The sequence below is a fragment of the Psammomys obesus genome, unplaced genomic scaffold, assembly GCF_907164565.1.
Source record: "Psammomys obesus unplaced genomic scaffold, mPsaObe1.curated_primary_1811, whole genome shotgun sequence".
Classification (NCBI taxonomy): Eukaryota; Metazoa; Chordata; class Mammalia; order Rodentia; family Muridae; genus Psammomys; species Psammomys obesus.
In genome coordinates, this window is record NW_026596125.1 from 4339333 (window position 1) to 4410102 (window position 70770).

The window sequence follows — 70770 nt, forward strand, 5'->3', positions numbered from 1 at the left end:
GCAGGGAGCTGTGTCATGTCAAAGGCATCAAATGTGGTTAGCAGTATCTATGTCTGAGACATAGACCATTCTTGACATTATTTTGAACCCAAATAGTTAGAAGTGTGTTTCTCTCCATTTATATGAAATTCCAGGGTAGATATAGAGACACTTGAACTTTTCCCCATTTGTAGGTTGCCTTTTTTTAATTTTTAATTGTCTCATGTATCCCAGGCTGGCCTTGAACTATCTGTGTAAGTAAGGATGATCTTGAAACTCTGATCCTCCTGCCTCTGCCTCCTGAGTGCTAGGATTACATATATAAACAAATATCCCTGATTTATGTGGTGCTGTGGATCAAACACAGGGCCTTATGCATGCTGGGTATTTTATTACCGCAGAGCTACATTTCAGGCCCAGCTTTTGGCTTTTTTGGAGCAGAGTCTCAACATATAGCATTCTCAAGCATGAGAGTTCTTTTCTTTCTTTGAGGCAAAGTCTCATATCTCCGAGGTTGGTCTCAAACTCACTTGGTCTTTTTGCCTCTACATCGTAAATGCTGGGTCATAGGCACAGACCACCCTTCACACTAGGGAGAATGTTTAAAACTGAGAAGAGATAACCAAGCCTGGCCCTCCCTTCGCTCTCCTCCCAAAAGATGTGTACATGACATAGAATTTTCTATATATACATCATATCCTCTATGTGTGATAGTCTGTTCTGATTTGGCACTTCTTTTCCTGCCCAGGGAGACATTTTTGTGGACTATTCTGATTCATGAGGGGAGATGAAACCATTGGCCACATAGGCACTTACTTTTTAGTGTTTCCATTATTTTAAACCATGTTTTGTTAAATCTTTATGTCTAAACAAGACCTTGTTTTCCTTGTCCCTTTCCATGTCATATCTCAAAAGCAGAATTCGCTGTTTTGGCCTCTGAGAACTCCCACTGGGCTTATACCCTCAGCGGAGAACTTTCCCTCCCTCCTTAAACTCTTGCAGTTGTTTGAGGAGTGAGTTCCAGGACAGCCAGAGCTGTTACACAGAGAAACCCTGTCTCAAACTCTTACAGCTGGAAGATCTTACCCTTCCTTCTTTCTCTTTGGAAAGTAGGAAAACCCAGTCCCACGTGAAAGAAACACTGTGCTTCCTAGGAGAAGCATGCAGCAGTGTTTAGCCAGAAGGAGGGCAGCGAGGAATAGGAGGAAACGAGAGAGAAACATGGGGGTCAGGCGTACTGTTGATCTAATGCCAGTTCCTGGGAGCCAGAGGAGAGATGGTCTAGAGCAACTGAAAAAGCTATTCTGGTGAGAGTGATTTAAACAAGAAAAAATATGTACAGACATACAATTTTAATTTCTTATGTATGTACATGCTATTAGTGAAGAAAATGTCACCACTGTAACTTTACGATGCTCTGGCAGTGCTCAGTGTATACAAACCTAGATTCTAGCAGTAGTTCTCAGCTTTCCTAATGCTGCAAACTTACAGTTCCTCATGTGGTGAGCCCTAAAATTAAAATTACTTATGCTGCTTCTTCATAACTGTAATCTTACTACTGTTATGAATTGTAATGTAAATATCTGTTTTCCAATGGTCTCAAGGGATGCCTGTGAAAGGATCATTTGAACCCCCAAAGAGGTCACAACCCACAGGTTGAGAACTATTGTTCTAGATACTCAAAAAATTAGTTGGAGAAAGCCAGGTGTGATAGCAATCTCTCCAACACCCCCTCCCTAGTCCCCCATTTTCTTAAAACAGGGCTTCTGTGCAATAGCCCTGGCTGTCCTGGAACCTGGTCTTTGTAGACCCAACCGCCTCTGCTTCCCAAGTGCTGGGATTAAAGGGTACCCTTTCTACTCTAGGACTACCCAACCTCTCTGGGTCGTTTACTTTCCTTCAGGTGTGGGTGAATATTCTTAGGAGTTGCTTGTTCCCTGCGGGCAGGACATTCCAGGAAGAGGAATGAACATGACTTGGAGCTCTTCCCGTAGCTGTGCTGGGTTCATGTGACAGAGACTGGGCAGTCCCCAGGCAGGTTGTCAGCTGAAGCTGTTTGACTCAGTGCCACACTCTTGGTTTTCTGCTCCCAGAGTTTAACCTCAGGTTACCCTTAGGAAGGGCAGGCAGGTTACTGGGGTATGACTCAGCCCTTGTACTTTCTACTTTTTTCACTTACTCTTAATTCTGCCTATAATCCTAACAAAGGCAGGCAGGTTTCTGGGATTTGAGGGCCAGTGAAGGCTCTGTAGTGAGTCTGCTTCAAATACACACACGTTCAAGACGTAGAGGCTCTGGGTGTCTCTCATCTCTAGTGTTTGCCCAACACATGGGATCCCCAGGTTCAGTCCCTAGCTCTGTGTGTGTGTGTGTATGTTGTGTTGTATGTGTGCATTCATGCACACGCCAAAAACTCTCAGGCAGTACAGCCATATCCACTTTTATTAGGAACAAATACAATCTCAATCAGTACAACTAGGCTTCAAGAGTTGATATTAATGGAAATTAATCAAAATTACCCTTGGGTCACAAATAACTACCCCACATAAAAAGGAGAAACTGTCATGCAGGCGGGGTTCCCTGCACCGTTTTCGTGGCAGTGAGTAGGTAGTCTTGTACTTTGGTCATAGCCCACTCCTCCAGTGGGTTCTGTCAGCCTCTGGAAAGAGCAGTTGTAGACTAGAGATGGCATGAGTGTAAAGTTCACGGTGCACTCTGCTTCTGTAGAACTCATTGAGAACCTCTAATGAGACCCCCAAATGCTTAACAATAATTAAAAAAAAAAAAACAAAAAAACAAACTCTAGTCACCTCAAAACTGCTCTGTGAGGTAGCTATCAGTAGCCTGTTCTATCAGGACTTGCCCAGAGTGATAGTCTGTGTGTGTCCTCCAGATGTTCTGGATACTTCACGATGGTGTTTGAGACGTGGGACTGCCAGGCGCTGAGCACAGGAGAGACTAAAGACCTCATCTCTAGGGTGCGTTTGTTGTGAGAGGAAGGAGAGCAGCCAGTTGGCTAAGAGAGGCCCTGGCGCAAGCCAGCAGCAGATGTGGCTTTGCTTTGCTACCTTTCTCACCGGTCACCTGAGCTACATAGTGCCCAGAGACTAGCAACCCAAGGGGAAGACATCCCTGCCATGGCCTTTATCACATTTAACAACAACAGGATAATACAATTAAATACATTATTTCCACTTCCCATCAAATCCGAGCATTTACTAAAAACAGTCACAGGAAATATTTCCAAAATGAAGCCCATAAAAGATTTGTGCAAATCACTGTACTGATGGTCCTCCGGCCAGCCTCTTGCTTACACCGACTCTACCTTCAGGGTCTTAGGGTTAAGGGAGGGCATGAGGCTGGACTCCTCTAGATCAGGAAAGAGGTAAGGCATGCAAAGCTCTTAGCACGCTTATATGGAAACTGTTAGAACTCCATCTTCCAGAGGCTCTGAAATCGTCCCTTACCTAAACATTCCATTACACTCTACCTAAACATCCAGACACTGGGACCTCAGTCTGAGATCTCTGTGTATAGCTCTGTGTTGGGACATGGCCTGAATCAGATCCGTGGAGTAAGATTAGAAGAGAAGGAAAGCTGATTTTATTGTTCATGTCGTAAATCAGACACCTGTGACCTGGAAAAACAAAACCACCCCCAAGGCATTTCCAGAGGCTGGGTCAGCAGATCCAGTGATTCTCTATGATTTCCTACTTCGCTGAACAGCTCAAAGCACGTGCTCGATTAACACAGGAAGAAAGGCTTTTATCTGAGCAAAAGTGAACAGAGCATTTGGAGCCAGGCCTTTGGATTAGGCTTCAGGCACAGGAGAGGTTGATGGTTCCAAAATACTGATGTGCTGTTTTCTTCTACACTTTTCTATACCATTGTCTGCCCTGGGCTGTGGGATAGTGTTTGTTAGTTCATGGCACCTTAGATACCATGTTTCAGTTGAAGCTTTGCCTCCCTCCCTGGGTCCAGATAGCAGGACTTTTTCGGAAGTGAGGTCCTGGGCTCTTGCCAATGATTCTGGTGTTTTAATGGAGACACAGGGAACCTCTTCCTTTCATAAGCGTTGTACCACCACCTGCCTGCACGGATCAGCCAGAGAGGAAAGCATGCGGTCTACCTTGACCCACACAGAGAAGACCAATGATCAGCCTTCTCGTTCAGCAGTTACCTCGCCGAGACAACGCGAGCCTTTGGCCGAGCTGTTAACTCACAAGCCAGACAGCCACTCTGAACCAAGGATGTTGCTAGAGGGCCTACCAAGCTTTTCTGAGATCACTGTGGCGGAGGCACATAAGGGGTGGAGGTAGAGAGGATCTGGAGGCCTCAGGAAAGTGGCACCTGGCTCTGCTTGCTGAAGCAACACAGCCGTTCCTCGCCCATGAACACTGTGGGAGGAAATGTTCCTGGACAGCAGCAAGTCCTGAGTGCTCTTAAAACAGACAACTACCTGCCAGTCCAGGGAGAGAGAGGGAGCCAGGCTGGATGGCCACAGAGCAAAGAATGCCGGGAAGGTTCAACACCAGAGAAGCCCAGCTTCTACTCAATCCAAGGAGATTAGAGTAACAGATGGAGCCTACACCTTCCGGATCCCTGGCAGTGTGTTCCCCAAGAGCCTCATTTGGAAATCCTTACCGACAGATGCTGCCCTCAACCTCACTTCCTGTCCAGCCATGAGAGAAACTGGCAACCCAGTTGCCAGGATAAAACTCCTTTTATCCTTCAATTTTTCTTTAGCATCACTTTTTCCTAGTGAAATACTTTCCTGTTCCAAGTGAAGATTTAACAGGAAGATTTTTTTCTTCTATGAAGAAATCTTCATGTTACTAAAAGCTAAAACCATCAGCTAGCACAGACCATACATTACTCCTCTTCAGTCTGACGCTGACTTGATTTTTCCAGTCTCACCAAGCTCTGTGGTTCAGAGTACAGGCCCAAAGGAGGCATGCTGTGCGGAGGAGCCTGATCTTCTCTCTCTCTCTCCCACCCCTCCTTGCGGGCCATACCATTTTTTGCTAACTCCACTCTCTAGACAATCTACTTGCTTTGTATCAAATCAAGATCATGTTCCCATTCCATCAAGCAAAGCCTGCAGTGAAGTTTGCAAGCGGGGAACTTCCATGGAGGCTTTGTTCTGTTTCTAGTTTGAGGCAGCAGGCTCCAAGCTCAGAACAAGGAAAGAAGTATCTAAGAGGAAGGATCCTTATTTCAGATCCAGGCGAGTTGCCTGGGCTTGGGAGGTGACATGGACCAGCGGTTAGCTGTCTGTTCGCCTGGGAGGTGGTGAGAGAGGAAAGAAACAAAGCAAGATGCAATGCAGACAAGGGAACGAGCGAGGTGCTCATCACCTCAGCATCAAAACAGTACGTGTGTTGGCTTTTAATACTCTGTATAGAACGCTCAAATTTATGGTTATTATTCAAAACTGATGCGTAAAATTGTATATGCATTTATCGTGTATATGTTTAAAAATATATAGATTGTGGCATGGTTAATTCTAGCTAATTAAAATATGAATTACCTCACGACGTGATCAAAGCTTTCTCATTTTACAAGAATACTGTACTGGAATAGGTTAACATCCTGGTAGCATTATCCAATAGTTAATCAACAGGTTATTAAATCTCGACCCAGATAACTTTTGGAACAAGAACTCAAGAGCCCAAAACTCAGCTACTCTTGTGGCTCCCATCTCCAGTCCTTTTAATCCTGGCTAGGACAGCGGCCTTAGATACTTTCTTCCGGTCGTAAGCCAGGCCGAGGGCAGCCATGCAGTCGATGAAGAACGTGGTGAAGTTGACGTGCCAGCGGTACTCACTGGCAGAGTAGTCGTAGGGGAAGGCGTGATGGTAGTTGTGGAAGCCCTCGCCTGGAACAGAAGTAAGAACAGTTAGGGGAAAAGAAGGAAGGAAGCCCAGCCAGTGACAAGAGGCCGCCTCCTACCTCCTACTACTGGCTCACGGCGGGCTACTGACTCTGAATTTGATCCTGGCATCTGGGAGGTGCTGATAAAACTAAAACACTATGACATTCTCTGTAACATCAAAGATTCTGGCCGTTCCTAAAAATATTATTTTGATAGAGGAAATAAATTCTCTGGACTCAGGAGGGCTTGTGCAGAGGATAGTATGTTTTACTAGCTCTTGACAGGACTCTTCTGAGTGGGTCACAACGCTAACAATACAGAGCCCAAAGGATCTAGTGCCCTCGTCCAGGCCCCTCAGGCGCTACACATGGTGCACAGACAAACACACAGGCCAAACCTCCCAACACATAAAACACAAATACAATTTCAAGAAAACAAACAAACAAACAAAACACCGCTTGTTCTTTAAAGATCGCTAGTTTTGGCTAGGTGTGGTGGTACATGCCTTTAATGCCAGCACTTGCTGTGAGTTCAAGGCCAGCCTGGTCTACAAAGCAAGTCTTGGATAGCCAAGGCTACATAGAGAAACCTTGTTTCAAAAAAAAAGGAAAGTTCTGGGTGAGCACTTCCCTGCATCCATGTCTCAACATTTAACAGGAAATCAGGCAACATAGTAACAAGGGAGAGAAAAAGGGAAGAAGAGACCAGTGAGTAGCAACTGGAGCAGCAAGCCCAGAAATGCTCCAGGGAACGAGCGGAGACCTTAAGCATGTGACCCGAGGGAAGAAATTCAAGAAGATGTGAGAGATAGGAGGCAGCTGGTGGAGAACAGGGTAAGAAGAGAACAGGTCCTGAGCAGTGAGTAACAGCCAGACAAAGGAAGATGTTGGCAGCCACTTGGAACTCATGGTCAAGGGTAAGAAGAGAACAGGTCCTGAGCAGTGAGTAACAGCCAGACAAAGGAAGATGTTGGCAGCCACTTGGAACTCATGGTCACAAGGAAGGCGCATTGTAGAACAACAGAGGACACACATGACCCAGTTCAGATTATCCTGTGTCTATGAAAATAGCAGATTTGGATAGCATAGGGTTTGTGTCAAAATCGGTCAAAGCTGCAGCATACAGAACTGCAACAGGCACCGAGGCAGGTCAAAAGCAGACTCCAAATGGAAAGGAGGGCAGGGAGTTTTAGGCAAAGTTGAAGGTACTAGCGGAATGACAGGCATGGGTTTGTGAGCAGATGAACAAGAGCTTTGACCACCGATGAGCAGAGGCCACTGGATCCTCACAGGGAAAACCAGCGTGATGAGGCTTCTGCCACTTGAAAAGCAGGACAGGGGAGTGCAGAGACTGATGGCAGAACTACTTTCATTGAGCTGCGTCAGAACTGGAACCAGAGAGGAAGGCATTCAGGGACAGTCAACATCAGATCCCCACAGAAGGAGCTGACCAAACTCTGCTCCATCAAGGATGCTAAGGAGAAGTATGGAGCAGAAGAGAGAAAAAGAACAAGAGGGAGGGATGGTGGTGGGAAGAAAAAAGTCTGCCCTGAAGTGGACATCACTGCATGACCCATGTATAAAAGAACGGCATACAGGAGGGAAAGAAATACAAGCATGGCAACCTGAAGATTATTGGGCTAAATTATACTCTTGCATGTGAGCCAATAGGCAAGAGGCTACCGTGGTGACTGGGATGTGCTGAATGCTCACCCTGGGCTAATGCAGAGCTGCAGGCCTGCCAGGGGACTAGAAGAGGGAGACTCAGAGGCTCATTACAGGCAGCACTTAGACACTGCTTTACAACCTATAAGCCAAAGTAGAGTTACTTCTTGCCCTTTCCATTTTACATTAACTGCCGTTGTTTCCCTGACTCTTCATAAGGTCCCGGTTTTATAGTGGAAAAGCTGAACTACACAGCACTCATAAAACAGGTCATTCTGGTTCCTCTGGCTCCTAGACAAACGCCCCAACCAGAAGGCCCCTGGACATGGTCATGCTGGGGGCCCGTGGCTTACCCACGGCACCTAGGGAAACCAGGATGTTCTCCCGAGATTCAATGTTCTTGTCGTAGGGGCGGTAGCCGTAGAGGTGGGCGGCGCTGTTCACCAGCCAGGTGGCGTTGAGCACTAAGGCATAGCGCAGGAACGTGGCAACATACAAACTGTGCTGGAAAGTTTCGCCCCAGCAGTACCAGGGCACCAGCGTGGGCAGGATGAAGCACAGGAGCAGGAGACCAGGCTTGTAGTACCTACATGGGAGAGCACGCACTGCATAAGGAGAGGTCCCTCACACCCGCACAAACTGTCCTTTCTAATGAGGTAGCATTGTGCCATTTTCCTGTCAGAGGAGGTTATCAGCAAGAGGAAAGATGGTACATCATCTCACATGCAGTGTTCTCTTCCTTTAGATAAGGGTACATGAATGTGCAGGTATTCTGAGATCCTATTGTGTGTCTCCAGTCACTTCTTGCCCTGACTACGAATCCATTACTTTTACCATAGGAACATAAGGTCATGCTGGATCAAATCACGACCTCATCAGCTAATTCTGCTCCCTGGGCTCTTGTCCATCAGCCTTTGAGTTCCTTTATCTTTTTCTTTTTTTTTAAAGATTTATTATGTATACAAAGTGTGTTTGCATGTACACCTGCATGCCGGAAGAGGGCATCTGATTTCATTTTTGATGGTTGTGAGCCACCATGTGGTTGCTGGGAATTGAACTCATGACCTCTGGAAGAGCAGCCAGTGCTCTTAACCTATGAGCCACCACTCCAGCCCTGAGTTCCTTTTTCTTGTTTGTGAGGTCTTTGACAAGTGCCACGCATTCATTTCCTGCTGTCACCAAGACACATTGAGTGTCCTTAATCATCTGTCCCTCTGTTCCATTCTTCATTCCCTACAAATCAAGCTGCTGACATTCCTTAGCAGTTGTGTCTATTACTTCTGTGTCACTGATAATCCCTCGGACTAGCTCCCTTCCATTCTGGTCACCATTTCCCTAGCCGTGACCCTGCCCGTTACCTCCATGCCTGCATCTCCGGAGCCCACCCATCTGTGCCCCAAGCTGCTGGAGAATGCCTGAATGGCTCCCGGAAAGCAACGGAGTCAATACTGATTCCGTGCTTGCTCCTGCAGCCCTGGCCCTTCACACGCTACATCTCAGAGATGGACCATGTTCCAAGAGGGGCTGCCTCAGCACTCAGTTGCAGCGTCCCGTCCACCACACTGCCAGACCACTGTCTTTGGCTGGATCCTGATGCTACTTTGCTAGAGTCCCTCGTTGTTCACCCGCTGAGCTGCATTTTTCCCTCATACTTACTCATAGTAAACATAGTATTATTCTGCTTTATGGGATCATAGTTGTGGCTCATTCCTTCAACGCCATATAGGCTGGAAATTCCTCAAAGGTAAACACTCAGCCATCTTTACCAGACTAGGATCAATGGTATAGCTAACTGGTTTTTATTAAGATGGCCCAAACAGAAAGAGCAATAAATTATGGCTGTGGGCCTTTTGAATGTTGAATAGGAAATTTAAGTGATTTTGAACTTATCAATCCAGTATATCATTCAGTTATCATTTTATAAGTCCTAAGAGAAAAGGTGGAGTTTCTAAACCCCAGGCGCCCTTGGCTCTCTCCCAATCACTCACTCACCTCCTCTGGAACATCACCAGCTTCTCGGCTTTTAGGTCAGACATGTCCAGCTTCCCGCCCTTCTCTTTGACAGCTGGGTGTTTGCGCACCAGCAGCCAACCCACGTGAGAGAAGAAAAAGCCCCGCCGGGAATTGTGGGGGTCGGCGTGCGTCTCTGAGAACTTGTGGTGGGCGCGGTGGTCTCGGGCCCATTCATACACATCATTCTGGAAGGACAGGAAAGAGGAACCCAGGAATGAGAAGAGATGGCCTCCTGGGGGAATCTAACGCCCAGATATCTTCAAGGGCCTAGGACAACGCAAAGTCCATAGGGCTCCAGCTCCAAAGGAGACCTTGGGGGCTGGTCTCTTGTACCAGCTTATTTGGCAAAGTCCCGGGAGCACACTGAAGATTGTGTGTGGGGGAGAAGGAAAGTCACAACACTCAAAGAACACTGCAGTTCTTGAAGAAAGGAATGTGGGGGCAGAGATCATGAGGCAGGTGGCCTTGGATCCCAGGGAGTCGCTCGCAGGGAACGCCACCCTGAGGCTTTCACAAGTGACAGCCCACCTAACCCGGTTTAAAGGCCGGCATGTCACTAATGAGCATGAACATTTCCCTAGGACCTCTGAACCTGTGTGGGAAACACTTCACGTATTATCAATAAATGAGAATAATTTGCTTCCCCACTGTTCTCTTGTAAAGCCCAATACCACAAATCATCCTGTACCCATTGCTCCAGCTAAGAGCTAAAAATCTCCCCCCCCCCAACTGTCCTCACTCTACATAAACCAACTTTAATATTCCTGACCCAGCCAACCCCGCGGCCTCAGATTTGCTCAGGCTGGTGAGTCTGACCTTTCAGGCTCAGCTGAGTGGTACAGCACACCTTTAGCCCCCGTGCAGGAGAAGCAGCCATTGTTACACAGTGGTACACGCCTGTGATCCCAGCAGTGGGAGAGGCAGAGGCAGGCAGATCTCTGTGAGTTTGAGGCCAGCCTGGTCTACAAAGCAAGTCCAGGACAGCCAAGGCTACACAGAGAAACCCTGCCTCAAAAAACCAGTATGATAACGATAATATCCACCAATATGTCCAGGAGGACTTAATGGGTTAACTCATTCCCAGTGCTTAGCAGGGCCCAGAAGAATTCTCCATTCTGGGACATATCACGGTCAGTGCCATTGTGGCAGTCCATGGAATATAAAGCACATCACAGTAAAGCATGAGTTCACTCTCCAGTGAGAGTACAGGACACCAGGGCCAAGGCCTGGACTGACTATGTAGCATGGCCCTTTAGGCAGATAGCCCAGATAGCATACTGGGTGATGCCATATTGGTTATGAAATTAAAAAATGATCCCCACTACCCACTCAGGTCACCCGCAGGGTGGAGATGCAGCTGTGGCACCAGCTTCTTACCTGGAAAGCCATGGTGTTGGCGATGATGAGGAAGACTCTCAGGGGCAGCCGGGCCTTGTAAGTCCTGTGGCTCCACAGGCGATGAGCCCCGGCTGTGATGCCCAGGGCACTGATGACATAATACATAATCCCTGCAGGACAAGACAGGTGGGGGAAAGGGAGTCACCAACAGGCAAATTTCAACGGTGGAATTATGTCAAGGAGGCGTCCCTGACGTCTGTGTTTGTCTTCTTTGGGTTTGGGTAAGGATCTGTTTCCCACTTAATCCTAAGAATCCCCGATCTCTAAGGCCTAATGGTGTTCGCCCTTCAAATGGGCAGAGCTGCAAATTCTTCCTGCAGAGCCCAGGACTGCAGACAGGAGCCTTGTGAAGACAGCAGAGACATCACTCTGAATGTCCCTCAAGTTGTAGGGGACATTCAAGGCATGCAGCTGAAACCATCACACTCGAATGCTACAGAAGGGACCGGGGCCACACCAGACGGTCAGCCCTGTAACAGTCATGTCAGCAGTGTCCTAAGGACAACTTGGTCTCCAGAGTTTCACAACACCCAAGGCTACACAGAGAAACCCTCAAAAACAAACAAGCAAAATGAAAACCCATAGCCCACGCCCGTCTACTTTACAATTGAGGGAATAGATGCCAAGAGAGGGTCACGAAACCAGCAAAGTAGGAACCCAACATCAGAATATTTTCCTGCTTCGTCGCCATCATCTGCACGCTTAGAAGGTACTCACTTTGATCTCCAGTGGGGAATGGGGTCCTGTGTGTACCCATCTGTTCTCTGACCAGCAGTGGGATGCTGGGACAGAGGCCTTGGTAGATACTGTTTTTGTGCCTAGGGAGTGGCAGCAATAACAGATCCTCAGGGGCCATTGACTTTAGTTGCAGTTGAGAGATAACACAAACTATACAAATTGTCCATATCCTTTGTAGCAGAGGTAGCCATTTCCTAAGTAGCTTCCCGAACCCCCCATTTTCCTGTTAGAAAATCCTTGTGAACCATAGGGTCGGCGGCTGTCCTAAGTAAACTCGAGCCGCATTCTTCCAGAGCTGGGATTGAGGGATTGAAGCAGCAGATGTCTGCTCCCCGTGATCATGTGGAACTTGATCGTCTTATGTACCAGATCTGACCACACAGTACCGGAGAGGCCCAGACAACCACTAGCCATCAACAGGAAGAAAGAGAGGCTTGGGGCAATATAGGAGCCCTCAATTTTGCACCAAGGAAGCATCCATGTTGGTTTCAGGCTGTAGATGGCTCAGGCACAGTCTAGACCACATATGCTAGCATCTCATTGGGGCACTGGGACAAGAACACAGGCACTCTGGGACATACTCTACCCACACCTCAGTGTCAGGTATATTGCTAGATCCCATCCCCACTCCCCATGGGACTATCTGCCCACCTGGTGGTAAAGGAATAGCCTAAAAGCTGTCTTGGAGTGGAGCAGTGGTAGTGCAGAGGCAGGCGGAGCTCTGTGGGTTCAAGGCCAGCCTGGTCTACATACTGAGTTTTAGGACAACCAAAGCTACACACAGAGAAACTATATGGAAAAACCAAAAAGAAGAAGAGGAAGAGTTGTCTTAAGAGGTTGGCTGGACCTGGTGTGATGGTGCACAGCTTTACTCCCAGCACTTGGGAGGGAGAGGCAGTCGGATCTCTGTGAGTTCAAGGCCAGCCAGCGGTAGAGTGAGGGACCTGTCACAAAAAAGGGGAGGAAGGGTGGGGGGGGAGCAGGCTGGAGACAACATGGCCCTGAGTGTTATCAGAGATCTCTTTAGAACTGGGTTCTCTTAGAGAATAAAAAGTTGAGGGAGACAGCCGCCTCAAGAGGAAGTCTGGGAAGCAGCACAGCTAACCTGAGAGAGACCTCCCCACCCCTGACAAAGCACTCCTGCCCTACTTGGTACTGAGAAAAACAGTGGCTCCTCTCAGATCTAGGGCAACTTCTAAGACGAAGCTCCGAAGATCAGATTGAACTGCTTCAAAGACCCAAGAGGCCCAGGGCAGGGGAGCCAATACCAGGCTAACCATTCTTTCACAACCTCTCTGAGAGAGCTGCCACGAAGTACTCACACCTGACCCTGCTCCAGAGAAACTGCCTACGTTTCTGGAGAGGGATCCTGCGCTGCCATCTGTAGCCAGTGGCTCTCCCGCTCCCCACCTTCCGGACTCAGCTTTCCTAAGTGAGAACACACCTAAAGTGCAAATCTATCCAAGAGGTGGTCATGCCCTCAGCCCACACCCAGTGAATCCCGGAGGAGCTTTATTAGGGCTGGGCTGCTGAAGGTTCTCTGCCAAGGAGGGGGCTGGCAGAGCTGGAGGAGGGCTGGAGTTAGAAAGTTTGGGGTCCTTGGCACTTCAGGGTCCCAGGAGACAAGACAGGAGCTTTAGATGAGGGAACAGAGTGAAAACCTTATTTCATTCTTTGAAGATCTTGTTGACTGGCTTGTGCTGTGCCCTGAAGAATGGCCTGGAGCACAGGAGCCACACACTTGTAGACTGGGGGTTGCAGAAGGCGGGTTTGAGGGCAAACCAGCTCGGTCTGGTCAGGGGTTGAAGTCGGAATAGTTGTGTAATTAACCTCCTTCTGTTCTGTTCTTTTCAAGGACCTCTCCAGGGCAGTTTCCCCAGGCTCCCAGGCTCTGCTCCCTGCCCTGGCTGAACTGAACAGTAGTCCACGAGGCCCCTGGCCTAGCACCTGATTCCCAGGCCTCCCAGGTAGGCCCGTTCCTCTTGGGTCAGGTGGGGCCTGCATAAGCAGCCAAGTGATCGCCTCACACAGAAAAGCTTGTTCGGAGGAGGTCGCTCCTCTGCCTCAGGCTGACCCCTCCAAGGCCCCCTCCCCCCTGGCACAGGGACGCAGCATTCAGGTTAAGGGCTGCCCAGTCCCGGAGGGAACCAGAGAAAAGGAGGCTGGGGAAATTTGGACAGAGGGGCCCCTGTCAGGATCCGAGGCCACCTCATTAAAGAGCAAAGGAGAAACCTGGCTCAAGACAAGGGGAGCTGCTCACCCCAGAGCCAGGTGTAGACCTTGCAGGAGGGAACCAGGGTGATCCCGTACAGGGCTCCCACGTGCAGCAGCGCCATGAGGATGATGTTTCTCCAGACGTACTCCAGCTTGGGCGGGGGCCCCTCCTCGTCCTGGTAGCTGGGGTCGTGGATATCTTCCTTCATTTCCGGGCGGATGTCTTCTTCCAGGTAGAGGGGCACCGTCTTCAGCCTCTCTCGTCCGTTCTGCAGGTTTCCGGAAGGAGGCGCCGTGATGGTGGTGGTGGCCGTGTAAGAACCGGAGATCTACAAGGGAAAGTTCAGTCAGGGGGCGGGCAGATCCGGGCGGGACCCTGTGTTGGGGGTGGGGTGGGGGAGGGGAAGGGTACCGTTTCCCTCACTCTAGAGCAGCAAAAGGTATATAGCAAAGGCACAGACCCTGCCCCAGAGCTCAGATGGCACGAGGGTGAGATGCTCTCCGAGATAGAGCAGAAGTTTCCAGAAACTACATAGTCGGTTTTTTTTTTTTTTTTTTTTTGGGGGGGGGGGGGGGTTGGGGCAAAAGGTGAAGGACCGGTAGATAGGAAGAAGGAAACATTCGCAACCCAAGTAACACACAAAGGGAGCCGTCCGTGCAAGTATAGGCGAGACTGGCTTTGCTTTGCTTCAGGCAGTGGTTCTCAACCTGTGGGTAACGACACCCCCCCCCCCAAACGGAGACCTTTTCACCAGCGTCGCCTAAGACCATCGGAAAGCAAAACCGGCTATAAAGTAGCGACGGATATAACTTAATGGTTGGGGGCGGGGGCGGTTTCACTAGAACACGAGGAGCTGCGTTAAAGGGTCTCAGGTTGGAAGGTTGAGAAGCACCGCTTCAAAGTTTTAAGACACGAAAGTTGGGACTCCACCGCCCGCGTTACCATCCGCACCTCTTACTCGGCTGATCGCACTACAATTCGAGAAAGTGGAGTAGTCCGGGGAACTCCTAACTTTCTCCTCCCGGGACCAGGCACCTCGCACGCAGCCCAGCCGGCGTGGCGTGCACGCGGCGCGGGGGCCGCCCCTGGAAGCTCACCTCTTGGAGCATGTGGGCCGGCATCGTGGCTGTGGGCTGCTGGCCTCACTTTCCCAGCACTGAGACCGAGGGCGGACTTGGGTTCCGGAGCCCGGGACGGAGGGCGGTCGGCGGCGCTGCGTTCGGAAACCTCCGCTCCTCTCCGGCGGGAGGGATGGGTGCTCAGCCTGACCTGGCTGTGCGCAGACCTTCCCGGGCTGGCAATTTAAAGGCCAGAGCAGGCGATGGGATGACCGTGTTCAGGATTTCCTCAGACACCTTTTGTCCGCTGCCAGCGAAGGGTAAAGTGCGCGGAGACAGCCAGCCAAGGAAGCCGGGCGTGGAGGGGAGGGGAGGGACTAAGGAAGGGAAAGAAAGCCAAGTGGATTCCGGAGTAGACCTTCGAGGCGCCGGGATGCTGCAAGCATCGACACCGCGCCGCTCCAACCCCCTGCCTGGGGTAAATGCTAATGCGCCTCCTGTGAAGACTGTCTTGTCATTGGCCAAAGAGAATTTGGTGCCACCTCGGCCAGCCTCTTCCATTGGCTAGGCGCAATCTGCTGTTCCCTCTGCCACCAGCTCCTCGCACTCCCCTCCCCTCTTTTTCTCCTTATCCTCTTCGCCTTGGGCTGATGGGTGACTTTTCTTTAAGAGGAGGATAACGAGGTCCTGTGTAGGGGTTGTGTACACGCCGAGGATCGTCTCCTGGCGCTTAGCGAACGGTTCGCCGGGGAAGTTGCATCAGGGGAAGTGAGGAAGTCAAGGTGGCTGCCGCCACTCGGTCCAACTTCACATCCACCCCCACTTCCAGGCACGTGCAAAGAGGAGACTGCCCCTACCCCGGAGAGGGGGCCCGGAGGGTGCGATCCGTTTCTGATATCTACCGCTCAGGGCTCTGACTAGGGGAAGCCGTGGTTTATCCCGGCCGCCAGCTTTGGGATGCTAGCCTCAGACGGCTGCGGTCTGGAGCGCAGCGAGCTCACGCACACGGATACACAGCGCGCTCACCCATTGGTCGCAATCTGCACTGGCCCGCCTCTGCCAGGGCCGGAGCCCAATCCTATCCCCACCTGCGGGAGCGGGTGGTTTGAGAGATTCTTTGATCGCCAGGCTGGAATTTGGGGATCTTCCAGGGAAAGGGACTAACGAGGCGATCTATCCAACCTGCAACCAGTCAGAGGGCCTGCTTGTGCAATAAGACTAGAGGCAGGTACTCAGCACGCGCCTAACAACACGAGAATCGTTTTGTTGAGCTCACACCGAGACCCCGAGCAGTGGGTCCTCCTCGGTATTTGTTTTTATTGGTTTCTCTTCAGACAAGGGTCTCTGAAGCTCTGATTGTCCTGTACAGTAGACCAAGCTGCTCTCGAGCTCATAGATCTGTGTCTGCCTTAGTGCTGGGAGTAAGGGCGCCGCCACCACCACACCCAGCCCCTTGGTCTTTTTAAAGGGGAAGTAAATGGCCATGATTAGCCAGTAGGTGGTGGAGCTAGGACTGAGAACAGAATGGGTGGCTGCCCCAGCGTTTCATTTTAAAAGTCAGGCGTCACACTCCTTTGATCCCAGCACTCAAAGGCAGAGGCTGGATGGCTGTGACTTCTGTGCAACCTGATCTACGTAGTGAGGTTTTTTCTTTTCTTTTCTTCAGTTTTCAAGACGGGGGTTTCTCTATGTAGGCCTCACTGTCTTGGGATTTACTTTGTAGTCCAGGCTGGCCCCGAACTCAGAGATTTCGCTCTCCTGTGCCTCCCAAATGCTGGCAAGGCCTGTGCCACCGTGCCCAATTTGCACAGTGAGTTGTAGGTCAGCCAGGGTTATACAGACCTGTTTGACAACAGTCAGGTATTCTGCTAGTATTCCTCACGTCTGGGGATATTACCTGGACTAAACTGTTTAGACATTCATTGCCAGACAAGGTAGGGCAGGCCCACCAGGACCATTCAGTACTCCAAAAGCGTTGGGGGCTAGGAGAGGGAGAGAGAGAGAGAGAGAGACGCTCATTCCAGTGTCAGTAACTGAGACAGAGTGGGGACTGGCTCAACCCGTGATGTTATCACACGCTGTAACTATGACACCCTTCAGGAGCACAAACTCCAGGAGCTTCCAGCTGCACACACAAGACCGCATGGGAGGAAAAATACTGTGGCAAGGGCGCAAGCGTCGGTACCAGGGATTATTGGGCCAGTGACAAGTTAGAGTGTACAGATATGATTTGTTTACAGTACGTATTTTAAAAACATATTCGTTTTTATTTTATTTACCTGTGTGTGTGGGTAAGTTACCTGGGCCCAGAGGTGGGAGATCCCCGAGAGGTGCAGGAACAGGTGGTTGTGAGCTGGGAAGTGAATGCAGGTTCTCTGCCAGAGCAATAAGGGTTTAAACTCCAGAGCCATCGCTCCTCTTTACAATGTAAATCCCAGAACTCAGGAGGCTGAAGCAGATAAGACTGAGTTCCAGGCCAGCAAGGGCTACATATTGAGGTAGGTCCTTTCTCTAAATTAATAAAATAAAATAAAATAAAATAAAATAAAATAAAATAAAATAAAATAAAAGTTATTCAGCGGTATTTTAGTAGAGAAGAAGGGAAATACAAAGTCAGCTTGGAGCTGGAGATTGGCGTTGGAACATTACTCTAGGCACCATGACATTTTTTTTTCAAGACAGGGCTTCTCTGTGTAACCTTGGCTATCCTGGACTCACTTTGCAGACCAGGCTGGCCTCAAATTCAGTGATCTGCCTGCCTCTGCCTCCCGAGTGCTGGGATTACAGGCACTGTGTAATCTCAGGTGATGGGTTTTAAACTGAAAAAAGAAAACAAGCAAACAAAAAAATTCAACCCATTTATCGATTGTCAGTAAACAAGTGGACCTTAGCAAGAATTTATAGAAATGGAGGGCAACTCATTCAGTCCTTTAAGTCCTTTCATCAAGTGGTCTGGGTCCATTTATTCAGACAAGACCATACATATGGAGAGGGCAGAGCTGGAAATGCAAATGCATCCTGGGAAAGCAGCCCCTAGATCACTGCCGGTTCTCTGGGTGCCTCTGTCCCACAATGCACCTGGCCAGCTAACTGCTGACCCGGAGGGGTGTTTTGAAGAGGACAGTGTTGGATACCCATTGCCCCTCACCCACTGAAAAACTGAAAAACTGTCACTACTATTGAAATGAATATAATCTAGAGTTGAGCGGTTTGTCTGTTTCACCCACCATTCCATACTCTTTTTTTTTTTTAACATTAAAACATTTAACATTAAAAAAAAAAAAAAAAGCCCTGGAGGCCCTCATTGCTGGAAAAAGAATTGCCTTCAGCTGATCACACGAGGCTGTTTTTATTCTATTTCTCTAACTAGGAAACTGGTTCCCTTTAGAGCAGAGATCACCTCCCATTGGAGGCCCTAGGCATAACAGAACTCCCAATTGGCAGTTGCTAGAATTGGCATTCTGACTTGGATTAGGCATTTGTTTCATCATAAGAGAGCAAATTTTCGCAAGTTATGAACAGAAAAAAAAAATTAGTCTCTTTAGGCTTGTATAGAGTGATAAAAATTTCAAAATAATAAAAAAATTAAGGATTGACTAGAAACTCATGATACAAGAATTATAGTCAGCAAATAATTGACAAACATTTGACTTTATTAATTATTTGAAAGGTATTAGTGAATGTAGTCTGTTACTTTTAAAAACCTGACAATATTCAATTTTGGGGAAAATGACAAGTTTTCTGATTTTTGTTTTTTTTTTTTTTTTTTTTTTTTTTTATTTTTCTTGCCTCTGCCTCCCAAGCGTTGGAATTAAAGGTGTGTTTCACCACATCTCTTTGAAGATTTATTTCTATTTTGTGTGTGTGTGTGTGTGTGTGTGTGTGTGTGTGTTTGAAGGCCCACCTGTGAAAGTCAGAAGAAAATACGTGAGAGCTGGCTTTCTCTTTCAACCATGTGGGTCCTGGAAATCAGACTCAGGTCACTAGCTTCAGCAGGACATGCCGTTATCCACTGAGCCTTCTTGCCAGCCCATCTGAAAGAGTCATAAGTGATTATTTCTTCATGGTGCTGGAGAATCAAATCTAGGGCGTCCTCTACCCTAGACAAGTGCCCTGCCGATGAGCTACTCCCCAGCCCATTGGACAATATATTTTCTGAAATCCTCATACAAGCATATGCAATAAACACTGCAGAACTATACAGTGTATACCATAGCTATGTCATAGATCTGGGGCCTTTTTGTTTGTTGGTTTGTTTGTTTTGTTTTCCTAGACAGGGTTCTCTCTGTGTAGTCCTGGAACTCACTTTGTAGACCAGGCTGGCCTCAGACTGACAGAGATCTGCCTCCCTCTGCCTCCCTGAGTGCTGGGATCACAAAAAAGCCCTGTTGAAGATTATTTCATGGATGGAGAGATACTCAGCAGTTCAGAGCACTGGCATCCTCCCAGGACACCTCAGCTTGATTCCCGGCACCCACATGGCAGCTCCACAAACATCTGTTGCTCCAGTTGTAAGAGATTCAGCACCCTCTCCAGCCTCCTCAGGCTCCAGACACATGCATGGTACATAGACATACATGCAGGCAAAATATCTGTACATAACATTAAAAAGACAGTGTTTCCAGGAGACGCATGGAGATGGCTTTCAGGCAGGTGGCCAGGCCCTTTGACAGTGGCAGCCAATCAGAGTGGGGTGGGGGGATGGAACAGGGGTACGGCAGAGATTCAGTAGCCCACAAAACAAAGAAAAATTTCTTCTCCACTTATAGACATCACAGGAGATCTTTGAGCTCAGAGCCCTGAGCTTAGCACATTGCTGAAGGTACTGAATAGGGTATGGGGCCATACTTTGAAAAGATTTTATGTGTGTGGGTGTTTTGACTACATGGATAACTGTGCGATATGTGTCTGCAGTACCCTCAGAGGCCAGAAAGGAGCACCAAATGCCCTGGAAGTGGAGTTGTGGACTGCTGTGAGCCTCCGTGTGGGTGCCGAGAATGGAATCCAGGTCTTGCACAAAGCAACAAGTGTTCTTAACTACCGAGCCATCTCTTCAGCCCGAAGGTCACAACTGAAGAAGCTAATTCTGGACCAGGTTTCCAGGTGCCGTAGTACATGCCTTCAATTCCAGCACCCAGGAGGCAGAGTTTGAGGCCAGCCTAGTCCATGACCTACATACAGCATGAGACCTTGAAAAAACCCATTCTGTTATTCCCAACCTACCTCAGGGCTGTACGAATTAGGACTTAGACCATTTAGGGAAGGTACTAGAGAGGATGGAAGGTGTGATCGATCGCCTCTACCAGGGAGCCTCCTTGATCTCACACCCCACCCACAATGGAATATTATTTGGAAATGAAAAAGAGGGAAAGGAAGATAGAAATAGAAGGCCAAGTGGAAGACACCGGTTGCCACAGACTGACGCTGTATGGCCTGATGCGAAACGTCCAGAGAAGGTAAACCTCGGCATTTATTACCACTGTTGTAATTTTTAGTTACATTTACCTACTCATTGTCTGTTTACTTACGTGTGTGTGTGTGTGTGTGTGTGTCTGTGTGTGTGTACACGGGTGCAATGGGGCACATGTATGGGCTGGAGGACAACTCGTGGAAGTCAGTTCTCTTCTTCTACCATGTGGGTTCTAGGGACTGAACTCAGACAGTCAGTCTCGACAGCAGATCTCACTGACCCTGTCATGATTATTTCTAAGTCTTATTTTATGTTTGAGCAGGCTCACAGGTGTCTCTGGCTGGCTCTGAACTCCTTGTACAGCCATGGAAGTCTCCCAGCTTCCGGCCCCCTTGCATCCATTCCCCAAGCTCTGGGGTTATAGCCTTGGGCCATCATTCCTGGCTTGCCCCGTGCTGAGACTCAAGCCGAGAACTTGGTGCGTGTCGGGCAAGCAGCCTCAGCCCCTCTGTTATTATTTTGCTTGTTTTAGAGAGTCTCACACTTGCGTGGAACTCATTCTTATTGCCCAGACTGAACCTGATCTCATGACAACCTTCTTCCCTCAGGTTCTCCAGTCCTTGGGTTATAGGAATGATCTACCGCCCCTGGCTCGGAATAAGAAAACAAGGAGAAAGCAAGCCAAATAATGGCAGAAGGGTCATGGAGCACGGACGCCGAGGACTAAGGAACACAACGCATGTCTGGGGGTGGGGGGCCGTAATGAAAACGTTTTAAAATTGGCTGTTATGATTAGCTTCGTGAATATACTAGACGCTGTCAAAGCTGTGTGCCTTAAATGAATAAGGTTACTCCACGCAGAAACTGTGTCTTTAAAACACTTCCTTTCAATCACTGCCACTTCAGCCACTGCAGATGCAGAGATAGTGTCCGTTTGTTCAATAAACAAGCACAGGACTGGTTAGGCAACCAGCTCCACGGAGCTGCCCATCCACAGTGAGCATGGCCACATGGCACTGCGATGATAGGTCAGAGCTGCAGAAATGCCCTCGTCAACCTGGACCTCTCAGGCTTTCTCGTGGCAGAGGGCACAGCGGGGAGGGAGAGGTGGGAGCCAGCCCTTCTCCTGTCCCGGGTCAGCCCTGGGCATTTTGGGGGGGCAGAAGAAGGAGTGCAGACCTCTGGGGGATGTTGGCTTTTCTCTGTTCAGTAATTCAAGCTGAATCCCAGGAAGCGGAAATCTGGGAGAGATGGTACAAGAGGGCTTCCCTTCCCTCTGCCCAGGCTTCCGGGCGAGGAGAGAGATGGAACAAAACCAGCCCCAGGGTCCCTATTCCCAGAGCACTCATTCGGCATAGGCTCCAGGTCAGGGACTCTCAGCAAAGCCCCAGCAGGTGGAGCTCAGCATGGAAGTCACATACTTCAGTGACACAGACTCCAGGGTAGAGACACAGGTCAGAGCAGCCCGGGAGAGGCAGGAAGACTTTATGGAGGACACAGCAATGTGAAATCCCAACGAGCCATTGGAGTTAGACCTGAGGAGCAGGTGACAGTCTGGAGCCTAGCACAGGTAAAGAGAATCTGACATCACACCACACTGGGCACAGGCTGTGGGCTAAAGAGGCTGGTCTGGTCGTGAACTGTGTGATGAGGCTATAAAGAGGTCAATGAACTTGTCCAAGCCCGTGGTTACCAGTCATGCGTCTGTCCACATGGCACAGGTTGCTGTCCCCAACAGCCCTCTCACTTCTCTCTCTGCTTCTTCTCTGTTCAACACAGAACTGGAGTATGTGTGTGCATGTGTACTTGTGTGTGTGTGTGTGTGTGATGCACATAGATATGTTTGCAACATAGATGTAGGGGCTGGGAGTGACCTCTGCTAAGCTGTGACCACCTACCTCTGGGCTCTGGTTCAGCTCTGTAGCCCAGAGTGGTTGTGACCGGAGCAACTCATGTCTCAGGAGCAGAGTGTGTGATCAAGGGCTGACAGCCTGCATAGCTGAGACCTGGGGACAAAGGTCTCCAAACAGGGCCACTGGCAGTGCTTTCTGTGGTGGCCCGATGCTCTCCTCCCAGGCCCCGGGTTGCTTCCTCCCTCCTGCGCAGACCTGCAGGGGAATCTCCCCCCCATTGCAGCACCAGCCTGAGCTGTGTGTGAGCCTGTGACCCTGGCTGACACAGGCTCTGGGCCTCCAGTGACAAACTATGAAAGGAGTGTCCTTCTTGTCCTGTCTTAATTTGGGGGGCTAAGAAGAGACATAAGAGAAGCTTGTGCCTCTGTTTATGATTAGAGAGAGGTACTCCCACTGGTTTCCTGAAGTAATCAAGAATGAAGGAGACGCTGGCAGTCCCGAGCCCTGGACCAGTGTCCCCCTTTCCCCCTTAGGTGCCAGAAACCAATCCCAGCCTTTGCACCCCTCCTCTCACCAGGTGGACCCTTGTCACCTCCATCCTCTTTTCCTCTCTGTATTTTTCTCCAAGATGCCTTTCCTGTCTTCATGTAGCGTCAGCTGCCACAGGAGCATGGGCAGCCAGCCCCCGTCCCTGTCTTGCTTCACCCTGCAGTAACCTCGCCGTACTAATGTCACCCTTGGTTTACACTCACACAGCACTGAACAGGCTACAGCAGTACTGTGAGGTCCAGGGGGCAGTTCGCCATGACTGAATCCCAGCTTCCCCTGAGCATTTCCCAGCCAGGAGTCTGTGATTCTCCCATCCTGTCCCTGGGTGCCAAGAAAACCACCCGGGGCCTGAGCACTGACGAAGCCTCTTCTGTGCCCAGCAGAAATCCAGTGCTCTGTGCAGAGCAGCTGAGCCAAGCTGCCTGCCACCTTGGGGAGCTCACAGATTTCTAAAGGACACAAAACAAAGCACAAAAGCCAGCTACACAGGCCAGTGCCTGACGATACAGGACGCAAGCTGCCTGAGTGGGACCAGAGCTTAGGCCTTCTCAACAGAGGAACCCTGAAACTGGGCAGCCTTGAGGTGGAGTGACGAGCAGCACTGTAAAGCTGTGCCCCGTGCTTAGCTCTGAGACTCCAGTTACAATCACCTGCATGTCACCTCTAGTTTTTAAGCCTCAGAAAAGTCGCTGAGGTTGGGGATGGCTCCAGTGGGAAGGTACCGGAACCTAAATCTGATAATGTGTGCAGGGACTTGGCACATTTTGCTTGCTACCTGGTTCTTTCCAACCGCAGAACAGACCTACTAAGTACAGTTGAAAATAATCACCAGGCCCAACTTCTCTTGGTTCCTCCACTGCTCAATATCCCACGGACACACTCCAGGCAGACACCCTTGTCTCGATCCCTAAGTAAGGGACGGGTTGAAAGCCCCCCCAGCCCAGCTACAGGCGTCTTCCACTCCCCTTTCCAACTTGCTTTGCCGACTCTTTTCCTGTCCAAGAGGGGAAAAAGACCCCCCCCCCCAGGCCTGCAGATTTGCCTCTGGAACCCAAGGCATGAGTGAGTGACCCTGGTGTCCCCAGGCCTGTCTGGGCTGCTCCCCGCCAGGGTCTGGCTGGAGTCCCTTTCCAAGTCCAAGATTATTTTCTTCTCTCTTCCCAAAGGGACTCTGGATTTGCAATGTTGTTTGCCTCAGACAGGCTCTTGCAGTCTCTGGTTTCTCTTAAAGCAGTGAAAGGTTTCCAGTTTGGAGTTCAAGGGGGACACTGAGGCAAGCGGTCGTTTTGGGTAAGAGATTCATTAGGAAGAGTGACTAAGGCCACAGACAGACAGACAGACAGCATGGTGGAGGCTCCAAGGCCGTAGACAAACAGACAGTATGTCAAGGGGCTACGGTGAGAACTTAGGCCTGTGTGGCAGAGTGCATGCATCCCTTTCTAAAGGTCTCAAAGGAGGGGGTGGTTGAGGAGTAGCCCACAGCTCTTGGCAGCCAGGCTGTCCTGGTTCCTGGGCTTTAGGAGGTGAGGAGGACATTCCTGTGGAGGAATAGGTGACTCTAAGGATGTGGGGTGGGGTTGACTTAGGGTGCACCCATCATACTGCTGGAGTGAGCCATCCTCTGAAGCCCTCTGCTGTCTAAGAGTCTGGCAGCCTGAGATCCCTGAACATCCCTGGGAAAGGGAGAATGATCACTGCCACTTGGGCAGTCACAGGCAGGCTCTGCGTGGGGTGTGTGTGTGTGTGTGTGTGTGTGTGTGTCGGTAGCCCTGAGGCTAGAAGGTGGCCTGTGACTGCAAACCTGACAGCCCTGAGGGACAGCTTTCCTCCCCAGCTGAGGACCAGCCCTTGGGGAGGAGCTGAGTCCACACTGGGGCAGAGTGGGGGAGTGGGGTGAGGGTAAGAGGTAGCCTCCCACAGCTTCCACCCTGAAGAGCACTCTCAGGAGCTGAGAGGGGCCTTGTGACCTGTTGGCCCCCAGGAAAACCCAAGCAGCCAGCATTCTCTTCCCCTAACATCCTCTTCACAAAGTTCTTTCCATAGTCAGGTGCCAGCACACTCTTCCTGGTGCCCGGTAACCACCTCCCTCTCTGCGTCACCTGTGGCTGCCTGTCATCTACTTGATTTTGCTTGTGGTAATGACCTCGTTGTTGACTTTAGTACCAAGTGGAGTGACCTGAGACCCTGGGTGTTCAGAAAGGGCATGGGACCTGAGGCCGGCCTGCCAGCCTCTAAGGCAGGCTGGAGTCTAAGCCTGGGGTGGGGTTGAGGGTAACGCTAACAGGAATTCACAGTTCAGGACTATGAGCAAGAAGGAGTCAAAGGCGGATGCAGGGAGAGCCAGGGCTGACTTGGTGAGTGGGTCTGGGTACCCAGCAGCAGGGTCTCCCATCCAGACAGGCGTGGGAGGCACCTGTCCTGGGAAGGAATTCAGCTGAGAAAGTGGGAACGGGTATAGCGCTTGGTGGACACTCCCAGGAGCCGAGGCTGCCGTACTTTCCAGCGGAGAGCACGGAGGACACCGGGAGACCTGCCTCACACACCTCCAGTTACAGGGAGAGCCACTGACCGAAGCGTTCACTCTAGGCCGCACTCTCCTTGATCGCTCTTGGCCCGGAAACAGAGAGGCCAATGAGGGAGGGGCGCAAGCCCAGTGCTGAGAGACACGGACTCTCCTGGTGGCCTATTTTGACTCCCTGAAGGTTTTAACAACCCCCCTTTGTTAGGCCACGCCATAGCTAACAACCATCTTCCTCACTCGGGGACAGACCTGAGCATCAGAGCTGATAGTCCCTGCGAACTCAACCCCGCCTCTTCTCGGAAAGCCTCGCACTTTAGTACCTCTCTGCTTGCCTCTCAGAGGACCCAGCTCCACCCAGAGGGCTAGCAGACACCTCAAAGGACCAATCACTGGGGGTCAGGAGCTGCTGGCTGAGCCAGACATGCGCTTTCAGCTACCCAGAGGAAAGGGGGTGGAGGTAAAGGAAGGAGCTGGGGAGAGAGATGATACCAGTTCAGGACCCCTTTGGAGAAGAGCCATAGTGGGGGACAAGGAGTGTGTGTGGGGTGGGGGGTGGGGGGGGTAGGTCCCTGCTGCCACCTGGTGGCCATGCCAGGCAAAGCACCGTTAAGGTCTGGTTGTGTGAACCAACCCTACTTTTTTTTTCCTTTGTATAACAGTCCTGGTTCTGAGGCTTAATTCAATGGGGAGCTATCTTTCTGAACCCCAGTTTCTTTATCCAATAGTGAAAATAGGTCCCATAAGAGTGTATGAGAGTTGAGCTTGAGAGACGGCTCAGCATGTAAGGTGTTTGCTGTGCTCCTCAGCACCCACGTGACAGCCAGGTGTGACCTTAACGACCACGGGAGTGGGGTGAGGATAGAGACCTGAGGACCCTGGGGCTCACTGGTTCTAGTTTGATTTCGATTGTTGCGATAAAGACCATGACCAAAACCATCTTGGGGAGGAAAGGGTTCATTTGGCTTACACAGGTTGATCATTGAGGGAAGCCGAGGCAGCAACTCAAATAGGGCAGGAGCTGAGGCAGAGTCTATGAATGGTGCTGCTTGCTGGCTTGTTCCCCATGCCTACCGAGCCTGCTTCTTATACAGCGCAGGACCCCATGCTCAGGGCTGGGACTGTGTTGCGGGCTGGGCCTTCCCACACCATTCTTTCATCAAGGAGACATCATACAGACTTGTCCAGCAGCAATCAGATGGAGGTAATTTCTCAACCAAGGCTCCTCTTCCCAGATGGCTCTAGCTTGTGTCAGGTTAGCAAAAACAAACAGAACATCCGAGATACCAGCCAATCAGTTTAGCTGAAACGGTGAGCTCCAAGTTCAGTGAGAGGCTCCATCTCAAAAACAAAGTGTAGGGGAATGATGACAGCTGATGTCAACGTCTGTCTTTCACAGTCATGCACATCTACACGTACGCACTCTTGTAAGCAACACACATACACTTATATCTAACACACACATATACACACTTGTATACAACACACACACACACACAACACTAACCAAGACAATATGCTATAATGTGCTTGGCCACTGGGTGACAAGTCCAGGGGAGACTGACTTCCTTCCTTCCTTCCTTCCTTCCTTCCTTCCTTCCTTCCTTCCTTCCTTCCGTCCTTCTTTCCTTCCTTCCTTCCTTCCTTCCTTCCTTCCTTCCTTCCTTCCTTCCTCCACTTAAACAGCTCATCTCAATGCCATCTCCCTCCAGATTTCCTTTGTGACCTTCCCACTCCCTGGTCCACTCACCCTGCTTCCTCTGAACCACTGTGAACTGCCAGCCCCCTCGATGTGGCTCTTGTCACGCTCAGCACACATTCCGCCATATTCCTCCTTCTCCACCTGGAACCTGCAGGGCGGAAGCCATTAACACAATGTCCCCACTGTGTGGAGGACTTCCACAGTGAGAAAGGAACTCCACGGTGGCCTGTTGGGCTGCAGATGTGACTCTGAGGCTAGGAGCAAATGAGCCTCTAGTCTCAGAAAGACAGACAGTTGCCTTGTCAGAGGTAATTGTTTTTCAAATATGACAATGTCAAATGTTGTAGGGGGAAAAATTGCCCAAGCTGAAAAGCACCTGGCATTATATTGCCTAGAAATGACCACTGCTGGTTTATTTACTTATTTTTGTTTGTTTGTTGTTTTTGGTTTTGGTTTTTTTGAGACAGGGTTTCTTTTTGTAGCCTTGACTGTCCTGGACTCACTTTGTAGACCAGGCTGGCCTTGAACTCACAGAGATCTGCCAGCCTCTGCCTCCTCAGTGCTGAGAGGCGTGTGCCACCGAGCCCACTGACCGCTGCTATTTTAAAATTCAATTTATTCTATGTGTTCATGTCGGTATAAAACACACATAAAATTTGACTCTGCTGCACTGTAGGAATATAACAAACATTATGTGGTGAATACTCATGACATCAGATATCATTCCAAACTACAGCTATGTTCTCCACAATCACTCATTTTTGAAAGAAAACTACATTGTACTTTACTTAACCTGTTTTTCATTGTTGAAATTTATCATCGAAGGAGAAGCTGTTGCTAACATTGCTGACAGAGTCCTAGATTTGGGATTGGAAGGTCGAAGAGATGAAGGGATAAAAGCCACCGCTTCTCAGTTCTCAAACAGAAACTGGATCTCCTATTGCTTTTGCCAGCTTGCCTCATTCTTTCATTGAATGTCTGTCTCTTTTCCAGGTTCTAAGGAGATAACCCAGTTTCGGAATGGAAATGAGGCTGGATTCGGACCTGGAGGGAAAAATCTGATGCAGGCATCTAGCTCAGCTCTGCTCATGTTCCTGTGACCATGAGGGTTCCTGGCTGCCTGAAGCCAGCCTTTACACTGAGCCTTGAGGATGGATCCCTTGCTTTGGTCTTAGAATGTGGTCTGCTCCCCTCTGCTTATCGGCAGCAAGCTCTCTGAATCTCAGGAAAACAGCTCTTTACAAAACAGGGCAGAAAATGGGTCTCTTAGCCAGATATGGTGGAACATACCTGTAGTTCCAGAACTACAGAACTACAGAAGGAGGATTGCTGTGGGCTTGAGGCTGGCATGAACTATTTATTTGAGCTTTTGGTTAGCTGGTCAAGAGGTAGCCTGAGCCTGAGGCTCCTCACTCCCTCCACCCACACTGTTTGCCCCTCTCCTTTTGTGATAGTAATTTGCAATTTAGCTAGATAGAAGTTAATTTAGGGCGAGGCACCTGCAGAGCAAATCATTCTGAAATTGTACTTCAGGCTGAAGCAACTTCACAAACACAGCGAACAGCTACATCACAGATTGCAAGATCACTCTACGCCCTTCTCTCGATTTTCTTTCCCAAATAACATCTTCAGACATGGTTCAAGTTAGGATTATCCTTCTCATATTTCATCCACTTTTCCTCATGGTCAGGTTCCAGGGTCTCTTAATTGGAAATATCCTGTCATGATCGGGGTTTTCTAAAAGGCTTCTGATGGCTTCTTTCACATCTTCAGTCTGTGTAACCTAGGGTTTATTGAATCCTGCTGCATGGTATATTTTTGAATACCATCCATCTTAGCTTGGCAACAGCCTACCATTTTGACCCCTGTTTACCCTTTCAACAGGAAAAGTCAAGTGTGCAAGAAGCTTGAGAGCTTGAAGAAATACCAGGCAAAACTGTCATGAGATTCCTCTTGGTTACCACATTTGCAGCTTCTTGACTAAGTTTGAACAGCGGAGGAATGACGGTGCCTTCTGAGATTGCTCAACCCACATCCTGCCCCATCGGGCAGTATGGGCTGATCCACACACCAGGAAACAGACTCAGTCCTGAGCCTCTGCGACTGGACGGGTTCCAGGTGGGTGACTATGAACGTGGTCTGGAGCTTAGAATGAGGACGCTTGTCACATGAGGAATGACCTCAAGTCCATTCAGACCCCTGCTGACCACAGGCCTCCTCCAGAATTCAGAATTGCCCAAGGGACAACCATGCCACATTCCTCTCTCTGCTTCTCAGGGACCACACCATTGCCCTCCCATTCCTGACCCCATCCCAGGGTCCAGCTTTGTAAGTCCGGAGTCCTTGTGTGATGGCTTGAAAGGCTCTTGGCTGAGAGCTGGCAGGTCCCTCCCTCCTAAGTCAGCTGATCTACTGCAAGATGCTCTGCCCTGGCCCAGCTCCTCACCCTTTCCTCCAAGGAAACAGACCACCTCAAAGCACCTCACTGGCTGCTACGGTGGAGAGATGGACACGTGCCATGGAGAGTCACAGTCCTCAGAGGCAGACCATGGAGGGAGTCACCCCTTCCCAGTGTCTGAGCCTTGGGCAGGAACTTCATGTCGAGGGTTCAGAGATATGACAGTTACCTTTTCTTCACTATCCCAGAACTGGACACGTCGATTTTTAGGTACATAGAATGAAAAAGATTTTGATGGAGACAGACACCCTGTCCTTTAAAATCCGAGATGGGGTTGACTTGGGGCCCTGTCCATTCCCCAGTATCAGGGCACTCCCACAGAGAGAGGGGAGTCTTTTTCTACACTCACTAGGGCACAGTTCAAAGTGACACAGAAGGACCTGGGTGACAATTGCTGAGCTGGTGGGGAGGAGGGGGAGGGATGCTCTTACTTTCCTCCCTGGCCGTGGTCTCCATCCCAGTCAATATTGGCCCCTTCAGAAGCTTGAGGTGGAAAGCAGCTTAGAACCTCCATGTTGTTCTTTCACACCCCATTTCCCAGCCCCTCCAATGATCCTTTGACTAGCTCTGTGAAAGTAACTTTTATTCTCCTGTTTCAACTGTTGTCTTGGAGGTTTACTGCCTCTGTGTGTTAACCTAGGCCCAGTCCTGAAGGCTTCTAGCCTCTGTAAAAACTAACCTAAGCCTAGGATGTTTTCAGTCTCTGGGACTTACTCCTTAAAAAGCTCACCCTTTTTAGTTCTTTCTGAGCTCTGGGCTGACTGGTTCAACTCAGCTGTTCTGGCTCAAACTCCTCTCCCAGCTGACTTATTCAATCTTGGCTTTCTCTTGGCCTCTGAATTGATCTGCTTGGCCTCAAACTATCTCCAACATTTTTTTCCCCTAATCTTTTGGCTCCTTCTTCTTCTCCGGCTCATTCTGTCTTCACCTTTGTCTAACTTGTTCTCTCATTCAACCTCTTTCTGTAAAACTCTCCTGGTAAAACTCTTCCTCTCTCTGCAATGTCCTTTAAGTAGCTTCTCTTTCCTCTCTTTTCTTGTGAGAGTTGGGCATATCCTATTCTGTCAAATCTTTCTTGGATTTGTCACTGTTTTCTGCCACTCAGTTAGATATCACTTTCAAACATGGCTGCTTCCTTCTACAAACAAACTTTACCTTCATTGTTTGTGACTAAAGGCATGTACCACCATGCCTTAGGCTTTTCTTTACCTGAAAAGCTTAGGCTTTTCTTTACCTGAAACTTGCTCTGTACCAAGCTATCCTTGCTCTCATATCTACTTACCTCTGCCTCCTGGATTAAAGGCCTGTTTGTATTCCAGCCAGATCACACAGACCTAGAAGATCTTTGGATATGCTCTCATGCCAGAGCAGCCATGTTCTGAATCAAAATTCTTCTATACATCTCTACAGTGGAATTTTTAGACATTGTACCCCAGGATCCATCCGGCCCCAGCACTGGCCTCTGTCTTCTGTTTCCCCTTATACTCTGTCTGCATAATACCCCCACTCTCCTTTCTTCGTGCTCTCACTTTTTCAAACTCCTAACTCCCAGCTTCTCACAGCTCCTTCCCTCCTGTGTCCTGGACCTCGAAGAGAGAGGGGACAGAGAGAGAGGAAGAGGGAGAGAATTAATGTCATCCCCTGTCCTGTCATCACTGTTCTATCCTCCAGATGATCTGTTTCCCCACACAGGCAGGCGGCAGAGCCTGCCCTCAGCTGCCATTTCCTTGGCCCTCTTCCGCCTGTGCCAGTCTAGGCCTTGTCCCTGTTTCTACCCTGAGAGTGGGATCCTCCTTCCCCATGAATGCTGTGAAAAGTCCCCCGAGGCAGGAGCTGCAAACGCTGGGGCACAGAGGCTGGAACAATCCCGCCCACAGCAGCCCCCCTTCCCTGAATGGGATCTGCACTGTCTTCAATGCCGCAATCCCCCAGCCTGTACCTAAGAAGCCTGAAGTCAGACGGCAGGAGACCCAGACAGCAGAGAACCCAGGTGCTGTCTCCATATATGTTTTTGCACCACAGGTTTCTGGCCAGGGGAGGGCTCTCCTGGGGTATGAGAATCTGAGGAGGCCTGAACATCCTTGTGGAAGACAGGTGATCAGAGGAGGAAGTGGAATTTTGGTGTCTGCAATCTGCCTGTGTTAGGGTAGCTTGCTCCAGGACAGAGGCCAGGCTCCTGGTCTGCCAGAAAGGTCACTTGGCACAGTCATCCCTTGGGGGCCCAGGGGTGGGGGAGCAGGAGGACTGAGGTGAGCGGAGCTGATGCCCGCCCCAGTCCAGTATCCTCACCCTGCCTCTCTGAGGGACTTTGTAGGAGGGCAGGTGGAGGTGTGGGTGTAGTAGCCAGGTCCCAGGGGCTATCAGGCGGGCGAGGAAGGACCGGTGGAGGTGGGGTGAGGTCTAGGGACGGGCAGGAGGGGATAACTAAAAAGATGTGCTGTTGGGGCTTCCTTCCACACCCTCAGGGCTCTGGGGAACAACCCTGACTGAGAACACCGCTGAGAACAGAGAACTCTACGTCAAGACCACCCTGAGGGAGCTTGTGGTGTACATCGTGTTCCTCGTGGACGTCTGTCTGTGTGAGTAGCCACTGTCCCGTGGGCCTCCGCCCGGGAGAGACTCGCGTACTCGAAATGGCTGTCCTGTTCAGGCAGTATTCGGCTGTGGGAGGCGGGTGAATCCTGGGGATTTTGTGTACACAACAGGCGATGCCTGTGGCTTTTTAGCTTACGAGGTTTCATTGAGAAAGCACTGTCACTGAGCTCAGTGGAAGAAGCTGGTAGAAAGGTGGTTAGTGAAGAGAGCTCCTCCCGGGTTTCCAGGTGACCCAGTTTGCACATTCAGTCTCGGATGCCGAGCCAGTAGGCACGGCTTCTTGCTGACAGGTGTAGTTTGTAGGGAATGAAGGGTTCCTCCCCCGTTTCTCTTTGGTGGGTTTTGAATGTTTCTTTACAGGAAAGAAGAAAATGTTTCAGGTCATAGAGGGTTCCTGAGAAGAGGGTTGGGGTTCCATAGTGTGGCAGTGCCCTGACGGAGAGCCTGTCCCACACAGGGAGCTGGGGCAGTCCCTGTCCCTCAGTCACTAAAGCTAGGAGCTTTAGTGTCTGAGTTCACAGAAGGTAGCTGGGGCAGTCCCTGTCCCTCAGTCACTAAAGCTAGGAGCTTTAGTGTCTGAGTTCACAGAAGGTAGTGGAAAGATCACAGTGTAGGCTGTATAGAGGTGTCGTCAAAGAACGGGCAAGCCAAGGAAGTGGGAGCGTACAGCGGCTGTTTGCCCTATAGGTGAGGGAATCGATGCTTTATAGAGTTGAACAGCAAGTGGTATTTGCCTCGAACAGCAAGAATTGTTCCGTTTCATGCATGATGACCAAAGAGGCAGCCTGCACCAGGGTCTCTGCCACTGTCCCACTACGTGAAGAGACACCACGACTATGGCAAAATCTTATGAAAGAAAGCGTTTAAGGGGGGCTTGCTCAGACTTTCGGAGGTTTATTCCATTATCATCACGGTGAAGAGCAACACAGACAGAAATAGAGCTGAGCCGAGAGCTGCATGCTGATCTGCTGGCTGAGAAAGAGAAAGAGCCTCTGGGCTTCTGAAACTTCAAAGCCCACCCCACAGTGACAAGGTCTCACCTCCTGATCCTTTCCAATAGGGCCACTCCCTAAGCATTTAAATATATGAGTTTATGGGGCCATTCTTATCCAGACCACCCACCTGCCGTGCTTTCTTTGTATATGGCCTCTGTCCGGAAGGCAGAAGATGAAGCATCCCTTCCCTCTGACCCCTCGATGTGGGTTTTGTCAGTATTCCACCAGCTCTGCTTCTCCTCTGCGGCAGATATTGGGCTGTGGATCCTTCCATGGTGGAGTCTTAGGCCTCTCCCCTCCCCTCATCTTCACCTGTCTAGAAGATTCTTCTGTTGAACCATCAACTTCCAAAGGCTTTCCAAAGGACCTCCTGAAGGTCATTTGTTCTCCAGTCTAAATAATTTCTATTCTGTCTCAAAAAAAAAAAAAAAGTTATTACAGCTGGGCATGGTGGTGAAAGCCTGTAATCCCAGCACTCAGGGAGGCAGAGGCAGGTGGATAGCTGTGGGTTTGAAGCCAGCCTGGTCTGCAAAGTGAGTTCAGGACAGACAAGGCTACACAGAGAAACCCTGTCTCAAAAAAACAAAACAAAACAGAACAACAAAAAGTTATTACAGCATGGTAACCAGAAACTGAAGGTTTGGGCTCTGAATTTGCACAGATATAGGTCCAAACATCACAACCCACCACTTACCATCAGAGGGACCTTGAACAAGTTGCTCCTCCTCCTCCTCCTGCTCCTCCTCCTGCTCCTCCTCCTCCTCCTCCTGCTCCTCCTCCTCCTCCTTCTTCTTCTTCGATGACCTTGAACAAGTTGCTCCTCCTCCTCCTTCTTCTTCGATGGGGTTTCTCTGTGTAACCCTGCATGTTCTGGAACTTGCTCTGGAGACCAGGCTGACCTTGAACTTGGAGATCTACCTGCATCTGCCTCTTGAGTGCTGGTATCAAAGGTGTGGCCCACAATCTCCTGGTTAACTTGCTTAACTTCTTTGAGTCAGTTTCCCCCCTATATCCATCGGGTTCAACAGGATTATGTGGTTATTTTGTGGGCCATTCACTAGGCCTGGCATGTTATGACAACAGTTCAGAGTGCTCACCATGCAGTTTCCTGTCTCAGCCATGATTAATTTAATGCCCTTTCCTGGGAATAATGTACCAGGGACACCTCATTACCACAGTGTCCTGTGACATCATTACTCTTGTTGTAATGATTTAGGAGGTCCATGAGGACATACACAGGAAAAGATAAGGAGGATGTAACCCCTGGAAGGGACAGGGAAAGGATGTAAGCCTCTGGGAGGAGGAGACAGCACGTGCTAGAGCCAAGTTTAGTGGCATCCCATCTGTGGATAAAGCAGAGACTGGGAGCAGCAGAGTACTGACCAGGACGAGGCTGGAGTCCTTGCGGAGTCTCATGTGGGGTTGATATGAAAGTAGACTTTGTTCTTAGGGCCATAAAAGGAGCCTCGAAGGGTTCAAAGCATAGGCCTGGACAGGACATACTTAAGCTGTACTTCTGGGCATTGGGTCAAGGGAGATCCCTGGGAAAGTCTAGCAGAGAAGACTAAGATCACATACACAGTACACATGTGCGGTGGACACTGAAACTGACCACCACAGTGGCCACCATGACAGAGTATCACTGTGGACACTACAAATGATAACCACAGTAACAGCTATGGCTGACCATCACTGTGGACACTGTTCTGATAACCGCAGTGACCATTACAGCTGCCCATGCCTTAGAGTTTCCGTTGCTGTGAAGGAACACCATGACCATGGCAACTCTTAATAGGAAACATTTAACTGGGGCTGGCTTACAGTTCAGAGGTTTAGTCCTTATCATGGTGGGAAGCATGGTGGCACACAGGCAGACATGGTGCTGGAGAGGTCGCTGAGAGTTCTACATCTGGATCAGCTGGCAGTAGGAAGAGAGGGAGGGGAGGGTGGAGGGAGAGTGGGCCTGGCTTGAGCATCTGAAACCTCAAAACCCACCCACACAGTGACACATTTCCTCCAGCAAGGCCACACCTCCAATAATGCTACTTCGCTATGAGTCTGTGGGGGTCATTTTCATTCAAACCACCACAGATCAATAGAGTGGACATTTCATCTGATCACTATAGTGTCCATGATGACTGCTCATCACAGTCACCTTGATGGCTGAGCATCACACTGGCCACTCCACCTGACTGCCACACTAACAGATAGAGTCTCTCTACATAGTCCCGGAAGCCATGTGTTGGCCAGGCTGGCCTCCTGCTTCTGCCTTCCTGAGTGCTGGGATTAAGGACATGTGCCATAATACCATGGTGGAATATTTCATTTTACTTTCAAAACTACCTTATCAAGCTACCGAATCAATTTAGTCAATCAAATTAGTATGGCATGCTGGTTAAATGCCTGGCCTCTGGAGTCAGCCTGTCTGGGTTCAAGGCCTGGCACCCCAGCTGTCAGCTGTGTGATCTGAAGGCGTTTGCTCACCTCTTAGCCCTGATCATTCATGTCTGATAAGACTATTGTGAAAGGTGAAACGGCCCATCAGTACTGTGCTATGCATTTAGCACCGTGTCTGCCTGGTACCTGGTGAATGAGCATGTTATCTTCCAGTCACAACAGACCCTGTAACCACACTGCTGATGAACTGGGCAGCCACGGGACAGGGCAAGACTTGATCTGAAGCCTTTAGCCATCTAAAAACCTGTCTCCTATGAACTGGGCTCTTGGTAAACCTCCTTCCCCTTGAGATTAAAGCATGTACCCATAATACTCTTATTCCCTGTCCCCCTTTTCTCTCCATCTTTGTCTTCTCTCAAGCAAATCTTCAGGGAACAGAGAGCCTTGAGCAGGGTCTCAGCTGCTTTGGCACTCTCTAACACTCTGGCCCTCATCTTCCTGGCTTCTAGCTCTGTTGGCATCCCTGGGCTCTGGTCTTCTCAGCTAGATATGAATTCTTAGTGAGGATGATAGAGTCCCAAAGGGGTCAAAATAGTTAAACATTACAATGGTTTTTGGCCCTTTAAAGGCCACTGCCCCAAAACAAATATCCCTCTGTGGTATTAAAATATGCCTGTGCAAGGGGTCATTGGGAAGAAAATGCCTAAGGAGGTTGATAACCAACTCTTCTGCCTAAGAATGGGTACAAGTCCTGGCACAGGACTTGCTTTGTCATGGTGCCGTCTTTTGAGACCTGGACGGCTCCGCCGGTGGCTATGCCTCGGTGCTGTGCTTGACTCTGAGAGTTCCCATGACTACTTCAAATACCTCAGGACATTAGAAGTGACTGTTACAATAGATCCTGCAATCAAATACAAAGATAAGAGCACCGTGTCCAGGGAAACTGGCTTCAGGTACTAGCTCTGCCACCTTGGGCACTTCCTCTCTGGTAGAACAAAGAAAAATACTTAGGGAGATAGCATGGTAGAGTCGCAGTCAGTTGTTGATCGTAACTATTTTTATGCTTTCTATTTTATGTTTTCATAGTCCTCACTTGGTCCTTTAAACCAAATGTCTAAATTTTGGGACCAAGTTTTTGTGGGTGGGTTGGTGTTCGCTTCCCTCTGCTAGGAGACTAGTCTGCTTAGAGGGTGTCCTCCTCAGTCTCTATTTCCTCTGCTTGAGTACCCTTCACATTCCTACAGGAGCCTACCCTGACTTAGGTCTCCAGATTGTCACAGAGATGCCCCCACCCTCCATTTCTCTGGTCTCTATAGGCTTCTGTCCTCTTGTCCTCACTCTCCCCGGGTCTGATCTCCACCCTCTTAACTCTCTGCACCTCCTCTCCTACCTTGTTCCCTCTTTTCAGCCACTACCTCTGTCTCTTCTATCTCCCCTTCCAAGTGACATTTATTCATCCTCCCTTAAACCCTCTGTGTTACTTATCTTCTTTGGGTCTTTGCCTCATAGTCTGCCTATCCTGTATTATAGGGCTAAAATCCACTTATAAGTGAGTACATACCATGTGTGTCTTTCTGGGTCTGGGTTACCACACTCAGTGAGCTAACAATCTTTGGTTTTCATTTGACTCTCTAACTCTTTTTTAAGGTATAAATATTGTCTCAAAATCTATAAGATTATTATGTATGTATAAACTTTCTGTCATGATACAGTTGGTCACACAGAGTATTAACTAATTCTAGAAATAAGCTTCATCTAGCTCCCTGTATGTGTTTTGAGGTTTGAGTCTGAAGCAAGTAACTAGGAGCAAAGTTTGTGTACCTTAAATGTACTTAATAGACTGTGGGCCTCAAACCTTTCTGAGAGCTGCTGAAAAGTTTAGGCTTTCTACCCCTCCTAACAGTAAGCTTTTAGGTTTTCAAGAAGATGATGGGGAACCTCAATGATGAGTCCACCTGCATTGTATAACACCAACCACTGGGAAAAACTGCTCTAAGCTTCTTCTGCCTGGTTCTGCTCAAACAGTGGACACCATTGAATTGACTGTTATGTTCTGTCTAGTCAGGACTGTCACTAAACTGACAATCACCACCCAAAGATCAGCTTTGGACTACAGACTGCTCAGGACATTCAAATTGCTGGGTTCATATGAGACCAACACGAACATTTTACAGAACTTTGAACTAAAAAATACATAATCCTAAGACTGCCAAATACAGCCAAGCTGAACATTGTGGAAAACTTCGCAAAAATTGCTCCACTTTTGTAAATAGTTTTACTGTATTAGAGTTAAAATCTTTCCTTTTTATTTAGACAAGAAAAGGGGATACAGAAATAATATAAGAACAATAGAAAAAAGGGTAGATTATTGAATCTACTCTTATAGATCTTTGTATATTGATACAAAATTAAGGTTATAATTGGTTACATTGGTATAGCTCTTTAGTATATTGATACAAAATTACGGTTATATTTTGGTTATAGTATACTATGTATCAACTCTTTTTAAGGTATTGTTCCTATGTAATTCTTAAAAATGTAAGGTGAGGTTCTAGTCCTTTTGAAAGCTATGATCACAAACTGTTTAGGATAATTAAGAAATGCAAATTAATGGTCATTCAAACTCATGGTTTTGTTAGGTACTAGTTTAGTTAATCACAGGTGTTTTCTAAGTTAATCAGTATATAGTTAGAAACAAGCAATTCAGATATACTAAAGATAGTCTTCAAAAATCTTAGAGATCTACAGAGTATGCCATTTAAAGATGTTTTATTAATTTGAGAATTTTTTGACATTGAAACATGTCAGCTCCTGATGAGCAATCAAAAAATTCTCCTTTAGGATAAGGCTTCATATGTGGCAAGCTAGCCATTGGGCAAGAAAATGCCCTTGCTTCTACTGCAGTCAGAATGCTGGACAAACCGGATGCAGGGAAGTTGACTGCCGAGGTTTGCAAGGATAAGTTAGGCAAGTCCTTTATAACACCTGCTTCACAGAAAAGTCTGTCAGATATTTTGAGGCAGAAAGCTAAAGATGATCCTCCAATGTTATAGAGAAATTGTGTGTGACTGTCCAGGAAGCCAGTAGTCTCTGTAATTTCTATAGTTTTGGAAACGGATTGTTCTCTACTTCCTGTATATTCAAAAACTATTTCTCTTTCTCAGGTCTCTGGTGGGCTGTTAGCTTTTTCCTCCTGGGCTGTTGGGAGAGCTAGCAGGCCTTTTCCATCTGGGACAAGAGCTGAGTAAGAAAAGCTTTTTCTTCTGGGATGTGAGCTGAGTAGAAGGTCAGCTGGGTGTTTTCTCTGCCTTTCTGAGCTAGTAGGCTTTCACCCTAGCATTGACCGCTTGGGGTTTTCATTATTTATAACAACAGTGTTGTGTGTATATGTTTATGTGTATGTGTTTTTATGTGTATGTATGTTCTGGGGCCATGCCTCAGTTGGTAAAGTCCTTTCCATGCAAGTGTGAGGAACTGAGTTCAGATCCTCAGCAACCACGTAAAAAGCAAGGCACACAGGTGTGTGCTTTCAATCCAGTCGCTGAAGTGGTAGAGACAGGAGGATGACGTGGCTTGATGGCCAGCCAATCCAGCCAGTCAGTAAGCTTTAGCTCAATGAGCGACTCTGTCTTAAAAAACAAGGTGGAGAATGATTGAAGAACACACTTGACATCAGTCTATCACCTCCACATGAATGTGTACACATACATACACAAGACGGGGGAGAGAGAGAACCCTCTAGGGGAAAAAGAGACTGAAGAGGCCAGTATTAACTCCGCATGTCGGAAAAGGGAATTTTGGAGGCAGTGAGTACAAAAGGACAGATAGACAAGCCTCCAGGGAGTTTTGGGACAGCCAATCTTCTTTGCATGATAGCATCACAACAGGCCACAGTATCCTTCATTCATCCGGATCCAGAGTGAGACAGAGGGCCATGAGCCCATGGAATACTGTGAACTTGGGTGAAGGTGATGGGGCACTTTATTTAGGTCCATCCGTGACTAATGCATCTATCTACAGGTTCTTGGTACTGGAAAACAATAGCAAAGCAAGGACAGAAGGCGCATGGAAACTCTTAGTGTCTTTTGCTTAGTTTTGCCATGAGCAAAACCTGCTCCTTTTTGTAAAAACAATTTGTTTAATTTTTATTTTATGTGCATTAGTGTGAAGATCCCTTGGAATTTGTGTTACAGACAGTTGTGAGCTGCATGTGGGTGCTGGGAGCTGAACCCGGGTCTTTTGGAAGAACTATCTTAACCACTGAGCTATCTCTCCAGCCCCCAAACCTGCTCTTTCCAAATGCCTAACTTAGCAGCTGGAGAGGTGGCTCAGCAGTCAGGAGTGTGACGGCTCCTGCAGAGGACCTGAGCTCAAGCACCCACATCCAAGCCACATGCAACTCCAGCTTCATGGGAACTCCGACTCTGGCTTCTGTAGTATGTGCTTTCTTGCATACATACCCATACCCACACATACAGATAATTAAAGGTATTTTTAAACTTTATTTTAGAAGTGTGTTCAGGGACTGGAGACCTTGATGAGTGGTTAGTGCACATGGTTCTTGCAGAAGACAGGAGTTTGCTTCCCAGCATTCACATCAGGCAGCTTGCTTATAGCACCAACTCCATGGGTCCAAAGCCCACTTTTGATCTCCATAGGCAGGTGAATATATGTGCATATATATATACACATATACATAGATGTATATATACACACATACATATACAAAATTTTTTAAATAAAAATAAAATATTTTTAAGAAGTATACTTTCGATGTAGGGGCGGGCTGGAGAGATGGACGAACAATTAAAATTGCATACTGCAGCTAGCATTTGGGGGACAGAGGCATCTGAGTTTGAGGCCAGCCTGGTCTACATAGTGAGTTTCAGGACAGCCAAATAAAAAAAAAAGGAAAAACAAAAGAAAGAGTCCACACTACTCTTGCAGAAGACCCAAGTTCAGTTCTTAGCATCAACATCAGATGGCTCACAACTTGTCTGTAACTCAGGCTCCAGGGGGACCTGGGTATCTGAACTCAGATACATGCACCCACACATGTACACATAATTAAAAATAAGTAAAAATTTAAAAGACAGGAAGACGACTTTAAATGTTCTCACACGCATAACAAATATATTTGAGGTGACAGGTTATCAAGTCATTAGCCTGATCTGATCGACCCAGAATGCATGGTGGATGAGAGTACCACATAGCATCTCACATATACAAAAAAAGGTTGTTCGTTAATCGAAACTAATTTAATGGGGAGATGGCTGAGCAGTAAAGAACATGTACTGTGCATCCAGGGGATCTTAGCTTAGTTCCTAGAACCCGTTAGCGCTGAGGGATGCAGACATTGTCTGTTGCTCTCCCTGTGGGCATCAAAACTAACACAATACAGACACATATAGATCAAAATGAATCACATAAAAATGAATAAACAGTTAATGAATGAGCAGAGGTCAATTCCTAGCACCCACACAGCGGCTCATAGCTGTCTATAAGTGTGGTTCTGTGGGATCCAGTGCCCACTTCCTCTGCACAGATCAACCTGCAGGCAAAACATCTATACCACACAAATAAATAAGTAAATAAAGTTAAAACGTCTTTCAAACGTTGCATTGGCACTACCACCTACAGAGAGAGTAATCATTTGAGCACATGCCTGTAGTGACCCTAGACTTTGAGATAAACACATTTTCTTGAGGTCATTTGTTCTCTGTTGCTCCACCACACCTGGCTAGTTTACATCACATTTAATTAAAACACTTATTGTTTAAACATTTGCCTATTTTTAATAAATGTTTCCATTCTTGTTCTTTTTATTTTTGCTGAATTATTTCCTTAAATTATTCATTTGTTTATCTACTAGTTATGTATGTGGGACAGGATTTTAGATGTCCAGGCTGACCTTCACCGTCATATGCATTCAGGCATGATATTGAACGTCTGATCCTCCTGCCTCTGCCTCAGATGTGCTAGGATTCCAGTCACACACCGCTCTACCTTTCTATGTGGTCCTGGGGGTTGAACAGAGAGCTTCGTATGTGCTCAGCCAGCACTCTACCTGTTGAGATACAACGCCAGCCTACTTTTGGAATTCTCAAGGAGAGATGTCACCAAACTGGAAAGCTAGGCTCCTAGTGTTTGCTGTGTATTGTCACTTTTGCCTCTATGAGGGGCTGCACACATCTATAGTCACTGGCTGAACTGTAAGATCATACCAATCTGTCACAACCTCATCAAAATTGGATGTTTTTATTTATAATTTTTAGCATTAAGTATGTACATATATAATTAAGCATATATATGTATTTATATATATAAAGTATAATACATATATATACTTAATTATAATTATATTAAGGCAAATTGTACATACATACATACATATATATATATATATATATTACTGCTGAATTATATATATTACTGCTGAATTACTGCTGAATAAGTTTACCCTTACTTGTTCAGAGACCAAGGGAAAAGCCAGGTTGAGTAAGTCAGCTGGGAGGGGAGTTTGAGTTGCAACAGCTGAGTTGAACCAGCCAGCCCAGAGCTCATTAAGAACAAGAAACGGTGAGTTTACATAGCAGTGAGTCTCAGAGGTTGAAGACATTCTAGGCCTAGGTTAGATTGTATGGAGGCTAGTAGCTACCAGGACTAGGCCTAGGCTAGCAGACAGGCAGCTAGCCTCCGAGACAACAAATGAAACAGGAGAATGTAAGTTCCTTTTTCAGAGAACACTTGGACTCTTGTTGGGAACCAGCTACCAGCGCCCTTGTTTCTAGGAATTGTGTGATGGCTTTTCTTGGTTGTCAAGTTGTTAACTACATCTGGAATCAACTAAAACCCAAAGGGCTAGGGATGCCTTTGAGGGCTTTTTTTTTTTTAAATTAAATCATTTGAAGTGGGAAGACCCACTTCTAATCTGGATCTTTGAGGTGGGAAGATATGGCTTTAATATGGACTACACCTTTCGTGGGTAGCCTAAATAATACAAAGAGCGTGGAAGAAAGAAATTCGATTTCTCTTCACCTGCTTGATCTTTAAGTCACTGGCAAGTCCGTTCCTTCACTGTCAGCAGAGCACGCTTCTTCAGGATTCCGGCTTTTACTGAAGGCCAGCTGACACCATAAGACCTGGAGTCTCACTGCTCAGGATTGTGCCCTTCCCAGGAACTCTCACAGACCACAGCTCGATGCAAAAGCAAGAGGTTTTATTGCTATCACGATAGAGCCGCCCGTCCAAAGACAGGAGACAACCCCGAACATGCAAAGCACAGGGTTTTTATACCTGAAAATCAGGTCACTTTTGCTCCATAGTTTACAGCTGGTTGTAGATAGTTTACAGCTGGTTGTTTCTCAGAACAGTTCACCCTACCCTTCAAGAGCTCTCTGCACCTGGCTTCAATTCAAATAATCACAGTTGTTTCTCATTCCCAGCTGGTCCCTCAACACATCCAGCCTTGTGGACTGAACGACTACTGGATTCTTGGGCCTTCCATGGGTAGACAGTCATTGTCAGACTAGCTGGATCACAGCCTGCAAATAATTCTAATGAATCCGTGTGTGTGTGTGTGTGTGTGTGTGTGTGTGTGTGTGTGCATTCATTCATTCTATAAGCTCTGTTCCTCTACAGAACCCTGGCTAATACACACTGGGAGCCTGGGAGTGGGAAGAAGAGCAAATGAGGTTGGACTTATTTACTAGTTTCCTTTTTCTGTTGCTGTGCTCAAACAGCATGACCAGACAGTTTATTTTGGCTTATGGTTTGAATGGTTTAGAGTACATATCAGTGGGGCCAGCATGGCAAAAAAGAGCAGGCCTGGTTGGCGGGAGCAGGAAACTTTCACCTCTTCAAACTGCAGACATGAAGCAGTCAGAGCAAACTGCAAGTGAGGCCTTTTATCCTGAAAGCCTGGCCAGGTGAGCTTTCTCCAGTAAGTAAGGCTGCGCTCTCTAAGCCTCCGCAGACAGTGCCGCCAAAGGACAACGTGTTCAAATGCACAGGGCCCCGGGGGACATGTTACACTCAACTGCCACATCTGGAGAGCCCCCGGGCCTGGGAGAGCCCAGGGAACTGACTGTTGTAGACAGCCAGGCCGACCCAGTGCCCTCTCCCTTATGTTTTGCTCTAGCAACTTGATGACCATTTATTTGGTGATTTGTTTGGCTAATGCAGAGCTATCTTCTTATCAGGCTCCTCATTATGTCGGAATGCAGTCCTGGAAACCCCACAGGGAGCAGTCACACCTGTGACCTCACTTGACCAGGACAGCTATTCCCTAAGGGATAGATATCATTATTCCCATGCCCAAAGCTCAGGAAAATGTCAGTCTTGTCATGATGAACCGTGCAGGGATGGCCAACCATTCAGAAAGGCCACATTAATGGAGTCCATCCTGTCTCAGCTACTGTGAAACAGAGAAGTGCAGGGCAGTGAGTGATGGTCCTGCCCCTCCTCCACCCTGGCCTCCCATCATGAGGGTTAGGAGAGAGCTCCCAGGCTTTTGTCTCCTTGGATGGCTGGCTGTGGCCTTTTGTTGGTGGAGGAAACACTGAAGGTCTTTGTGTATAAACAATGGTTGTTTGTTTTAGGAAGCATTTTCGTTATCTCAAAGGTGCACCTGGGACTGTCCCCATACAGGAGAGGCTCTGAGCCTTAACCCAAGCTGGGTGTGGTCACCTTGAGGTTAGGGAAGAGTATAGAGAGAGACCCTCAGCCTCTTAAGACTCGTGTCTACATCAATGAGTGTGGGTTGATTGCTCTTTGTCATTGCTGACTCTAGAGAAGGGTGCTTGCCTCTCCTCACTGTTTCTTTTTCGTTCTTGTTTTTTGCTGTTGTTTTACACTTACTTATTTACCTATTTTTTTTCCAGGGGAAGCACACAGGTGTGGAAGGACAGATTGCAGAGTCAGTTCTCTTCTTCCACCATGGCTGAGGGTGTGTGTGTCTAGGAACAGAGCGGTCATCAGGCTTGGCAGCAACCACCTTTACCTAATTCGTCATCTTACCGTCTCACCGCTCTGCATCTTGAGAGAACGAGGAGAGTGCAGAGATTAAGGAAAAGTTGTGGGACTTTTGACTGGACATTTCTAAAATTGACAAGAAAAGAGATAGGGGCTGGAGAGATGGCTCAGAGGTTAAGAACACTGGCTGTTCTTCCAAAGGTCCTGAGTTCAATTCCCAGCAACCACATGGTGGCTCACAACCATCTCTAGTGAGATCTGGTGTCCTTTTCTGTCTCAGGCAGGCAGGACACTGTATAAATAATAAATAAATAAACAAATCTTAAAAAATACAAAAAAAGAAAGAAAAAGAAAAGAGACAGACTGTATTTAAATCAACCACCCAAAGCAACAGATTGGATTGTAGGGGCTGCGATGAGAACCCAGCCCTCCTCTGTTCAGCCAGACTTAAACGATTCTCAGTAAAAATGTTATTTTATTTTGTTTTAGAATTCTCTACAGAGCAGGATATCCCCCCTCCCCCAAGTCACTCACTCCATTTATGCCTGAGCTATTTGTACCGAACAGCAGCTTGCTTTGGGCTTCTTTATTTTGAGAACAATCTTGAGGTAGAAGGAGCCTGCCTGCTGTTTACTTGGGCCTGATTTACAGAGTAAGAGACACACCGAGTTATAGGACGGATGGCAGCAGAGGGCTCCAGGCTGCTGGACTTAGCAAACACATCAGGCGAGTGAGCGCTGCAGTCCCCTCCTCAAGACATGTAGAAGGAAAAACAAAAGCAAAACAGCACATCCCACTGTCGCTCTGCCACAGACTGTCAGGTGTATCCTCACAGCCTACATATTCACGTACCTTAGGCTGCTCTCAAATTTGCTATGTAGCTAAGAATGACCTTGAACTTCAGAACATCCTGGCTCTGACTTCTGATTGCTGGAGTTATAGATATGAACCCCCCACAGATAGCTTTGTGTGGTGCTGGGGGTCAAATCCAGGGCTTCCTGTAAGCAAGGCAAGCACTCAACCAACTTTATAAACTACGTGGCAAGGCCCTCCCTATAGCTTTTCAAAATAAAAAGTTACTCTTGCTGACATGTGTTGGATTTGTAACCATCAATTTTTGAATGACTTAATTAATTGGTAAGTTTACTGAATCACCTAATAAATAAACGTATCTTTCTCAGTTTTTAATTTTATTTTACTGTGTGTGTGTGTGTGTGTGTGTGTGTGTGAAGTCAAGTGTTTTGCTTGCATGCATGTCGGTGTACCATGTGTGTGCTTGGTTCCCCAGAAGGTCAGAATAGGGTGCTGGAGGCTTGGAATTAGTGTTATAGATGGTTGTGAGCCACAAGCAGGTTCTGGGAGCTGAATCCAGGTCCTCTGTGAGAGCAGCTAGTGCTCTTAATCACTGGGCCATCTCTCCAGCTCCCCTTTTTTCTTCAGTCTTAATTTCTGGTGAGGTAATGACGTGTTACAGATAAACAAAAAGCACTTTGGAGTTCTCAAGCATTTTAAAGTCACAAAGGTGTTAGCGTTTCTGCAGAAGACCAGAGCCAAAGAATGCCACAAAGATCACACTATGCAACAGATCTCACACGAGAGATTTATTGGGACTGGGGGACATAGAGTGAGAGTGAGCCGCGATGGTGGGGACCTTTTAAGGGGCATATGTGTCAATGTCGAGGCTGCCGGCGCTGAGTCACTGAAGGCAGGCTTGGGGGTAGGGTGGGATGCCTGGTTCCTAACAGTCCTCCCTTTTGTTTATCACAAAAGGTGAGGACCTGGGAAGGGCTGATGGTGAGGCATGAAGGGGGTGCTGGGCTCTTTAGACTGCTTCCTGCTGTCTGGACATGTCAGCACCTTTAGGGATTCAAGAAAGCTGTGTTCTGGCCAAGTCCTGGAAGAGCAGGCTGCTTCACTCTCTGTTCAGGCTCTTAAGGATCACCTGGGGCTGGGAAAATGCAGGTGGCAGTTGGAGTAGTTTGTGAGGCTGGGCCACCTGGGGCTATCTGGGATGCAGATTTGAGGGAACATCCGAAGAAGTCTTCAGTTAGCTTGAAATCTGTGAGAACAGAGAGACTAGGGAGAGAAGGTTAGGTGAAGGAGTTTAAGGAAAAAAAAATTTGTCCAGGGTGTGCATTTGACTATCTAAGGGGTATTGAGGCCAGATTCAAATGTAAAGGCAGATGAGTTTAGAGGTCTTTAAGTAGGGCACTAGGCGGAGGAGTAGGGGTTCTCCAAGAGGCTTCCCAAAGGAGAGCAAGGAGGTGTGGATAATACAGTTCCCATGGCTCAGGAAGAGAGGAAGGTCCAAAACCTGAAGTCCAAGCCATCCTCAGGTTTCAGGGGGATGGACAGAGGAATACACAAGCTGTTGAGAGGATCATCACTGCACTGATAGGGTCAGAGGCTTAGTGACTTTGTGCCTGGTGCCAGGACTTTCAAACAAAGCCCAAAGACAAATACCAAACTAAAAAACGAAGCCTCACCCAAGGGAAAGATTCATCTGTAGCCTTAAAGACGGTGGCTAGGGGGACCTTGGCCTCCTCCAAGAATATCAGAGGGGTGCTGGACTCAACGGCCACTCCCTTGGATCCAGGGAAGAGTTCACACAGACCTAAGGGAAAATTGTGCCTGGATTTGACCATTTCAAGATACAGATTTTATGCTGTTTGTTGACTTTATGTCTACACTTATTTTCTTAGAAAAAAATTTCTCTGAAACATTCACCTGACACATGTAGTCGCAGTGAAGTCCTCAATTGGGACATTGATTTAGTTGCATCAACAGGATTAAAAAACAACTTAATCGCAGGGCCCAGCCTCCTCAACATCCAGCTTTTATCTCTTGCTCCTGCTGCTGCCTTCAGGTCAATGCTCCAGCCAGCATGAAGGACTGAAGTAGGAAGGAAATAGTGCCCTTTTCCTTTAACAGATATGAGCTAGCAGCTAGAAATTTGTCATTCCACTTCTATTTACATGCTCAGAACTTGAGGGCTCACCACCCCCAGCTGCGAGAGAGGCTGGGCAACGTGGTGTTTAGTTGAAGAGAAATATGCTCCAGGTTACATTCTATTACTACAATTTCGAAGAATGGTATGAGGTATTGCAATCTGTGTTGAGAACGATGAAAAAAGATCATATCCATTTGGTACTAAAGACAGGAATACTTAATGGAACCTGGGGAAACTGAGGTACTACCTTAAGTGATTTTCTTGGAACAAAACCACTAAGGACTTTGGTGAAAACTGAATTTTTTCATCCATCAGATTATATTTCAGTGCCTAGGTAAGCTTTTGTGAAACTATTATCAGAGGCTGCCTGGTAAGCTCGAGAAGGGAGAGTTACAAAGTGATTTATTTCACAAGAAGGTAGGGGAATAAAAAGATCTCCCCACCACACACCTCCCACGCTGCCTCAGAGAAGTTCTGAGTAGCTTGTTCTAGAAGGGGCTGCAGAGAAGTCCTTCAGAAGCACTGTGGGACAGATTTATAGGGTCAATGATGCCCAAGGAACTTCCAACTCTACTCCTCAGGCAACAAACCGAACAGTGGAGGCTGTATGCCAACAATGGCTGTCAGGGCTGGCACGGTGTGGGAAGAAACTCCCAGATGGCTGGAGAAGCATCTCCAGTGCTTGCCTTCAGAGTCGATAAACTTAGGAAGGAACAGTTGGCTTTTCAGTGTCAAAAAATTAGAGGCATGCAATGGCCAACCAGGAGTGCTCTGAGCGCACGAGAGGCCTGTACACTTTCTGCCAGAGGTGACCCTGCTCTCCAAAGGCCATTGTCAATTCGTGCAGGGAACAGATGTTGCTCCAAGGAGAGGCTGGCTAGAAAGATACACCTATGTTCTGTTCGGTTATGACTGGGGGCAGGGAAGGCACGCTGCCTTGGTGGCCTTGGTGGCAGCTCCTGGGAAAGGAATGCCCAAAGCACTCTGCTGACTGGGTGTTACTCAGAGCTGGGCTGTCTCCTGGCAGTTTGAAAGGAAGGACCAGACTGTCAGGTCTCCCAGCACAGGAGTGCATAAAATCACATTGCTTTCCAAGCTCCTGCTGCTGCTGATTAATAATAATTACAACATTTATGCTTATTTAATAATGATGCACTCATGCCCCGCCCAGGTCTGAGAGAGATGTGGGCCACCTGACATTAAAAAGCACAGCTATAATAGAGCACCAGTCACCAGAACGTGAAAGACTTAGCAAAAGAAGAGGCAACCATAGAAGGAAACTTGAACTAGAAACCTTAAGAGACAAATACTGCAAATGCTGTCTGGGGTTCCTGGCAGCCAAGACAAAGAAGAAAGCAGAAATAAATGGCTGAGTTTTTAGGACTGAGTAAGAAAAGTGGCAGGTTAATGAGAAGATGCTCACTCTAGTAACAGCTGGCTTTGTTGGTTGGAACTTGAACTACTCAAGGGTAAAAATATTGCTAAGAAAGTAGAGAGCTATTTTGTATTAGTGTGTGTGTGTGTGTGTATGTGTGTGTTTATGTGCGCTTGCGTATACAGTTAGGAAATAGAAACCAGGACCTTGTTCATTCTAAACACAGCTAGGCCATACCTTATGCCCTCTGGACATTTCTTTTATATGCCTCCTTTAAAATTCTTATGTTAATGTTTTTGTTTTTTCAAGATAGGGTTTCTCTGTGTAGCCCTGGCTGTCCTGGAACTCACTCTTTAGACCAGGCTGGCCTTGAACTCAGAGATCCACCTGCCTCTGCCTCCCCAGTGCTGGGACTAAAGGAGTGTGCCACCACTGCCTGGCTTACTCTTATCTTGTCTGCATGTATGTCTTGACACTATGTGTGCCAGGAGCCCATGTAGGCAAGAAGGGGGGGGGGCTGGATCCCCTGGAACTGAAGCTACAGAGGGTTATGAGCTGTCATGAAGGTGTGGGGACTTAAAGGGCCCACTAGCCATTTCTCTAGCTTTCCATTCTTAGTATTTTTCATATTTTATGGGAAGAAATGGGGATTTAACTCAGGGCCTTATGTACACAGACAAGTGCTGTACCATGGAACTACAGTGCCCTTTGAGATAATCTAGCTTTGTTGCCCATGTTGGCCTTGATTTTCTAATCCTGTTTCAGCCTTGGGTGAGTTCAGTTCATAGGCTTGAGTCATACACTGGGTTTAGAAGATGGCTCTTGACACAGATTCATTTACTGTTACCCATTTGACACCAGAATGAAGACTTTTTAAGCTTCTCTGACGGTGGTAATCTTTTTTAGCCTTACCAAGTACTTTCTCAATTCATCTTCTGACTCACTTATTAAACCCTTCAGACAGAGTTTGCTCATGAGCACACCTTATAAATGGGCACACTTCTGAGTATTTGGATCGACTTTTGGAAGAGTCAGAGCCCTAATTTAGGGCTGTAGAGTATTTGTGCAGTGCAGAATGGTGGCTAAATCCCTGGTCTCTAGAGTAAGGCAGACATGAGATAGAATTCCCTTCTGCCTGTTCTGTGACTTTTGGAGAAGTCAGCTGGCCTGGATTTCAAGTTATCTACATAATATAACGTATGCCAAACCTAGTCAATCGCAAGTACCAGCCATGGGGGTTACTGTGAGTCTTAGGCACTCGTGAATTTGACCTGAGGCTACTACAAGTACGAAGCCCTTCAGCATGTATAGAGGAATCTCATTTTTATTCAAGAAAAAAAAAAGTGTTCTTTGATGGTTTATGAATGCCTCTTTTGGTCTCTGACTCCTCTAGAGCAGTGAGAGTTGACTGGGGTGAGGTCCTCAAACAGGGAAGCCTTATTCTGACACTCTGGCGTTTGGCACACACCTCGCCCTTCCACTCCCTGGCCTCATGTAACCCTCAAAAGTAAGTAAAGCGATCCACCCCTCCGCCGGACCTTAAAGGGAGAAGCAGAAAAGGCTAACCCCACCCAGCGCAGGCAGCCCGCACCCCAGCAATGAAAGCAGGGTCTGTAGAGTTGCCCAATTCCTATCGCAGATGGTAGAGACGGTGGAGGAGAGGGCTGCCTCTCGCAGAGCCCGAGTTTTGCCTGTAACTTCACTCCTTGGATATGTTCTGACCCGGGATCCAAAACAATGGGTCCACTGTGGAGGCAGGCAGATCTGCGTTTGTGTCCTGTCTTTATTAAAAAAAATTTTTTTTTAGCCCAGGGCAAGTCACAAAGCTCTCCTGAGATTGGAAAATGGGAATTATTATGGCACGCACAATATAGGGTTATTTTATTTTATGTGTGTGGGTGTTTTGCCTACGTGTGTGTCTGTGTACCACACGTGTGCCTGGTGTCCATGGAGGCCAGAAGACAGTATCCGATCCTCTGGAACTACAGCTACAGGTGGTTTTTAGATGCTGTATGGATGCGAAGAATTCAACTCCTATCTTCCAGTACTCTTAACCTCTGAGCCATCTCTCTAGACACTGTTTTGTTTGTTTGTTTCCTTCCTCCCTCCATTCTCTTTTTCTTTTTCTTTCTTTCTTTCTTTCTTTCTTCCTTCCTTCCTTCCTTCCTTCCTTCCTTCCTTCCTTCCTTCCTTCTTTCCTTTCTTTCTTTCTTTCTTTCTTTCTTTCTTTCTTTCTTTCTTTCTTTCTTTCTTTCTTTCTCTTTATCTCTTTCTTTCTCTCTATCTCTTTCTTTCTCTCACTCTCTCTTTTTTTGAGACAGGGTTTCTCTGTGTAGCCTTGGCTGTCTTGGACTCACTTTGCAGACCAGGCTGGCCTCAAACTCACAGCCATCTGCCTGCCTCTGCCTCCCAGAATGCTAGTATTTCAAGTGTGAGGCACTGCGCCCTGCCTGTTTTATTTTTTAATATAATTTTTAATTTATGTTTTGAGGGCTTTATACATGTATGCAATGAATTTTGACTATTTCTTTCCCGTCAAGCCTTCCTGTGTTCACTCTCCCCACATTCCCCTCCCAATTTCATATGGCTTAATGGATTCTGTGATTTTTCTCTCCTGCATAGGGAGAACTCAACCTAAATGGTCTATGAACCTTGTAAAAGTTCTCCAGAGTCCAGGAAGGCTCCGAGGAACCTCAAGAAAAAAAAAAAAATTTTTTTTTTCTTCTCCCCATCTTGAGAGTACAGGAAACCCACGGCCTCTTGACGACTCCGCAGAAGCGACATCTGCTATCTGGTCACATCAGGTCAAGGCAGTGACTGACAGCTCGCCCACAGCACCAGCCTTACACAAGAACCTACCAGAAACACTCACGTGGAGCCCCACCCACACCTCCAACCACATGTCGTCTGACGAGCCTCGAGGCCGATTCTGCCACATGCCACAGGGCAGGGAGAGGGGGAAAGCGTCAGGAGCTGGGTCACCACTCTGCAGTCCAGCCCTGGGCTTTCCCTGACCTGCTTCTGGGCGCCCATCACAGCCGCCCCCAGACCTGTGGCCCACCCTGTGCTCTGCGCAAGCGCCCTCTGCTGGACTCCACTCACAACACGCATCCGAGGTGTGGGACTGGTGACTTCCGAGGGAGGCCGAGTTGTGCCAGCGCTGTCTCTCCCTCATTCTGTGTAAAGGTTGCTGGACAACTGTGCCCACTTGTTAGGGCAGCTAAGGTCTGGCTTCGTTTCTCTTACCCAAGACTTGGACTTAGCGTCCTCCCGTCTGGATTAAGGAATGTTCCAGCTTCTTTGCAGTGCCTGCTAAATAGAAGTTGTCTTTGACTGTTTTCGTGGCAAAGCTGGTAAGGGTCAAATGTGAAATCGGAACACCACATTGCGTGTGAAATGATGCACTCATTTCATTTTACCCAATGCCAGGTGTTCTCCGTTTCCCCCTCTTTGGCGCAAGCCCCAAACAACAGTAATTGAGAGCCTGTTAAGTTCCAGGCACTGTGCAAAAATGAGTAAAATACAGTCTTTGTGAAGGTCATGCAGCAGGGAGAGTAACCGATTTGTTGGGGTCCTACTGTGTTCTATGTGTTAGTTTAACACTGTGAGAAAGGTACCGTAACCCCATTGTATAGCTGGAAAAGCTGAGAATTGAAACCCAAGCCTGTACCGTCAGTGGTGGAACTGCCCTCCGACGTTCACAGCCGTGCTCCCCTATGTGCATTTACACACACACACACACACACACACACACACACACACACACACACACACCCATGTGGACACACATATGCCTCTTGCACACAAAATGAAATGAGTGATCATGGAATGGCTCCTGGACTATGCTCCTTTTACAAAAAGACTGTTAATGGCATGTTGGTGAAATGGTGACAAGGCCTGTGTACTCCTGCTGGGGGAGACCGGCCCCAATAAGCCTGAAGTGGACTCCAAGTGGTAGACTTGGAGTCATGGGTGTGTGTGTGTGTGCGTGTGTGTGTGCGCACGCGCAAATGCACATTTATGCGGATGAATGTGAATGCCAGAGGACAGCTCTGTCACCCTCTTGTGTTTTCCTGGCCAACGACTGGAAATGAAGTTTCTCATTGCTGGTGTTGACTGTTTGTTAGAGCTGTCACCCCCAGTGACATAACTTCACACACTTATATGTATTATGTGTGATTTTATGTAAATATAAAATAGTATGTTTCCTGAAGGCTTTTTCGAACATCTTTAATGTCACTTATCCTTTCCTTCTGTGTTGACTTCCCTTCCCCCCTCCCCATTTTTTCCATTTCCTCCTTCATATCACAGTATCCTGTCATTCCCCTCTCTAGGCAATGTCCCTCCCTCCAATATCCACTGTGGCCATTTCATACTTCCTGCTTTCTGCAGTTACTCCAGGTATGTACTTACATCTGAGGCTGGGGAGCTGGGAAACACGTGAGAGCATGCAGCATTTGCCTTTCTGGTCCTGGTCACCTTATTCAATACTATATATACATATAGTATATATAAAACCAATATATATATATTGGTTTTTTTGAGACAAGGTTTCTTTGTATAACCTTGCCTGTCCTATAACTCACTCTGTAGGCAAGGATGGCCTCGAACTCACAGAGATCCACCTGCCTTTGCCTCCCAAGTGCTGGATTTAGAGTTGTGCGCCACCACCGACCAGTGATATAATATTTTCTAGCTCCACCCATTTACAAGCAATTTCATGATTCCATCTTTATTTATAGTGAATGAATAGTATTCCGCAGTGTGTGGACCACATTTTCATTATTCCTCTTCAGCGGAAGAATATTTAGGTTGTTTCTGTTCTCTAGCTGTTATGAATAGTACAGCAGTGACATGGCCGAGCAAGATATTTGTGGAGTAATATGTCAAGTCCTATGGGCATATGCCTAGGGGTGCGTTATGTGGTAGATCTATTTTTGGCTCTTTGAGAATTCTGCACACTGATTTCCAGAGAATATATATCACTCACAGCCAATGAGGATTCACCTTTCCCCACAGCCCCTCCAGCACTTGTTACTCTTTTTTGACTGTACGTCCATCTTTCTACATAGCTCCTGGGACTGGAGCTTGGGTTCTCCAATTTTTTTAACAGAATATTTTTATTGATTCCTTGGAAATTTCACATCATGCACCTCATCGCACTCATTTCCCATTCCTTCCATGTCTGCCCCAACCCTTATGACCTCCCTCCCAAAGGAAAATAAAAATAAGCATTAAAAAACAAAAACGAAAAGAACAACGAAAACTAAATCCCAATTTGTGTTTTCTATATAGCAACTGGAGCATGGTCAAACTCTCAGTGGCCTGTCCCTTAAATAGGACTGAGTCCTTCTCCTCCCACACCCTGGCCAAAAGCATTAAGCTATCAGTTGTGGGGTGCTACACATCATCATCTTTATTAGACTTTTTAAGAGTTCTCTTTGATGGCTTTCTGTTTAGGCTGCCACTTCCGGGGGGGGGAGGGTTAGTGGGGGTTGTCGCAGAAGCCTTCCATGTCCCTCTTTCTCAACTATGCATCTGCAATCAAAAAGAGGCAAGGACGCATGCGCTGGTGCCAATGTTAGGAAATGATAAAGGAATAGGGGAAATCCTCCCTGTGAAGACTGCCATGGGGGACTGGACAGAGCTGCAGGCTCACGATGCTCTCACTGGCCTTCTGCTCCCTGTGTCCATCTCAGGTGGCTCAGAACCATCTGTAACTCCAGCTCCAGGGGGGATCCAACATCATCCAGACATGAATACCCATACCAAGACCAGCACACACACACACACACACACACACACACACACACACACACAAAATATTTTTAAAGAAAATGACGTCAACAGGCAATGCAACAAGGATGTTGGGATGAAGAGCTACCGCTTCATAGCCAAAGTATGGATTAATCCTTACTCAAAAGATAACACGGGTTCTCCTGTAAACCTTGGGTTTCTGTTTATGCTCTTCTCCCACAATGATACTGATATGCATAGTTACTGATCCTATTTTCTGTTGATGGACACTGAGGTTTTTTCCCAAATTTTTCTATGACTATTCTGCTTTTTTTTTTTTTTTTGAGACAGGGTCTCTCTATGTAGCCTTCACTCTCTTGGAACTTGCTATGTAGACCAGGCTGGACTTGAACTCGCAGAGATCCACCCTGCCTCTGCCTCCAGAGTGCTGGGATTAAAGGTGAGCACCGTCACACCTGGCTTATGAACATTCTGTACTCTTGTGTGTACACATAGGTGTTTCACTGGAACTGGGATCTGGCGCATGGGACCTGAGTGGTTTGTGAGATACTGATAAACGGTTCTTGAAGGCGGCTGTGTCAACTTGCAGCGTCACCAGTGCTGGACAAGTTTCCGCTGCCCTACTTCTCCACCGACACTGGATACTGTCACACCTCCCCACCGGCCTACTTCTGTAGCTTTAATTCCCACTGCCCCACTTCAGGAATCTTTTGTCCCCACTAGACAGTGAGACCAGCCAGTCCCCGAAGGTACCCTGCACTTGATTTCTCTTCTCCCTCAAGAATTTACAGAGTGGGTATCCCTTTCAGGCACACTACTAAATGTCAGGGAAACAAACATGAGAGGGCAGGGTTTCTGCCCTAAAGGAGTTTATAGTTTATAGGGGAAACAGCCAGGCTAACAGCTGCACAATGTAACTGTTAGGAAGAAACTGCACAAATCACATTTTTCTGGAAATCAGAAAGGGTGGGGGAGTCCAGCTCATGGGGAGAGGAGGAAAGAGTCGGGGAGGCCTTCTACCCTGCTTCCACCCTCAGAGTGTTTTGTTTTGCTTTAAAGATTTATTTATTATTTTGTTTTAAGCGTATGTGTGTGTGCCTGAATGTATGTCACTGTAGCACTTGTGTGCAAGAGTCCCGGGGGGCTGGAAGAGGGCATTGGAGATTCAGGTGGTTGTGAGCTGCTTGCTGGGGGTGTTGGGAGCTGAACCCAGTCCTCTGCAGGGGCAGCCGCTGCTCTTAACTGTTGAGCCCTGTCCAACCCCATCCTTGCGGTTTTCTGTGACTTAAATTCTCCTGTTCATACTCAGTTCAAGGCCACCTGTCCCCACAACACCCATCACACCAGGAAAGCTCTACTCGCCTCCTCCAGCCTGGCTCACGCTGTCTTGCACTAAATACCCACACTGGGTACCCACTTAATTCCTCTGCTAAACCCCGAGATAGTTTGTGGAAGTTGTTGCTCTTCCTGCCTCCATTTCTCCCAGACTTCCTAGAATACTGCTGTCGTGGGGTAAGCGTTTGTTAAGTGAAAGATGAAAAGGAAGCTCGTCTGGAGAGATGGCGCTGCGGTTAAGAGTCTGTACAGCTTTGGCAGAGGGACTCGGGTTCGGTTCTCAGCACCCAGGACAAGCAGCTCACAACTGCCTGTACCAAGCTCCAGAGGGTTGGGACACACTTCTGAGGACACCTTCACTCTTGAGCACCCTCCCTTCACCCCCACACAATCCACACACATACACATAATTTAAAATAAATCACAGAAAATGGGCAGCCACTCAAAGCCTGCCTGACCCTCTGCTGGACACTCTGCTGGACCACCTGGCAGGACAGATAAAGTTACTTAACTCATGCCAACCCAAAACTTTGCTGACCAGCTCAAAAGTTGCCCGGGTTTTTTTTTTGGTTTTGTTTTGTTTTGTTTTTTGCCCCTGCTTATAAGTTTGAATGCTCCAATCATATTAAAGATTACCTAACCCACCCTGAAATTCCCTGAGTACCTATAAAAGAAACATGTGAGCTCAATTTGGGGTTCTCTGCCACTTTGCTGTGCATAGGCGGGGACCCCAGTGCACTGGATTTCTGCAGAATAAAACACTCTTTGCTATTTGCATACTACTTGAGTCTGGGGTGTTTTCTTCAGCAAACTCTGGACCCTAACAGACTACCCAGTGTAGAGTGAGTGCCATCCTCTCTCTAACAGTGGAGGGCAATCCAATGGTATCTGCTTTAAGCTTTGTGACATATACAGTGAGTTTGTGAAACCACATTGAGAGCTGGTACTGGAATTATTTAAAGTGAAGCTTACAGCCAGGCTGTGGTGGCGCACACCTTTAATCCCAGCATTCGGGAGGGGGGGCAGAGGCAGGTGGATCTCTGAGTTTGAGGCTAGCCTGGTTTGTGGATCAAGTTTCAGGATAGCCAAGGATACCCTGTTTATGTGTGTGGTGTGTGTTTGTCGGGGGAGAACTACACAAACAAAAAATTAAGCTTACAGAAGTGGCTCGGCTGTTCTTGGACTTTGGGGTCGTTGTTGAGAGCACAGATCACAGAGTGTTGGCAGAAACTCTTCTTTATATCCAGTGGTGGCTGCTGAGCTGTTATTCTAATGCCATGCTATCCTAACTCAGCTCCCAGCCCATAAGGGAGCAGGGAGGCAGATTCTGCCGCTGGGTTTTGTGGCGTGCATGTGTCCATTCTTAATTCCAGGTCTACACAGGGTAAGCTTGCATTCCCATGGCCTGTGCTCAGAGCCACCTAATGCCATCATCTGTAAGGACAAGATCAGAGAGCTATGGAAACTTCCATGGAAATCTCTGCGGATTGGCTTGGGCCCTGTATAATGCCCCCATTCCTCCCAGGTTCAAGGTTAGCATGGACAGACACAAAGTCATGGCAGAGTCTCTGCTGCCCCCTGAGTCACCAGGTCACCTGAGGGATGCTTCTTCCCTGAGGAGAAGCAGAGGCCAGGATGTGCCTTCCTGCAAGGATGCTTTGACCTCCTTCATTCAGAAATTTCATTTGCATCCAGCTCAGGGCCAGGGTGTGAAGCAGGAAGAAGAGGTCCTTATGAATATGTTTGCATAACAACTGAAGTGTTTACGTCCTGTCCAGAGTTCGCAGAGCACTCCTTTTACAGTTGTGGATTGGATTTCCAGGACAGCAGAGGAGACCTTGGCCTTTTCTCTCTCAGGATAAGGACCAGGGTTGAAGGCGAGGCAGATGCTTCCCTCAGCCGCTGATCTGCAAGGGAGAAAGTGAAGCAAGGATGAGGGTCCCTCTGGCTGGTGTAGGCCCTAAGACTCGGTGGGGACAGGCTGGCGCTGGGCAGGGGCAGAACTGCATCTGGGGCAGCTGAGGGAGCTGGGGCCAGCCCCCACCAGTCACTGTGAGATGTGGACTTCCCTCAGAGCTCTCTGTGCTCACTCTGCTCTGCTCTCCTGCTGCTGCTGTGACCAGACCCTGTCCCTGTCACCCCTCCCTCCCTCTACCAACTCCTCCAAGGTGTTCCTTCAGCTCTCTTTGGCCTCAGGTGTTTATAGAGTCTCTTTCTCACCACCCTGGTATTAAATGAGTCACATAGAGTGTTGCTCAATCCTCGTTCTATGTCTGTGAAAGTCTTGCTTTCCAATCTCTTGTGTGCAGCCAAAGAAAACAGCTTTTTAAAGACTCTGTATGTGTAACCTGTGTGATCCCAACTAACATATGCTCAGGTTAAGATAACGTGTCTAGTGCAAGCTCAGCCAGGCTGTCTGTGTCAGGATTTCAACAGGGACTGACGAAGTCCTTCCGCTGTCAGCGGGCATCCATACTCCCAGACCCTCATAATACCAGAATTCTAGAAGCTCTGAGAGAGAAAGGACTCTTTTCTTTGTGACTAATTTTCAATCTTGCTATTTACGACAATCGTTTTTCAAACTGAGTCAGTCTCAGCCACAGCCAAAAGTTTTGGGGTTACTTCTTTGTAATCCAACTGGCGGAGAGTGTTATGAGATGGAGACAGGGCTGGGGGTGGGTTCTCTGTGTGACCCGTCGTTCTCTCTTCACAGTGCACTGCTTTCATGCTGTTCCTCATGAATAAAACATCCTCACATGACATTTTGTACTTTTCCTTCTTCATTCAGGCCATGCAGAGAGCCACTTCTGCAAAGATGAAAGGATTGTCCACCCAGCTTGGTTATCAGTGACGAAGAGAGAGCTGGAAGAAGCTTCTGGGCTTGAGAAGGGCACAGACGCTCTTAGAAATGCGATGACAGCAGCAGTTCCAGGCTCAGGGCGCATCAAGCACTTCCTTCATGTAACTAATCTCTTCTTCTTTTTTCCCCCATGATGGAAGAAATCTTCATTCATTGTTTTTGTTTTATTTTGTTTTAGTTTTCCTGTACCTACTTGGCTAGAGGGATGGAGGAGGGAAAGAACAGAACAGAAGAAATGGAAGGACAGACAGAAATCAGGGTGGTTTCAGATTCATCTTTCAGAAAAATACCACCTTTGACCAACCAGAACGATCTAGGCTTCGGTACACTGGCTTCAACACCTTGGTCTCTGTAGAGCAGGGGTTTCATGTGGATGATCATGCACAGGGACCATGAGGCTCAGCCTGGCAGAGCCGAGTCAGTAATGTGCCCATTCTGGAGTGTGAAAGGGACTCGTGGCCCTCAAATCAGGTCAGGCCATCTCCAGTCATGACTTTTGGCTCTGAAATGGCTGCTTGGCAGAAGCTAGCTGTTCCCATTGCTAAGCTAGCCCCATGCCAACTTGGCTTATGAAATGTTTACCAGCCGTTTAAAGAACATGGCGAAAGGCACCGTGAGGCTCAGAGGGCTTTTAAAACTCTCCTTGCTTAATTTCTGTTTTTATAATAAGAAGGGAGAAAATTAAGCTTCCGGGAAAGATTCTTAACAAGCCTGCCCTCCCGATCGTAGGACCCTGGCCAGAGAACAAAAGGGCTCCATGTAGGCGTTTGTAAAGCCACCTATCAAACTGTCAAATCAGGTGGGATAAAGACATACCCTTCACCTTTACCTTGAAACACCCACCTTCCCAGCTTTGGATGCTGTGTCTGGATATAGAACCCTCAAACTGAAACAGGATGTAGAGGTGCATATCTGTAATTCTAGCCTCTGGAGGAAGAGACAGGGGGATCTGGAGTTCCAGGCCAGCCCAGGCTATAGTGAGATCCATTTTTTTAAAGCAACCAGACCACAAACAAACGAACAAAAAACCATCAACCTGCTCAGAGTTCTGCAGTGTCTGCCTTTAAGACATCTTATTGGGACTGTCCCTTGCCTCAGGCTCTATCCCCCTTTTGTGAAATGTTCATCTTTCTCACTGTGCTTGGGGTCCAACACAACATGCCAAGCTGCCCTTCCATGAGGGTATCCTGCCACTACAGCCCCAGGTGGGCCCAGGGCCAGGCAGTCGACTGCACAAGGCTCTCACTCACCTGCTCACACTGTATCATTAAGTTCTAGGTACCTCTGGCCTCTAAATCCCAACCACAATGAAGACATCTACCTTACTTACCCAAGAGCATTTGAATTGAATTCGTGTTGTGGAAGGAATATTAGACTCTAGAGGGCTTCTCTACCCCAGGTAGTTCCCAAATAATTAAGACAGAGACAGATTTATAAAAATGTTAAACCACCATAGCTGGGCATATATCAACCCTCTATGCTATTTTGCTGTTTCCCAGCTACACACCCCAAGCTACTTGCCATAATTGTTCCTGCCTTGGATGTTTCTGTTCCATCAAGTCAGCCCTCAAAGCCACATGCTCATGGTCCATACTGCCCCAAGGAGACTCTCTTCTCTCTGGCTTCCTCTCCTGCTTCTCTTTCGCCTTGTGGTCCTCATCTGACCTCAAGCCCAGGAACCTAAGCTACACCTAATTCTCTTCTGCCCAGTTACAGGCTTTTAGCTATTTTTATCAACCAACCAACTTTAACTGGTGAGCAAGGTTTACACTTGCTGTATGTGAGAATGTGCTCATCTGGATTGCAACCAGATCTTAGGGGGGCAGTATTTAGCATTTGAATACATGGCAAATTTGTGAAAGGAAGAAATTTGTAAAGGAAGAAATTCACAAATTTGTGAAAGGAAGAAAGATAGAAATGAAGGAGAGAAAGAAATGAAGACAGAAATGAAGGAAAGACAGAAATGAAGGAGAGAGGAAGGGAGGGAGGGATGGAAAGAAGAAACAAGCAGAGGGAGGTGAGGCAGGAAGAGGAAAGGGGAAGATGTGATTCTGATTGGCTTTCATCATGCAGAACATGACAACAGCCTGAGTTAATCTCATTTCCACAGTAGGAAAAAATTTTTCTTTTTGCAGCTGTAAATGGTAAAGAATAACAACTTGTGCTGCCTTTCATTTGCTTCTCCCCTCTCTTAGGAAGATGAGCTCACACTGGAATACTTGCCATCACATGAAAGAACAGAGAAAGGACTTTCCTTAGATCTCACAGCCAGTGATGTACTGAACTTGGATAAATCTGGGTTTATCTCTATTTGCTCCTGGCTCATTCCTACCTTTGGTTTAAAAAGTGAAAGGTGGTAGTAGTAACTGCACAGCATGATTTGAGGATGGGTAAGCTCCCACATGGCTACAGTACAAAACCATCTGTGTGGACCCACCGTCTCATCAGTCTCCACTTCTGAAAATACTGATTCCCATGACTCACCACTCATGGGGCGGAAATAAACAGAATCCTGTGCTTGGTTCCTGCAGCAGCCCTTTATCAGAATGCACATCTGTTGCCTAAAGAAAGAGCCCTTAAACATCGTTCGTCTGTGACTCATGTAATGCCAAGGAATACATACATATTGAAGACCTGCCTTGTGCCATGTAACTAGGGAGACAACAGGGAATGAGACAGGCATGGTCTCTGCTCAAAGAGCATGTGGTGAAGCAGAATGAAGGTCATTAAACAGAAACCACACGGAGCTCCGACAGGATCTGGTGTGGGAGGATAGCCTGCTAAACCTTCCAGAGATTCGAAGAAAGCAAGTGAAAGGCTGCTGGAAAGCGAGGTGTGGGGGAACATGCCTGTAACCCCAACACTCAAGTGGCTGAGACAGAAAGATCAGAAATACTAAACCAGCCTGGGCTACACAGCTAGCTGCAGGCTAGCTTGAACTACATGACAAGATGTTATCTTTTTTTAAATTATGTCTTTATTTTTTGAGATTATGACATAATTACATCATTTCTCCCTTTCATTTCTTCCCTCAAAACCCTCCCATAAATCCCTCCTTTCTCTCTCTCTAGTTCATGGCCTCATTTCTCAGTCTGTAGACTGTTACTTACATGTATATGTTTTCAGGGCTGACCATTTGATTATTGGCTAATCAATTTGGAGTGCTCTTCCCTGGGGAAGGCTGTTTCTTCCATTCCTTTGTTGATTATAGTTCTTTGTGGAGGCTTGGGGCCTTGAGAGCTTTCTCTGTGCACATCGACATGTTTATTGGTGTCATCATTGTTCAGCTCATGTTTAGGCAGTCATGTTAGATTTGTTTAGCTTCTGACCTTCCTGTGAGATGTGATCTCACATCAAACACCCTGTTTCTCTGGCTTTTACCATCTTTCTGGCCCCTCTTCCACAATAATCCCTGAGCCTTAGCAGGAGTTGTGTTATAGATGTATCAACTGGGATCAGGCTCCACAGCTCTGCATTTTGATTGGTTGTGGTTCTCTATAATGGTCTCTGTCTGTTGAAAGAAGTTTTCTTGATGAGGGGCAAGAAATACACTTATCTGTGGGTATCAGGACAGATATTTAGAGTGTAGTTAGGGATTATGCTGGTTTAGAAAAGTGGTGGCTGTAGGTTCTCCTCCAAGATCCATGACCTCACTAGCCCTGGGCGATTATCTAGGCACGATTGCCCTCTTGTTGAACATCTTCATTATTGTTTTTAAGGTATATTATCAGGCTCTGACAATGAAGTATGATAGAAATAAAAAGAAGCCAGCACAGTGGGAGAGTGGTCAAAGGTGTGGGAAAGGCTTAAGCAGGGAGATGCTCAATCCCAGAAGACTCCAAGATCATGGCAAGACCAGACGTAACGTTTTCTCGACAGCACTGTATCCGTGAAGAGTTTCCAGTGGTGCTTGTGAGGCCTCTAAGTGGAGATGTCCTCTAAGCAATTAGGGATGCAATTATAGCTGGATGTGGTAGTTCAAGTAACCATAGTTCTAGCACTGGGTAGGCTGAGGCAGGGGATTGATGCAAGTTTGAGGTCAGTCTGGGCTACCTAGTGAGTTCCAGGCCAGACTTGACCACACAGTAATAGCTTGTCTCAAAAAGCCAAGCCAAGCCAAAACAAACCAAAAACAAAGAAAGGATAGGCATCTTCTGGAAAGCAAGATGGGCAATCAAATGGGATGTCCTGAGTACGGGGAAAGCAATCCAGGCTATGAAGAATATGACCAGGCAAACTGAGGTGAGAATAGAAGTGAAAGTGCTGAAGAACACTAGAAAGTGAAAACCAGGGGTCATACAGAGGTGGAGAGCCAAGACAAGGGAGGCCAATGTTCTTGGTTAGAGAAGTGAATAGTCATGGGGCTTAAAAGGAGGATGGAGGAGGGCCTGGAGAGATGGTTAAGTGTGTAAGAGGACTAGATGTGCAAGATTCAAGAGTTCAGCTCAGTGAAAAAGAATGCTTGCTGTGCAAGCATGAGGACCTGAGTTTGAATCCTCAGCACCCAAGGAAAAAAAAAAAAAACAGGCATGGCTGTGTGTGTCTGTCAATGCATCAGTTAGCTGGGTGGAGACAGGTGGGTCTCAGGAGCTTGCTGGCCATCCTAGCTGAAAAGGCAGGCTTCCAGTTTAGTGAGAGACCCAGACTCAGCAGGGTAATGGAAAAGACCAAATGGTTTAGGTAAAAGTGAAAAGGAGAGACATGACTTTAGCAAGTACAAGCAGCTCACTCATTAACTGATAAGTTAGCCAGTTGATTTCTTTTTCCTGTGCTAAAGGTTTGAGGTGTCAGTGTGCCAGGCAAGGGCTCTGATTGAGCCATGTCCTACTTAGCTTTCCCTGATGACCCTGAAGAGCTTCCTCAGGGCTGGAGAGATGGTTCAGTAGGTTAAAGCACTCTCCATCAAGCTTGATGGCCTGACTTCAACCCCCACAGCTCACATGACGGAAGGAGACAACCAGCTCTCACAAGCTGTCCTCCCGTTTCCACCTGTGCACCCATGCCCACAAGAAACCATACACTGGAAATACATGGAAGAGAGTTTTGTTCAGCGAGAAGAAAATGAACGACTCAAGTTGTTCACTAGGCATAGTGGCTCATGCCTTTAATCCTAGCACTCAAGAGGCAGAGGTAGGTGGATCTCTGTGAGTTCAAGACTAGCCTGGTCTACACAAGTTGTAGGCCAAGGCTACACAGTGAGTCTTTGTGTCAAAAAAAGAAAGAAAGGTATAGGGAGGGGAGGGCAAAACCTCAATGAGGGCCCTTGGCAAGGGGACTATGTAGAAACTCAGGGCAAACAGGAGGTCCAAAAGTGGGGTGAGCGTTTGAGGCAACTCACTGTTGCACCATTTGGTCTTAGGTCACTGTCGTTCTCACCTTCAGTGATCGTCAGGTCTGGATGGCCAATGAACTGTGGCACTCACAGGCAGCTCTTGTGAAGGCCCTTCTCCAAGAGCAAGAAGATGGAGCACCCAGCTGTCAGGTGGGTGGCAAGCACTTGAGACTCAGCCTCCAGGGATTGAAGACCCCTGACCTCTGTGGACACCCACACTCATGCTTGCACCATCCCCCCACACTCCCATGAGCGCGTGCTCGCTCTCGAGCGTGCGCGCATCCACACACACACACACAAGATTAAAAATAAACCTTAGAGCATTGTGTGGTGTGCCTTAACACGAGGTGACACTTCCCTTCCCAAAGGTATTACGACGTAAGGCAAATTCAGGGTAACGCTGTGGCCTGTCCCTCGGCCTGCTACGAAGGAAGTTAACTACCTTTGACAACTGGACCAATGCATAGATTCTCTTCCACTTTCAAAGTTTCTACAATTACATAATCAAGGAAGCTTGGCATGAAATGTGTCTTTTTGAGACTATAGAATTGAAAGCCGGGTCCTCAAGATACCCCTGCCTTCTGAGGTCTCAGACCGAACATAGGCCCAGGATCCTATGAGCCCTGCAGTCAGGAGCCGGTGCAGTATGCTTCGTCCCTTTGGCTCCTTTGCTCACTGAAGGCCACCTCTCCAGGCTAAGGGGACCCAGGAGAGCCCCTCCTTCTTCACATTCTATGCCCAATCATTTCTCCACCCTGTCATCCCCTCAATTCTTTAAGCGCTGGCTCAGAAGAGGGTAGAGCAGACTGGGCTGACGGCTGAGGTCAAGAGCACAGAAAGCCCTATCTATTCCCAAAGGGCAGGCTCTCCTGGCGCACGGCAGGCTCTTGCTTTGTTCAGAACCAGGCGACATTAAGGAACAAGGAACTGATGGCAGTGGTGTTTTCAGTGGAATTTAGCAACTGGGAACATGGTTTTTTTTTGTGACCGTGTTTCCATGAAACTGTTCACGAAGGGCATTTGCAATAAAGAGGATTAAGGAATTCAGAGGCAGATTCAAAAGCATCTGCTCCTGAAACCTGAACAAAAAGACTGGTCTTCATTCCCCCTCCGCATTCACTGCTTCCACCCAGGGTTGGGTTTCTGAGGCCATGCACTTCTTGTCTTACACTCCCAGAGATCATTTTAGCATAGCAGACGGTCCTTCAGTATGCCCCTGAACGCGTTCCTTCAAAACATGCAAGCTCCTTTTACTTCCTGGCTTCACAACTTCCCACAGTTGTGAGCCGAACACAGGTTTTGACTTCAGACAGATTGTGGAATTCAAAGTTCAGTGATGATGGAATTCAAAGGCTTCTGGAGGCCTGGGAGTGTCTGCAATAGGAAGGTGAGTGCATTTTTGTAGGCAAGCGCCATCTAGAGTCTGTCCAAACAGCAGCTGTATGACCTGAGATGCCCGAGCTGATGGATTTTAGACTTGCTCTAGGGAAGCACCTCTCAGGTGTCCTTCCCTGTTTGTGTCTTCGGCATTTCCTCATACAGAGGGCGCTCTAGGCACACTTACCAATCCTGAGGGTCGATGAAGATGATGATGATGATGATGATGATGATGATGATCTCCAGATTCAGCATCGATCGACATTTTCTGTGTTTCCATGTTTTGATGGCTCCACTGGCCTCACTGAAGGGCTGTGTGTTAATTCTGCAGATGGTATATTAAAAAACAGCTTTATGGGCTGGAGAGATGGCTCAGCAGTTAAGAAAGAGCACTGGCTGCTCTTCCAGAAGTCATGAGTTCAATTCCCAGCAACCACATGGTGGCTCACAACCATCTATAATGGAATCTGATTCCCTCTTCTGCTATGCATGAAAACAGTGTTCATATACATAAAATAAATAAATCTTAAAAAGAAAACAATTTTATAGGCTGAATTTTGGCATTTTTTCTGTCTACTGGATTCTTATGAATGCCATCAGAGTAACTTTGTTGTTGGTGGCTGTTTGTGATTTGTTTGTAGACAGAGTCTTAAACCCAAAGTCCTTGCCTCCGTCTCCAGCATCCTGGGATTATATACATGCCCGCCACGACAGGCCTCAATAAAGAGCATTTACACTTTGCTATCTGGGCTCCTAATTAAAACTGCTTGGTGCTTGAGTCTAACACACATAGTTAAAGGGAGAGAAAAGCTTAAGATGTTTTACCATAGCAACTATTTGGTGTCTTTCTCTTCCTTTTATAATTTTATCCTTAGAGTTTGAGCTGATTTTAGTTTAGGGGCAAGTGTGTGTGTGTGTGTGTGTGTGTGTGTGTGTGTGTGTACTTTCTGGTCAATGCTGGAGCATTAATTTAGGGCCTGGTGTGTGCTACACAAGTGCTCTACCACCAAGCTGTATTCCCAGCCCACACATTAATTTGTAGCCATATATTACCAATCTTAATGAACATCCAATGCGCTGACGTTGACATGCACGTTGTAAAACACAGGCCATGGGTTTTATTTGTTACACTCCCTAATGTCAGGTTACCGTGTGCATAATAAAAATCCAATCTCCATTTCATTCTTTCCTGCACTTAGCGTTTATTAGGGAAAGGCCGTTCCACGTCCCAAGAATCCATCACTGACTGAAGCAGACACAAGACCCTGCCCCATGGAGCTGGCGTTTTGGAGGGATTTATACTTATTCCTGAATAACCAATTTCGAGAAGAACTCCACTTTTTTGTGGGAGGGAGAGAAATGAACAGAATCTTACACCAATGAACAGTCGCAGCCAAACATGGGGAAGGGATTCTGGGTTTTCGGTCAGCAGATTCCAACGTTGCTCTGGCTTTGCAGATCCCTTTGCTTTTTGTTGGCTCTAGGTTTTTAGATCTTTTTAAAAAATGTTTTAAAAAATGGTGTTAAATTTCATGAACTTGAAAGTCCCTGTAGAATGAAGGATTGGTCTGTTTTCCCAGGATATATAACAGGCATCTACTTGTTTACCTATGGTAAATTCACATACATTGAAAGATACAAATCCCATAGATTCATCAATTTAATATTTGTTAACTTATACCATGCTGAGCCTGATAGGCAAGTGTTCTGCAACTGAGCCACATCCCCAACTTATGTTTATTTACACCTTTAAGTAAGGAAATGGGTAGGAACCACCCGTGGAGCCCGTTCCTTCTGCAGCTACAGCTCAGGATAGAATTACATATTGTGTGCAGAGCGATGGTCCTGAGCCTCCGCAGGATGCTGAATCGGTGCAGGGAGATTTAATTGTGTTCATTAGGCTACTTATTAAAGCAAGGAAATGGACTGAGGCAATTTAGAGAGATTTCAGACAAAAAGTGTCTTCTCATGAACCCGTAGTTAATCAGAAACCCAATTAACCGATGTGCTCTGTTCCAGGATCCTCTCCTTCCAGACTCACTTCTTCTTCTTTACAGCCGTGTCCAAATCGCTGATCCGGAACCCACCATCTCACACCTACACCACGGAAATCGATGGATTGTTTTTCTCCCAACGGTATGAAAAGCTTCCAGGGAGAAACAGTCACTTCAGTGACTGAGAGTTGTTCTGCACAGCCACAAATGGCACATCAGTGTTTGAGTTTTGCTTTAAAAACCCTCTAGGCAGCCTGTCGGGGGTTCTAGTTAAGGTTGCTATTGCTGTGAGGAAACACCGTGACCAAAACAACTTGAGGAGGAAAGGGTTTATTTGGCTTTTGCTTCCCCATCACTGTTCATCACGGAATGAAGTCAAGACAGGGGTTCAAGAAGGGCAGGAACCTGGAGGTAGGACCTCATGCAGAGACTATGGAGGGGTGCTGCTTACTGGCTTGCTCCCCACGGCCTGCCTAGCCTGCTTTCTGATAGAACCCAAAACAGAGGTAGCCCCACCCACAGTGGGCTGGGCCCTTTGACATCAATCACTAAGGAAGAAAATGCCTACTGGCCTGCCTACAAATGATCTTAGGGAGGCATTTTCCCAGTTGAGTTTCCCTCTTCTCAGATGACTCTCGTATGTGTCAAGTTTGACATAAAACTAGCCAACACAATAAGTGTATGCAAAAATAACTATTTTCCAGGTGTGTTTTTAAGTTGGCGTACAAAATGGGATTGCATTGTGCACTCTCATATCTGCACATAACAAGGCTGGTCCTTACTCACTCCCTGTAAATTGCCCTCCTCATGCCCCCACATATTCCTTTGCTTTCATACCCTTCCTCTTCCCCTCCTACACATAGGACAGAAAAGTGTGTTAATTAACTTTCTGTTTGTCTTATTTTGTTCAACGCAGTGGTCTTTAGTTCCAGTTGTCTTCCTGAAAATGACATTGTTTCATTCCAGTTGGACTAAGCAATACTCCATTAAGTTTAGACCACATTTGCTTTGTTCTTGTTTGTGTACTCTTAGGCTGATTCCATGGGCTAGCTATTGTAACTAGCATTGTATTGGGCAGAGTGTGCAGGTATCTCAACAGTAAGCTGTGATTATTGAGAAAGTGATATTACTGGATCATGTGAGAGTTCTAGTTTAAGTTTTTAGAAATTTCCATATAGCTTTTCATAGTGGCCAGACTTACTCAGTGGAGTTTAAGATGTGAACTCCCAGCTTATGCTCCAGCAGCCATGCTTGCTTGATGCTAGCTTCTCTACCAAGATAGGCTCTTATCCCTTTCGAAATGTAAGCCCAACAAACCCTTCCTTTTATAAGTTACCATGGTCATGGCCGTGGTGTCTTATTACAGCAATAGAAAACTAAGACAAAAATTGGTACCAGGAATGAGGTGTTGCTGTGTCAGACTTACCTGACCACACACATTCTCACACACACCAAGTGATGCTGTGTAACTTTGTTCCCCAGTTTTTTTTTTCTGATTGGCTAATAAAGTTGCTGACAGCCTGGGCTGGGCAGAAGAGAGGTGGGTGGAGCTTAGGTTTCAGGCTTGGGGTCTGGGAGAGACCAAGAGGTAAAAGAAAAGGAGGAAGCTGGAGATGTAGCAGGATGTGAGGAAGCCAGGTAGAAGGAAGTGGTCACGGGGCAGAATGGACCACGAGCATGAGGCTAAGTGCAGCTTGCTCCGAGGACTGGCCTGATGGAGCAGAAGTAGCCCAGATGGAACATGTGCAGGCATTTGGGATTTGGATGGGAAGCAGACAAGACAGCCTAAGAGTTGGTGTCTGCTCAGCTCTGGTGCTTTACAGCTTATAAAATAAATTATAGTCTCTCTGTGTCATTTATTTGGGAACTAGCCAGGGTAGAGAAGCCTTTGATGGTCTAAGATATTTACAACAGATACGGCTACAAGTCTGTGAGGGCCTAGGAGTGGAATGTGGTGGTTTGAATGAGAATGACCCCATTTATTTGAATACTTGCTCACCAATTAGTGGGGCTATTTGGAAAGGATTAGGGGGTGTGATCTTGGTAGAGGAGGTGTGTCACTGGCGGTCAGGCTTTGAGGTTCAAAGAACTCATGTGATTCCCGATGCTCGCTCTCTCTCTACCTTGCAGTTGCAGATCAAGGCATGAGCATTCAGTTTCTGGTGAATCATGTTTCTGGTGAATCAGAAACATTTTTTAAAATTTCCTTCCCCCTCCTCAGTTTTCTTTTACTACTCACACTTCTAAAATATCTTTCCTCATCGTTAGAAATACCATCCTTCATACTGATGATGTGCATCAGGAGCAAGTTCAACACTGTGGGGCCAGTGTTCTTGGAGATGTGAGAGATCTTGCTAGGAAGCCTGCAGCGCGAAAGATCAGTCTGCTCAGGGAGGCAGATAAGCCACCAGAAGGAGCAAGTCAATGCAGAAACCATTACGGTAGCCCTCAGGAGCTTGGCTTTGAGGGCCACTCTGCAGGCTTGAGTTGTTGGACGTGAAAGCCGAGAAGCCACCCACTGGCCCTCTGCCAGAAAAACGTTATGCCACTGAAAAATAACAACTCCCTTCTTAGCCCTCCTCCCAAAGTAGAGGCCCAACTACATCCATTAAAAAATAAGGGTGTAAATCAGGCATGGTGGTGCACGCCTTTAATCCCAGAGGCAGACAGATTGATGCGAGTTCCAGGCCAGCCTGGTCTACAGAGTGAGTCCAGGACAGCCAGGACTACACAGAGAAACCCTGTCTCAAAAAACAAACAAACAAACAAACAAACAAACAAACAAAAACTAACTAATCAACCAACTAACTAACTAACTAACTAACTAACTAACTAACTAACTAACTAACAAGGGTCTAGCCAGATGGTGGTGAGACACACCTTTATTCTCAGCACTTGGGAAGCAGAGGCTGGTAGATCTCTGCGAGCTGGAGGCCAGCCTGGTCTACAGAATGAGTTCCAGGGGAACTGTCTCAAGCAACAAAAAGTATAGCGCTGTAGGTCAGTGGTAGGGTGTTTATCTAGCATGTGTGAGGCCTTGGGTTCAGTCTCACTCAAAACAGTGTTAGAAAATAAGATCATTGTTAGTGAGAAGGGAAATTAGTGAGGGGTTATGGAAAAACATTTTGGAGGCTCCTCAAAACTAAAAGACAGGGAGCCAGGAGAAGGCTTGGAGGGCCAGAGCATTTGCTGTGCAAACCTGAGAGCCTGAGTTTAAATTCCAAGCTCTCACACAGAAAGCTGGCCTTGCTTAGCGCTGGAGTGTAGAGAGAGGCAGAGCAGCCAAGTAAAGCATGAGGCGAGGCACACACACACACACACGCCTGTAACTTCAGTGCTGTGGACAGAGAAGGTGGATCCTTGGAGCTCACTGGCCATCCTGCCTGGTCAGAAGAGCAGG

General features: G+C 47.5%; 2 protein-coding genes across 5 annotated transcripts; one reads left to right on the forward strand and one right to left on the reverse strand.

Annotated features, from left to right (window-relative positions):
* Positions 1-2403: 2403 nt before the first annotated feature.
* On the reverse strand, positions 2404-15447 carry LOC129665051 (acyl-CoA desaturase 1). Its single transcript, XM_055591522.1, has 6 exons — positions 14980-15447; positions 13928-14210; positions 10909-11039; positions 9511-9716; positions 7872-8104; positions 2404-5857 (listed from the first exon to the last, which is right to left on the reverse strand). The coding sequence occupies exons 1-6, from the start codon at positions 15001-15003 to the stop codon at positions 5658-5660; spliced, it is 1077 nt and encodes a 358-aa protein (XP_055447497.1). The 5' UTR covers positions 15004-15447; the 3' UTR covers positions 2404-5657.
* A 6228-nt stretch (positions 15448-21675) lies between these two features.
* LOC129665179 (polycystic kidney disease 2-like 1 protein) lies at positions 21676-45573 on the forward strand. Of its 4 annotated transcripts, XM_055591739.1 has the most exons (6): positions 24969-25106; positions 27966-29090; positions 31102-31420; positions 31896-32009; positions 38582-38661; positions 44300-45573. In XM_055591739.1, exons 2-5 carry the CDS (start codon positions 28974-28976, stop codon positions 38629-38631), a joined length of 600 nt encoding a protein of 199 aa, XP_055447714.1. In that variant the 5' UTR covers positions 24969-25106; positions 27966-28973; the 3' UTR covers positions 38632-38661; positions 44300-45573. The 4 variants fall into 4 exon arrangements, 3 of the variants coding, with proteins under 3 accessions (XP_055447713.1, XP_055447714.1, XP_055447712.1); XM_055591738.1 differs by lacking the exons at positions 24969-25106; positions 38582-38661 and adding an exon at positions 21676-21920; XM_055591737.1 differs by lacking the exon at positions 38582-38661.
* Positions 45574-70770: the final 25197 nt, after the last annotated feature.

Bases quoted from the DNA above. Each gene is read 5' to 3' on its own strand.
- LOC129665179 (XM_055591738.1), top strand. From the start codon at position 28,974: ATGACGGTGCCTTCTGAGATTGCTCAACCCACATCCTGCCCCATCGGG. The intron at 29,091-31,101 runs GTGGGTGACTAT...TCTATCCTCCAG, and splicing joins TGCGACTGGACGGGTTCCAG to ATGATCTGTTTCCCCACACA. The intron at 31,421-31,895 runs GTGCTGTCTCCA...CCACACCCTCAG, and splicing joins CCAGACAGCAGAGAACCCAG to GGCTCTGGGGAACAACCCTG.
- LOC129665051 (XM_055591522.1), bottom strand. From the start codon at position 15,003: ATGCCGGCCCACATGCTCCAAGAG. The intron at 11,040-13,927 runs GTGAGCAGCTCC...CTTGTCCTGCAG, and splicing joins GGTCTACACCTGGCTCTGGG to GGATTATGTATTATGTCATC. The intron at 5,858-7,871 runs GTAAGCCACGGG...CTTCTGTTCCAG, and splicing joins GGTTTCCCTAGGTGCCGTGG to GCGAGGGCTTCCACAACTAC.